This window comes from Rhododendron vialii, chromosome 2a (genome assembly GCF_030253575.1).
Source record: "Rhododendron vialii isolate Sample 1 chromosome 2a, ASM3025357v1".
Classification (NCBI taxonomy): Eukaryota; Viridiplantae; Streptophyta; class Magnoliopsida; order Ericales; family Ericaceae; genus Rhododendron; species Rhododendron vialii.
In genome coordinates, this window is record NC_080558.1 from 34,885,277 (window position 1) to 34,946,224 (window position 60,948).

General features: G+C 37.3%; 4 protein-coding genes across 4 annotated transcripts; 2 read left to right on the forward strand and 2 right to left on the reverse strand.

The window, feature by feature from the left end:
- Positions 1–2,625: 2,625 nt before the first annotated feature.
- On the forward strand, positions 2,626–5,338 carry LOC131316351 (protein UNUSUAL FLORAL ORGANS). Its single transcript, XM_058345688.1, has 2 exons — positions 2,626–3,783; positions 4,810–5,338. Exons 1-2 carry the CDS (start codon positions 2,909–2,911, stop codon positions 5,267–5,269), a joined length of 1,335 nt encoding a protein of 444 aa, XP_058201671.1. The 5' UTR covers positions 2,626–2,908; the 3' UTR covers positions 5,270–5,338.
- Positions 5,339–18,424: 13,086 nt separating this feature from the next.
- Positions 18,425–22,816, forward strand: LOC131315940 (galactan beta-1,4-galactosyltransferase GALS3-like). The gene is made up of 2 exons (XM_058345187.1): positions 18,425–19,999; positions 22,213–22,816. The coding sequence occupies exons 1-2, from the start codon at positions 18,774–18,776 to the stop codon at positions 22,559–22,561; spliced, it is 1,575 nt and encodes a 524-aa protein (XP_058201170.1). The 5' UTR covers positions 18,425–18,773; the 3' UTR covers positions 22,562–22,816.
- A 7,191-nt stretch (positions 22,817–30,007) lies between these two features.
- On the reverse strand, positions 30,008–38,548 carry LOC131316408 (ycf3-interacting protein 1, chloroplastic). Its single transcript, XM_058345755.1, has 6 exons — positions 38,033–38,548; positions 37,572–37,616; positions 36,571–36,684; positions 31,825–31,905; positions 30,339–30,509; positions 30,008–30,243 (listed from the first exon to the last, which is right to left on the reverse strand). Exons 1-6 carry the CDS (start codon positions 38,336–38,338, stop codon positions 30,154–30,156), a joined length of 807 nt encoding a protein of 268 aa, XP_058201738.1. The 5' UTR covers positions 38,339–38,548; the 3' UTR covers positions 30,008–30,153.
- A 3,077-nt stretch (positions 38,549–41,625) lies between these two features.
- On the reverse strand, positions 41,626–49,043 carry LOC131316346 (coproporphyrinogen-III oxidase 1, chloroplastic). The gene is made up of 8 exons (XM_058345676.1): positions 48,311–49,043; positions 47,686–47,761; positions 45,098–45,192; positions 44,578–44,661; positions 43,309–43,396; positions 42,321–42,445; positions 42,119–42,217; positions 41,626–41,999 (listed from the first exon to the last, which is right to left on the reverse strand). Exons 1-8 carry the CDS (start codon positions 48,899–48,901, stop codon positions 41,928–41,930), a joined length of 1,230 nt encoding a protein of 409 aa, XP_058201659.1. The 5' UTR covers positions 48,902–49,043; the 3' UTR covers positions 41,626–41,927.
- Between the last annotated feature and the right edge of the window lie 11,905 nt (positions 49,044–60,948).

The window sequence follows — 60,948 nt, forward strand, 5'->3', positions numbered from 1 at the left end:
GCTCGTTGCGACGAGTTATTTATCTCGTTTGGACTAGTTCGCTAACATGTTGTGAATACACATAATGAAAATGCCAAAGAAAATGCTAAAGCTAGCATCTCCTAAATCAAAAGTAAACTCTATTTGAAGATTCATATAAACAAAAAGCACTCCAAGAAAAGTGGCAAACTTGTAACATCATTTTGGCGTACCTGAAAATAAATTTTTGAAGATTCGTACAAACAAAAGGCACTCCAAGGAAAGTACTAGTATTGAATTTATTTATTTTTAAATCGGCAAATATAGTATTGATTGTTGTCGACAAATCTAGTGACTTAATTTCTAGTGTAAAATTTAATTTATGTTCGCGACAATGGGATCATGGTTTGAAATGGAGTGGGACTTACCAATTGCTCAATACTTTTTTTTTCTCGGCAAAAGAAAATTTTATTAAACTCGAAGAAGATACATCGAGTAAAAGGGAAGGGAGAACCAGAAAGTTCACCACAACCCTAAAAAGGGAAGGAAAATAAAAGGAAAGTTACTCCCAAAAAAGACACTTAAATAATGAGTATTCTAACACCGTCAAGGTTTGATTTGATATATTACACCCAATTGCACAATATTGATTTATCATTTTAGAATTACTTACTAACAATCATCAATTTTTTCATTTGTAGGAGTATTTTTTAAGGTTTTCATTCAAGCATGCAAGTCGCTGCATCCAATCCGGCCAAAGATTGGTTCAAGCAATCGGCTCCTTTTGGTACGAAAATTTGGAGGACCAATTACCAATTCTTAAATATTGGTTTTCATTTTAGAATTACCTACAATTATCTATTCTTTTCTTGGTGCTATTTTTCCCATTACTCAAATATTGATTTTCATTTTAGAATTACCTACTTACAATCATCTATTATGGTTTCCTTTGTCATAAATTGGCTAGTTTCATCTGAAAGTGATCGCTAAGTATTGTCAGTGGGCATAGACATATGATTCAAAACTAGCATTGTGTACGATCGATGCACAAAAATGGAAAAAACACATCCTGGACCTCTCTTTTTTTGTACATCAAACGGGTATAACGCTAGTGTTCTAAGATTGGATAGTGGAGTCATGCATGTGGAGTCATTCAAGCAAGTCGCTGCAACCTTGGTGCTAATTTCTTGCGGTTTTTCTTTGTTTTTGGTTTTTTTGTTTTGTTTTGTTGTATTTTCTTTGTTATTGTAAATGTAATCTTTTCCGTTTTAATATAAATGAGATGATCTTATTTTTAAAAATAATAATAATGTGTAGTTAGTTAGTAAGTGTATAGGAATTAGGGTTTCTTCATTGCCAAAACATAGGGAACCAACTTAGAAGAGAACATACAAGGGTGGTAGACATATTAGTATCTCCAACTCATCTCTATTTCTTCAAAATTTAGAATAGATGTAACATATCATGGGAGATTTTGTAATTTATTGCATTTCTTTTTTTCTTTTTTTGTACTTTTTGGAAGATTTTTAGAGGAACCTATCATCTTATTTAGAGATTTGGTCTTCAAATTGTGTTTATTGATCTCATGTTGCAATCTCTACAGTTTGTAATACTCCCTCTGTCCTACTTTGTTTCATCTGTTTCTTTTGTGGAACGTCCTAAAAAATTCTTTATATCTTACAATCTATAATATTTTTATAATTCAATATGGATTTTGTTTGATAGATCTCAATTTATTGTTTTAAACAAAGTTTTCAAAATCATAAAAAAATATTATAAATTGTGATTTATAGACAATTTTTTGGGACATCCCAAAAAGGAAACATGCGCAACAAAGTGGGCTTGACCAGTGAAACTAAACAGGTTAATGCCGAATCACATACAATTCTCGTGTAATTTTCTTCTCCCATCTAATTTTTGGGATAAACAGGGCAATCCAAATCTGGACCATTAATTAATAAGAGTAGTTTGAATTTGCTCAGACACTCCAACCTGTAAAAAGTCTTTGACCAAATATGAATCATTAATTGCAATAGAGAATAAATTTTTTACACCGTCGGTGTAAACATTTATTTCATCCAAATCAATTGCATTGCGACACGTGTCAAAACAGTAATCCCAATTAATAAAACATAACGACGTGGTGCAATGCAATTGATTTGGAGGAAACCAATGTTTACATCAGCGGTGTAAAAAATTTATTCTCATTACAGTAATGAACGATCCAAATTTGAATTATCTTGTCTAGTCCAAATTAAAGACCCGAGAAGATTCAATTTCTATTCAATTTCTACGTGGAATGATACCATAATCCCAAAAAAGAGCTCCTTGGCTATATCCGGTTCCTTCATGTTGCTTGGCCTATCATGATTACAAACATCGAGTTTGCATTTAGTTGTACTTCTACGAGTACTTGTGCAGTGCCAAATGTCAAGACCGTACAATCTCTCTCGTGCAGTGCCAAATGTCCAGACCGTACAATCTCTCTCTCTCTCTATCTCTCTCTCTCTCTCTGTGTATGTGTATGTGTGTGTGTGTGGAGTTTTGCTGTGCTTGACCTTGTACTTCCTTCCTCGTCCATGACAAGAAAACACTGAAACGATAGACGGATCCATCAGAATCACAGCCATTTTCCCACCAAAACGAAACAGCAAAGAGAAACCACAATGAAAACAGAGGTAAAAAGGCAGTTCCCAGCTTATATAAACACTTGTCTCTTGTACCCCAACCAAAAACTCAAAACCTATCCATGAAACCCTTTCTCTTTCACATGTGTTTGTTTTAGTCTCCTTGCTTTCTTCCCCCTTCAAACCCTTTCCATTTCCATTCAAATCAAGAAACCTTAATTTTCCCAATGGGATGTAACTTTCACCAACAAAGCCAAACCATCTAACAGCCCATCCCAAGAAAGCAATTGAACAAACAAAAAGGAGTTAACCATTCCTTCTACATGGAAGGGTTTAACACCTCTATCCCCATTATACCCATTTCCTACACCTTTGCCAATTTCACTGGAAGTGCTAGTAGCAGTAGTACTCACACCAAATGTGATGGCGTTACTACTCCATGGATGGACAGTAGGATATGGAGCAGGCTCCCCCGCAGCCTTGTCGACCGCGTCGTCGCCCTCCTCCCGCCTCCGGCCTTTTTCCGAGCCCGTTCCGTCTGCAAGAGATGGTACGGGCTCCTATTCTCCAACAGCTTTCTTGAATTGTACTTGCAAGTCTCCCCTCGCCGCCACTGGTTCCTATTCTTCAACCGGAAATTCCTGAACAAGAACTACATCTACAGAAACAACAACAACAACGGGGACAGGGCCAACTCCGAGGCTTACCTCTTTAACCCTGACGACGTCTCGTGGAACCGGATTCCGTTCCCTCTCGTCCCGCCGGGCTTTTCTCCGGCCTCATCGTCCGACGGCCTGGTTTGTTGGGTTTCGGACGAGGCCGGTTCGAAGAGCCTGCTCCTTTCCAACCCGCTTGTCGGGTCGCTTATTCCACTCCCTCCCACGCTACGGCCACGCTTGTTTCCTTCCATTGGTATGACCGTTACTAACACATCGGTTGATCTCGTTGTGGCCGGAGATGATCTTATATCTCCGTTCGCCGTGAAGAATCTAACGGCCGAGAGCTTTCATGTGGATGGAGGGGGATTTTACTCGTTGTGGGGAACCAATTCTTCACTCCCTAGGCTTTGCAGCCTTGAATCAGGTCGAATGGTCTATGGGGGAGGAAGATTTTACTGCATGAATTACAGCCCATTCAGTGTTCTAGCTTACGACGTGGCGACAAACCATTGGTGCAAGATTCAAGCCCCGATGCGAAGGTTTTCTTCTTCTGGGTTTTTTGGCTTAAAAACTTGAACGATACTATGAATTTCTAATTTTCTATCGACAAAAAGATTTAGGTCATTTACTTTTTCATTACGTAGTACTTCTTCTAACTAAAATGAATCGTTTTGGCAATGCATGGTGCCCCAGGCAAGGTTGTACGCACATCGGACTAATTCCTACGGTCTCTCCCGCAGCATTTTCGATCACAGGCTTGCGCATGTTCTAACCAAAATGATTTGCATAAAAATTATAAAAAAAAAATTAGCATGTGTGGCACTATCATTGTTGATATATATATAATCGTATCACGCACTTCGATCGTTCTTTTGATTAATATAAATGAGTGGATACAAGCCTGCAGTATTATGTGTAACTATTTGGTACAAGTTCTCTGATTTTATATAGTCAGTCGTCTATTCTAATTAATCCCACAGATATTTGTGACAGTATAGGAGTAGAATAAAATTTTCCTTAGTTCTTCAATGGGTTTTATAATCGTCCACTTTTAAAAAATATAATTCTCGATCAAATTACCTCAAAATATTGTTACATTTTTGGAACTTTTGGTCACCCTTTGTAGGCCCTTCGAATTACTTTCAAGTGATAGAGTTAAGTCTTTGCCATGGATGTTACTCTGTGTTTATTTTTTTTTACAATTCTTTTTTTTATTTTTGTAGTACTCCTGCTCTTAAATTAACTACTCTAGCTAGAAACATAGGAAGACTAGAAAAACCTCGGGTTTTAAAAAAGTGTTGTGACAATACGTAACTGTACATGTAATGCGGTCAGATATAGGGTGATATACATTGGACAATACCAGCCGATCTGCCGATGCATAACAGTATTAATTAGAGCCTTAGAGGTCAAATAACTTGTTGCTTGATGATCATACATAACAGCCTAGCAATACACATTAGAATATCGGACACTTGACATTTGACCATATATAGACTAGGTTTTTTAGGTTATTTTTTGTATTTTATACACATTTTAAATTCTCAAATTTATCTGCAAAACAGGTTCCTGAGGTCGCCAAACTTGGTGGAGAGTCGTGGGCAGATGATTCTGATTGCAGCTGTGGAAAAGAGCAAGCTGAATGTCCCCAAAAGCCTGAGGCTGTGGGGGCTACAATCTTGTGGAACCACATGGGTTGAGATTGACAGAATGCCTCAGCAACTCTATGTCCAGTTTGAGGATGTGGAAGGTGGAAAAGGGTTCAACTGCGTCGGTCACGGGGAGTTCATCGTCATAACGATTCGCGGGTCCGACAAGGCGGTGCTGTTCGATTTCTACAGGAAGAGGTGGCTGTGGGTTCCCCCTTGTCCTTTCGCTTGCGGCGGTGGCGGTGCTGGTGGTAGCAGCAGCGGAGATGGTGGTGGTGGGGAATTGCATGGTTTTGCATACGACCCCAGACTTGCCAACCCGGTTACTGGTCTCCTCGATCAGTTGGCACTTCCCTTTCAGCCCTTTAGTGGCTAGTCATGTTTATTTTCTATTAAGTGACTAATTTGGCATGTAATCTCCAGTACCTGTTGTTGCAGAAGAAAACTACTCTAGTTTTATTATTAAGTTATGGGGATGAACTCTTACCAAATTATCAGTGGATGTGATGTCTTCGGTATGGTTAGCTAGTTTTGCAATTAATTAGTGATTACTTAACCTGAAAAATGCTTTCCTTGTTTATGAACCTGTTTATATATTTCCTTTGTTAATATGCTTTTTTTTTTTTATGAAAGATGCTACACCAAACCACTACACTATCAACTACGTTTTTTTGTGGAGTCCACTTCAGGTTCCAAAAAAATACAGGAAAATGTCAATAAATTTTAAAATAATATTTTATGGAGGCCTGTAAAAAAACCAGCTCTAACGAATATCAATAATATTATTTTTGAATTAGTAGGAGCGAAACTGATCCAAATTGGAACCCTAGTTTTTTGTGCAAAAATCTCCTATATCAAATTGAAATTGGAACCCTAGTTCAATCAATACAACCATTTGATCGAGAGAGAGACCTTCGTTGGCATATGGTGGTGGTCGAGTTCTTCGTCAGCGTTCGAGATCGATACCAATGATTGTGGTTCGAAGCTCGTACGGCGTATGGAGGTCGTGGTGGTCGGTAGTCGTGGAGGCGTTTTCTTCGTCGGTGTCGTCTCAGTGGTGGGAGTAGAAATGCTTGTTCTGATTTCTTTTCTTTATTTTTGGACGTTTCCAAAACGACGTCGTTTTGGGGCGTGTAGCGGATGGTGTAGTGGATGATGTAGTGTACGTAGCATTTTTTATTTTTGTAGGACTTGGAGTGAGCCCCACAAAAAATGTAATGGATGATGTAGTAGTTGACTAGTGTAGTGTACCTAGACTCTCTTCTTTTTTTATGCAGATATAGGAGTAATAAGTAAATTATCTAACTAGTAGGAGTTGATTATTTATTTGGCAGAATTTAGAAATTTAGTTGCATGTTCTACGGATAATAACATTTACGAACTCTAGCTCTTCATTCCAATTTATTTGTTCAATTTGGAGAATACAACATTTTTAGGGAACACAATCATTGCACTTATAAATGCTCAACTTTTCAAAAGTTGCCCTCCTAACATTTTTAAAAAGACTACTTTAGTTCAAATGGTAAAGGACAAAAAGGAAATTTTGAAGTTTTTGTTCCCTTGGTCTTCCAAAATGAACAAACATTTTGAGACAAATAAAAATCAAAAAATAAACAAACAAATTAGAAAGGGAGGAGTACTATTTTTTTTGAGCATACTTCAAATTTAAATCTACGTATTTACTTTAACAAGCCAATGCAAGTTCTAACAATTAATGACCTGATTCAATTGACTGTTGGGGAATTGTAGCAAAATAAAAGGAAGAACATGAATGATACAGGGGTTTTTTTTTTTTTTTTTGGTACTTCGAAATATTATAAAACTAAACGAAAAAGAGTTTGTGCAACAAAAGTGCGAGCATATATAAGGATTAGATTACAACCCAGGGAAAGAGATTCCTATCTAATCAAGATAATGCCTAAAAGTTAAGGCTGTCCCGAATCATAAACTCCCTAAATATTGAAAGATCGAATCCAAGATGTTCATTCTGTCCAGCTTCAAGCCTTGCCAAGTGATCAGTGCATTACTTGGCCTCCCGAAAGGTATGGGTTAGTGTAGATCCTATCCTATTCATAAAAGCATTTCGCCTCATTAATCATGATGCTCTGTGGGTGGTTTCTCGAGTTCCCCTTATTCCCCTCATTGAGCAATCCTAGAGAAGTTGGATTCGGTGGAAAGGCTGCTTTGCAATTTGTAATTAAATGGTGGGTTTGTTTTATGAGCTAGCACAAAAGAAGGATTGATCCCGATATCGAACTGATGAAGACAGCGGTGGAAAAGCTAGGTGAAAAAAGGATACCTCTGATACCAAATTAAAATAAAACGAAGATGGAAAAATGTGTATTGAATTGATTGAATAAACTATATATACAAAGGGTCATCTATTTATACAAGGAGAAGAGACCTAATTATGGAAACAAAATAATCCTAATTAACAAAATAACAATCAAATCGTAATCACGAAAATCATGATCATATCGTAATCAAATCATGGTTTGATTACGATATTATCACGATATTCTAACAATAAGGACGTTTTGACGAAAAGTACTGTAAGAATTAAATTTTTGTCTTCACGTTTTTTTTATTTATATTCTTTTGTGCAAGGATACTATTTACCAACCAATGTTTACCAAAAGAAAATTATTTACCAACCAGTGTTCCCACCCCTCGCTTCCCTTGTTCTCGTGCTTTGTTTAGGGCACCGTAGAGCTGCAAATGAGTCGATTCAAGCCGAGCTTTAGAACATTCAAATTCATTCATTGATGATGTGGATAAATTTGACCAATTAGATGCACTACTTGGAGTGCGGGGTTGGCTTTTTTCAGAAAGTAAAATCATCATAATCACCAGACGTGAGCTGTCACGCCCTCGATTTTCAACGTAAATAAATAATACATTTCGTTAAAGATTTCTCGCATATCATAAATAAATACCCAAAAGAGTTTTCACCTGTTTAAGTACACAAACCAACCCCCAAGATTTAAGGAATTACAATCTTGGCACACCAGCCACGGAATAAACTTATGTACGAGTACAAATCTGTTTAGAATATTACAAATATTTTAGAAAAAGGGGATTCAAGAATATTTGGTTACAGACCCATCTTAAATCCAAAGAAAGCCAATTACTTAGATGGTTAAGTAACTAAAACGGTTAGCTTCCAAAAAAATATCCTTCACGCCCAAGCATACGAATGCATGCGAACTGCTGACCGGCACTTGAACATGAAAATAAAGATTAGATTGAGCTACACTAGCCCAGTAGAAAAATCTTTACCAACTATATATGAAAACATGGTGATATGTGCAAAGAAAGGAAAACAAGAGAAAATAGCCCAAACAACGAATACAACCAACTCATGGTTATGCCACTCACTCAAGGAAATCGTTCTAAGATACGCTATAATCACATTATACCATATAGCTCGCAATACTCAAGCAATTCAACCACCTCGACACGACTCACTAACACCAATTTCCACCATAGGTATTTCCACTCCTTGCGTTACCGTATAACACCACGAGGATTACCATGTTACCATCCCATGCATCTCGGCATTCCCCATTACTTGGGTCTCCGTATTACCACCCCTTGCGTTATGTAACCCACCTAAGTCTTCGTGTTACCACCCCTTGCGTTACGAGACTTCCTAAACCACCTCTGACTCAAACAACAAGTTATCCCTCTATGCGCAAGTCAAGACTTTTCCAAGGTCATATTCATACCTAGAACATCTTACAATATGCCAACCATGTCACAAACATGCCACAAACGTTCATAAGTAATCAATCAATCACAAATTGCATAAACATTCACAAGTGCCAACAATGGATAGAAAGTATTTAAACAAAATTTCAACTAAGCAATTTCTTATTCATTACTCATTAACAGGAGGCCAATGGGTCAAGAATATCATCCACTAATCGTAGGAAGTCATAATGACAAAACAAGAATAAAAGGAGTAGCCAACAGATGTTGGAAGGCTGACATACCCTCACTCTAACAGTCATAACTTTCTGTGTACTTGGACTCTGTAGGTGATTTTGGTGGCAATGAAAAGCTAACTTCAAAACCTTCGAATCGATATAAAGTTTGCATGAATTGGACATCAGACGAGAAAGTTATGACTGTTTGAAGTTGGGCTGAAACCCGAAAGACGAGCAGAAAATTCCAGAGAGGGGAGGGATCGATCCGCCCATCACCAGGGATCGATCCTTGGGCTTTCTGGACCAGAAATGAAATGGGGGATCGATCCACCAAGTTTAGGGATCGATCCCTACACGATTTTGGGCGATTTCTGCAGATTTCGACAGCTTTCGACACGAACGAAGGGAGGCGATCAAGGCTCGATTCTCACATCATATCAACATATAAATACATAAAAGAGGTAAAGAAGTCCCTACCTCACGATGAACACCAAGATCTACAAGATTTGAGTAAGCCTTATCCGTTTTGAACTTCGAAATCAAAGAAAACCCTTCTCCAAGCTTGACCCAAGAATTTTCGAGCTTAAGAACGTGAATGCAAGGCTGGAGGGAGGTTGATTCTTGGAGATCTTGAGAGATGGAGTGGAGTTTTGTGTAAGATGAAAGGAGAGAGAGAGAAGGCCGGCTAGTGAGAGAGGGAGAACGGATGAGAGAGAGATATTTGGAGATGAAATAATCCCCTACACACACACACCCACTATTTATACTCCTACATTTCCAATCACACAAACACTCCCTCAATTCTCAATTCATTCACTTCAATCCCCAATCTAATTAGCCACCAAATAAACCACAATTTTCCGATTAGACATTTAACAAGTATATTAATAATTAAGGATTTTTCGGGTCTCTACATGAGCGGTTGCTTGGGGCTTATGAATTCGATCTATAAGGTGCATAGGCTTAAAAATTTGAGTGACAGGGAATCGTTGGAGCTCTTTAGTTAGCATGCCTTTAAAAAATGTTGTCCCAACAATAGGTATGGAGACGTCTCAAAAAAGGTGGTAAGCTATTGTGGAGGGATTCCATTGGCAATTAAAGTTCTAGTATAGTAATTGTCCGTGCCTTCACAACACCTTCCGAACAAACTAAATCGAATTATCCTTCCCTTTTGGACAACCCAAAACAAACATGAATTTCGCGAGCTTATTTTTCTCTTAAATAAGCTTCAAACAACATCCATTTAATCAGATTCAATTAAACAGATTTAAGAAAAATACATCAATATTCAACAATCAATAAAAAGACGTGATTATTTGCGTAATAAAATAGGAAATTTCAAGAATCGAGTAATTAAAATGTATTTGTTCTCTACTGCATCAAGACATGATTTCTTGTTGAGAACTTCCAAAATGAGCACCATAATTTCATTTTGTATTTTGTCACTTCTAAAATGAGCACCATATTTTCATTTCTAAAATATACTTTCTACTCTTGTTAATTAATAATTTCTCAAAAGAAATATTCATCTGTTAAAGATTTTTTTTTACTTTCTCATACACTTTATTGATCTATCATACGTGAATTGTTCCTAATTAAAATTCCTGATGCATTTGTCTAATTCTCAAAAAAAAAAAAAAATCTCTTTGAGAATCACTCGTTTTCTCATTCTCCAATTTTCCATTTCACAAATTACTACAAAGAGAGACCATTATATGCATACACACAACTGAATAGAAAATCAAACCTGTTGAAAACACATAAAAGGAAAGCTTTTGGAAATCAATTTGGGTTTCACTTTTTACCTTTCCTTTGCCTTCTAAAATTTGAATTCAAAGAATCAATTAAAGCATAAATTTCCTTATCTTTCCTTTGCCATTTGGAACCTAAACAATTGGATATATATGGTAACAACATATACATAATATGCATAGATGATATTAAAGAATGAAGGGTGGAGATTTATGCAGAAAGAGAGAATAAATTTGGACCGTTAGTTATGTATTAGATTCAAAAGTAGTCCTCCCTTATTATTTGGAGAGTAGTGAATTATTATGGCTTGTGTTAAATTAGAGAGGTCTTTTTCCTTTGATGAAAAGTAAGGGCGGTATTCCAATTTTTTGACTGACTAAAAAGTTACTATTCTTTTCTTCTTCTTCTTTTTACTTTTCTTCCAATTATTTGGCTGTTAGTTCAAATAATTTGTGAATTTCCTTCTAGTGCATGCTCGTGCCTGAAGACACAGAGCAACACGTTTCGATCATACGCTTGGTGATAGCGGAGAGAGCAAGGGAAAAGAATGTGCTAGTCCTACATGTAATGATTTGATCACATTATTACCTAGAAAAAGGGATGTGCTTGTCCTGTAGTGATATGATCAAACAATACTATTCAAACGAAAGAGGAACAAAATCTACAACAAATAAACTCCCAATTGGAATACTTTTTAAGATACATATGTTATCCTGGTAAAGCTTTTAAAAAGTGTTGAATTCATTTTGCCGTGTCCCCATCATTTTCCCTGGTAATGGATACCTCATGTGGCGTGTCTAAACATGTCTCCACGTGTTTCCATTTTGTCGCGTGTTCTTGCATTGTCGGACTACAAAGTCTATCCAAAAATTAAGAGAGTTACACAAAAATGGTTATAAAGAATTAATTCACTCTCCGCTTTTTTCACTCTGTCAAACATGCATTTTAACAAACACAAAGTGAGCATCTTTAAAAGATAAATAACAAAAGTTATAGATCAAAACAATTCCCATACTAAACAACAATATCGATTTTCTTTTTCTAAACAGCAAAAAATTTCCCCAAACATGTCTCCACGTATTGTTTCTGTTGTGTCACGTGTCCTCACAGTATCGGACCACAAAATTTATCCAGAAATTAAGAGAGCTACATAAGAGTGGGCATAAAGAATTAATTTACTCTCCACTATTTTCACTGTCAAACATGCATTTAACAAAAACAAAGTGAGCATCTTTAAAAGACAAAATCCATTTTCTTTTTCTGAACAGCAAAAAAATTTCCATCCTAGGCAACATTTTTTTTCCCGGTAAGACTCCCATAAAAAAAATTCTCATCCTAAACAGTAATTTAGGCACATTAATTTTTCCGCAGAAAGACCCTAATTAAAGATGATGGGAGTATTACCGGAACGGGAGAACCAAATCGATTTCATGGACGGCTGATTTGTGGGTGTACGGGACGGCTGATCGGTGAATATAGATAAGCTCTTACGTGAAATATGTACTCCAACTCCTCGAAGAATGTAAACTGAAAAATGTAATCTTAAACAGATATCTATATCTATATAGTAAAACAGTTCAGTATTTGAATCCTATGTACATAAATCTAATGGCCTAAACTTATCTCTCATAAATTCTATGGCTGAGAAGACAGAAGTGGGAAATAGGTTGAATCAATGATTCAATCCAACGGCCGTAATCTATTGAAATTATAATCCGACGGTTGGAGGGGTGCTCATGTTTGTATGGATAGACAAAAGACCATTTTGTTTTATAATAAAACTGCTCTGAAGATAGGCTCTTCATCTCCGTCGATAAGAGTAGTGAATCCTGCTAACTGGGCTACCACCTCAGTGACATACTTAATGCCCGTGAAATACAAATATTGTGCGAGAAATTAACGGGTTGAAGTGGGACCTGAGGGAGGGGTTAAAATATATATATATATATTGAGGGCTGCCCCCCCCCCCCCCCCCCCCCCCCCCCCGCGGCCCCACACCCCATTTCCTATATTACCCCCTCCCCTCCCCCCCGTTCTCCTGCTCCTCCCTCCTCCCATTTAGTTTTTTTCTTTTTTCTTTTTTCTTCTTTATTTCCTTTTGTTTCTTTTCTGTTAGAATTTTTTTTTTCGTTTTTTTTCTCTTTATTTCCTTTTGTTTTCTTCCACTTTGAATCTTTTTTTTATTATTTTAATAATCTTTTCTATTTTTTTTATTTGTTTCTTTTCCCATTTACCTCCCTTCTTTCTTTTTTTTTGGTTAATTCAAATTCTATTTTCAATTAAAATTGACTTTATACTTAATAAATTTATATTATTTTAATTAGTTAATTAATTAGTCTTAACAATGAATAATAAAAATAACTTGTAATGAACAATAATAAATTGAAATAAAATTTCATTTTATTATAATTGAGTACATATTGTCAAAACATGAAAATACATAAAAACGCAAATTTTAATCAATATCTCCTCCAAATGCTGCTCTCGGCGTGCTTATACCCATTACTTCGTACCACAATAGCAAACGTGTTCCATAACTGGCAGCCCATCCTTTAGCTTCATCCGATGAATTCTCCTCCCACCATGTTGGGATGGGTGGTACAGGATAATGAGGTTCTAAGAAAATTTGCACGAAGTGATTGTTGTTAACACGGGCAATAGAAATTTCCCGGCGGTATTCGACTGGAACTGGAGGGGACCTCAATGGCAAATGAGTAAAACAACCGTAAACATCCACATCAAATGTATGCAATACAAGGTTGTACCTTGTTGCGATGACAACTCCCAAAATCATAGTCTCCATCCAATGATCCTTTTGGTGCTGTAGGCTCGAACCAATTCAGTAAAATTAGTAGATGATTTGCCCAATCATGTACTGGATAAATCACACTGTATAGATAATAATTTTGTCGAATCTCTTCAATAAGCTCCTCTCGTACTCGACTCCAATCATTTTCACTATACCCGATTAGTGCAGCTATCGCCCTGAATCCACAATAACCATCACCAAGCACGTCAACAGTGTGGAAAATATAACACTAATAAGCCTGAGGTAATCGTTGAATGTAGCGATCAATGATGGATGGAACTATAAATTGAGTGTTGCGAACCCCCGAACCCCTCCCATGTCTCCCTCTCCCTCTCACTCGCGATGTTGCAGTCCTTGATCCTGAAGTGGATGCTTCTGAGAAAGAAGGTATGCGACGTGTACTTTGCTCATCTCTACCTGTAGGTCAACTTCTATGTTCTGTGTTGTACGATGGAGGTCGAACTGTGCTACGAGATGGATCTGCCATATCGATAATCCTGTCTATGATATGCTCTCGCATAGGTGGATCCATCCCATTAATATCTCAAAGACCTGAGATGTCCTGTCAGGTTGTGCTCCCTCCTCATTAAACTCGGTTGCGTGCATAGACAACCTAGTCCAATGAGCGTGGATACTCCATAGCGGAATTGGAGTGGAAATGGAACGATAATATGCAAGATCGTGCATGCATGGCAATCTGTGTGTCATTTTGATCGTACAGTTGCAATAGCCAACAATGTGGGGGGATACTTCTAAAGCGGTTTCTAGCTGATCATGTATGAACTCCATTGCCTCTAATGAAATGCGACACCTTACCTGATCAAAAATGTCGTCACGTAATTGTTTGTGGCGTGGAATGTTCAATGATTTCTCGAACGACTTCTTAATTTCTCTGAACTGATTTTTCAACATCTTTTCTATTTTATCAAAAGATGTTTGTAGCGATGATATGGTATCCCCCAAATATAGCTTTAGCCTCGCATGTGCAGACTTTGCCCTATAATAGAATAATGCACTGTGTTTAAATGGAAAAGTATCAAAAAGTATTTCTTAGTGTAGTAGAGAAATGCACAAAATTTTAATAGTAAAGTCAAAAAGCGATTTTACCTTTGACTTGAATTGCTTCCGAGGTGCATACATGTATCTGTCCATGCTAAAACAAACCGCTCTTTGTACGACCTTAACCATGTTTGTCACAGGTAAGTTATGACATACGGGAACTGGCGAAAATCGTCGCACATGGCTTGCCACTTCTGTTCGAAAGACGAAGGTGTAGATGAATTGATAAGCGAGTGTCATGACGTGATGAAGCGCTTCCATTCCGGACCAAGCACATGGCTGCAGTTCTTCATGATGCACTGATTTATGTGCCAAATACACAAGATGTGACGTGCCGTAGGGAAACATGCTTCAATGGCGTTCATAAGCGCTAAATCTCGATCTGAAACAAACACCAATGGCATCGACGTCCCCTTTTGAAGCATCCAGTTTTTTAAGTTATCCAATACCCATGTCAATGTCTCTTCTCTCTCATTACTAAGATAAGCGAACATAAGCGAGTAAGTTCGCCATGTGGATGTGATACCCACAATCTTCAATAGTGGTTTTCGATACTCATTGGTCTTGTACGTGGTGTCAATGATCAGTACAGACAGAAAGTTGACAGATAGCTCTAGACTCATAGGATGAACCCAAATAATATCTGTGATTTCGTTAGTATCCGGATTTGTAAGAAATTGATAGAGGTAATGTTTCTTAAGTAATTGACGTATGACATACTGAATAGGAGTTAGACCGTCCAGTTTGGCTGCTTTGTTTGCAAAAATGGTGTTATAAACGCTCTTGATTTTCGTAATGTTTAACGGGTCTTTTTGCTTCAAAATATTAAGAATCTCACGAGGCGCAGTGCTGTTGGCCATGTCGACCACAAATTGTTTCTCTATTGGTTTTAGCCTTGACGGGTACTCGTGGCCCTCAATATGTTTTGTTATTTCATGGTTATGGACACCACCAATAATCTCTAAACCCCACTTGATACCGTATGGATGTTGTGGTATACCTCGCAGTTGAAATGGGCAATCGCATTTTCTAGTCCCAGTGTTTCTTTGCAAGGATTGCCCTTCAACCAGATACCGTGGCGGTTCGTACTTTCCTCCTCTTTCACAACCAAAAATGCACTTCGGCAATTTGCCGCCTTTTAACTTAGCAGAATTTAAAATAACCACCACAATACCATATTTTAGATCAACGCTCCGCGCCCAAGCTAACATATCTTCTCTACTTTTAAAACTATATATAAAAAAATGAATGTATAAATACAACATTAACCAGTCTTAACATAAATAACGAATATGCAAAACAATAACAGTAAAAACTAACCTGGTCGGTGGTAAATTCTGGTGTATAATCGCGACTATTGTGGGAGACACTCTCCTCACTACGAACATCATTCTCAAATGACCAAGTATCTGAAATTGAAAAGTTGTAGTCATCCATTGTTCCATCCCGAATTTTCCGCTGCGGCGTTCCTAAAAAATTTGACAGATACACAATCTGTGAGGAAAGCCTAAGTAACCATGCTAAATTTTCACCGAAAATCATTATTCTAAATTTTGTGGATTAAGTTTGACATAGAAATAACCAGGAAAGTCCCAGGTCAGATGGTCGGACGAGTCCAGTTAGAATCACCATTCCTTCCTTAGTCGGTACGAAGCCAGACTTGTTAACAAACTTTCGAGGGTGTTAGCCTCGGGTTACTCCACAATTGTAAAAACGATCATAAAGCATAGTGTCACATGGACAGACACCTTTGGAGTGGAAACCACTTATGCTTTAGACCAGTAATTTTAGTAGAATAAGTTTGCTAGCTATCTTTAGTACTTTAACTTAATATGCATTTTTAAACACAAAAATAAAATATAACAGAAGGTTACGGTAGCTTACGGAAGATGAATGTGGCTATCGAACGAAATGATTTCTTACGATAAGCTTACGGTAGCTTCGAAAGAGAAAAGAAAAGACTTTCTTTTTCTCTCGAAAATAAATATTGACTAAACTACTAAATTTTTTGGATCGAGAGGCTGGTCGGGTGGTGGTTTGGTGGCAGCCTTGGGTTGAGTTTCTTGAAGAACTCAAGAAGAAACTCAATAATACCAAGAACAAAGTAAGAACAAAGAGCAAACACAAAGTTTCTAGAGAGAAAAATTGGAGAGATTCAATGTGTGAATTGAATGGTTTCACAAAAGATTCTATTTATAGGAAAATGAGGACCTCTCTTCTCACTCCATATGGCCCCCCCCCCCCATATATATTTGCTCTATGGTTGAAGTCTAATTCTAGATTCAAGTCTAATAAAAATATAGTTACAAAAATAAATGTTTCAATTTTCAATCTGTTTGAACCGGTGCAAAGATGTTATTTTTCTGATCATTTCATCCTAAATGGTCGTAATAAATTTTTGCCTCCAAGGCCTTTCAATGAACACCCTAAGAGAATCTTGAAACTAAATAATGAGTTTTAGGGTATTTGTTGAAAGGTCTTAGAGCTAAAAATTCATTATGACCATTTAAAATAAAATGATCAAAAAAATACGATTTTTGACCCGGTGTATTTGTCGAAATTAAATAAATAAGATTAAATAAATTAAATAAAAATAAAATTTAAAAAGTGAAAGTGTTTTAAGGGGGGAGGGGGCCGGAGGATAATTCAGGTTTTAAAAAAAAGCTGGATTTGATAAAAAAAACAAAAAACAAAAAAGGAAGGCTGGGAGGCTGGGGTAAAGGCAAAGAGGGAAATTTGGTGGGGAGCCGGAGGGTGGAGTGTCAGGAGAGAATAGCAATTTCCATAAAGCTTTGGGACAACCAACAAAGTGGAGTAAAAAGATACTACAGTGTACGTAACAACTTACAAAACACGGACAAGTACCGATGCGAATGGGCTTCACAGCGCACATGCCTTCCCCAGTTAAAACTATGGATACTACTTCACCGACTTTTCTAATCAACAATTCCCTATTCACATTGACAAGTCTAATAGTACTAATAGTAATAATGTGTCTTGGACTTCCTCTGCCGCTTCATTAAAATCCAACACTAAACACAAATTATTTCTCTCCTTCTCTTCTCATCATCGCTGAATCTTTTGTTTTACTTTTCGTTTTTGTAATCAAATGCAGATTATTTGTGAATAATTAGGTTTGTTTTTTTTTTTATATATTATGTATTTGGAAATATTTATTTTGAACATAATTTTATACTTTTAAGATAACAAAATAGGCCTAATTATCTGCTTACTTATATGAAATGAGAAATAACCAAATAACATCGTTTGGTATGTGTAACCTGCTTAATCACCTACCAAGGAAATTAACATACAAAATAATCAAATGACCAGAAGTATATTTTTTTTCTGATCATAAAATAAGTAGTATTAGATTGTCAACAAAATTTAATTATATTCACGTTACTTATTATTAATTCTAAACAAACAAACAACTAAAGAAATAAATAAGGAGTCCAATAATGGAACCAATTATTAATTGGGCTCTCCGCAAATGAGCGATAAAATTGAGCCCACAAAAGTAATCGAGATGCGCGTAAATTAGGCCGAATACTTCATTTATCAAAAAATTAAAAAATACTGTAAATAAATAAGCTATGCAAACAAAACGAGTCCTTTTTTTTATAATAAACATTATACTTTTTCCGTTCCTAAATAAGTGTCCGACGAGCAAATTTAGACCTTCAAAAAAATGCATTTATTTCGTTAAAAAAATTAAATTTTTTTCACAAATCAATAGATAGCAATGAATTTCATTAAATTGTGAAAAAAATTTAAATATTTTAATAAAAAATATGTATATTTTGTAAGGCTTAGTTTTATGCGACGGAGGAAGTAATAATAAAAACCACCAGGAGCCCTATTCTGCGGGTAAATTAACAGCTCGAGGTGAGAGGAAAACAATATCCAAAAATAAAGAAAAAGACTAATAAGGAAGACACGGAGAATTGGACAAATACCGATGCGCTGGGGGCTTCACACCGCACATGCCTCCCTTCCCCACCAGTTCTCTTGAAATTAGGAAGGAAATTACTCTTCTCTACCGACATTTCCTAATTTCCTTTCCCTTCTCCGTTCCATTCTGAATTCACATCCCCACTCTCCGATTATAACTCTAAAATTACCTAATTTCTTATCACATTTCCCTCCCTCCTCTTAATAATAATGTGTCCTGGACAAAACACTAATTAATCATTGCTTGCATTAAGAAACAGAACCCCCCTCCCCCCCACTGGAGCAGAGAGAGAGAGAGAACTTGTTCTGCTGCTTGTCGTTGTTGAATCTTTTGATTCTCTCTCTCTCTCTCTCTCTCTCAAATTACTACTACTCTAATGGCTAAAGAAAGAGAGAAAGAGAAGAAGATGTTCGTAGGAGTATCCTGGAACTGTGCAGCTGAGCTCAAGTTCCTCATCACGGCCCTCCTTTTCGTCTGCTCTCTCGTCACCGTCCTCCAATTCCTCCCTCCTCGCTTCTCTCTCTCCTCCCCCGACCTCCGCGCCTGCGTCCCCGACATCTCCACCGCAGCCGCCGCCGCCGTCTCCAACTCCACCGCCGCCGCCGGGGCTCCCAACTCCACGAAAACCACCGCGGATGCGGCGGCAGTCAATTTATCCCCACCACCGCTTCCCCCGCCGACCACGCCGACGCCGCCGCCGCCGCGTCAGCAGGACGAGGTACTCCAAGGAGGCATTATTAAAAGGAGCTTCAACACGTACGGCGCCGCTTCGTACAACTTCGTCCTGATGAGCGCTTACAGAGGGGGGCTCAACACCTTCGCGGTCATGGGCTTGTCCTCGAAGCCCCTCCACGTGTACGGCAACCCTTCCTACCAATGCCGGTGGATCTCACACAACTCCACCGTCCCCACCGCAACCGCCGCAGGCTATAAAATCCTCCCCGACTGGGGCTACGGCCGCATCTACACCGTCGTGGTCGTCAACTGCACCTTCCCCTCCCCCGTCGGCCTCGACGGCCTCGGCGGCGGAACCCTCCTCCTCCTCGCCTCCACCAACGGCGGCGGCGACGGAAGCTCCAACACTACCGACACCATCCCAGCCCTAACCGAAAAACCCCAAACTCTGCACCCTAACTACTTCACCTCCCCGCCCAAGTACGATTACTTATACTGCGGCTCGTGCTTGTACGGAGGCTTAAGTCCACAGCGGATTCGCGAGTGGTTGGCTTACCATATCAGGCTGTTCGGCGAGCGGTCGCATTTCGTGATCCACGACGCCGGCGGCCTCCACGGGGAGGTCATGGAGGTGCTGAAACCGTGGATGGAGAAGGGGTACGTGACGGTGCAGGACATAAAGGAGCAGGAGAGGTTTGACGGGTACTACCACAACCAGTTCCTTATAGTGAACGATTGTTTGCATAGGTACAGGTTCGATGCCAAGTGGATGTTCTTCTTCGACGTGGATGAGTTCGTTTTCGTGCCGCGGAGGAATAATATCAAGGCGGTCATGGATTCGTTGTCCGGGTATACGCAGTTTACGATTGAACAGATGACCATGTCGAACAAGCTCTGCCTGTCCGATGACGCCGGTGTAGCTCACAAGTAAGAACAATTTTTTCGCTGGTTCTGATTTGTGATTTGATAGTAGTATGTTTTTTAGATGGATGACTTGATTTTGAGTTTTTGTTTGTCAATTTGAGAAATTGGTCATTGCGATTTGGACAGGACTGGCTGGAAATTTGACATCCATTTTTAAAATCTGACCCTGAAAATGCTCTTAGATGGTTTATTAATTGACATGCTCTTGGTTTTGTTTATTGATTCTTCTTTGTGGGCTGAGACCAGGTCGATCAGATCCCTCTTTCAGGGGACTTGTCTTGTAACTAAAATTGTTAATATAACTTCAATTTGGTTGTTTAACCGGTAATTGGACAATACAATTACCATTAGCAACCCACTCGCGTGGTGCTATGAATTAGTCAAGATGAGTGTAAGTTGGTCCGGACACCTGAGTTATTGAGAAAAGAAAAGACTATTAGCTTGCTTATTTTCGAACATATCATGGATATAGTTATAAGTTGAGTATTTGGGCATTGTGATTTAATATTAGCTTCACTATTGTTGACGCCACACGTCATTTACTTGAAAATTAAGCTCTTACGTAAACGAAGTGTCTCGAACATATTATTATTTACTCCAGAAGACTATCAAAATATACACAATTTCTTGTTGTGAAGCAGAAAACTGAAACGTGTCAGAGTCTAGCCGGTTAGTTTTAGTATTTGGTTTGAAGGTACAATAGAAAATTCTTTGAAGGAAAATGTCCCCAATGAATGCAAGAATTCTGTCCATGTCCTGCTTTATTTTGCAATGGACTAGTTGGCAAAGAAAATGTTAAAAATGCATTGTTTTTGTGTGAAATCATACACCTCACAGGTAGCTGTAACGATACATGAATGTCTTTATTAGGAGTTGCGAATATGCCGTATGGGAAAGGTATAGAGCTGTCTCTGCCGAAATTATGGTAGTCTGGGGTCATAATTGCCTTCTTGTAAGTTTGTTCATATAGGTTCACGCTGCAATTATAAGTGGTGGTTGAGTAATTTTAAAGTCTGGTATTGATGTTGAAATTGATAGCTCAAAAACATATTTTGATGTTGAATATTACTAACATGTTACTGAGTGGTTGGGTCATGTTTGGATTTATTGATGCTTTCCCTTGGTAATAGTTTAATATGCTTCCTCAACCTTGTTTATATCTGGGCCAGATGGAAGTGGGGTGGGTTGTTACTTGTTATTTTCCTATTGTTCCTTATCATTGATGTAGACCTTCTTATGAGAGATTTCTATTGTTGGTTTTTCCCTGAAACTGTTCAAACATGTTTTGGAACTTGGCTATTGAGTACTCTCTTACCGCAATCGGTAACTACTTGAAGTTTGTTGGCTCGATACTTGGGTTTAAGTCTCCTTAGGCGTTCTGTGGGTCTAACATTGCGCACGTGATGGGATCTCTTAGCTTTGGCCTCATTGTAAGGTGCATGGTGCCCCTTGCATATGGCTATATAGTGGTGAAAGCAACATTTCATTACTGATATTTAGAGCCTATCTTCATGTCATTTTGTCTACCAAAAGGGAAAGTATATAATGTGAAACGAGTTGTCGGTAGCGGAAGAGACGTTACTGATTAAATATGCTGAACCAAAGCACAGCGTGTAATGTAATTGCTGACCTCTGATGGTTTTTCATTAGTAATCTAGTCCAACCGACGAGGTGGGGAATGGAACCCACATTGGGAAACCAAACCGCGTTGGTAAACCAAACCCAGAATATATTCCTGGAGAAAATGATGGCATCACCACCCGACTTTTCCTTTATTCTTTATAATGATTCCTACTTGATGCATAATATAGAAATCCTGCTGGGACTTTATTAGGAGTAGAAATCAATCCAAATTAATATTTATTTCTTCTTAGCTTTCGGTGGAATCCATGGCATTCTTTATTAAAGGTACAGTTGCCGAAGTACTCCTTATTTTAGGTCATTGTTAGACTTGCCTGTCGGTATCCTAGGTTTTCATGGTTGGACGTTCTTATTTAATTGTCCGGTTGTAAATTTCATGGTATATGCGTATTATCTCGGCGACAAAAAAGAATAAGAATGCCTGCCCAATCTCTATATTTTGAGTTGGTTAAAAGTGGGTGAAATGGTTGGTCTAACTGTAACACAGATTGGGATTTCTGCAACAAATGTGATGCTATTACCATTGAATTATTTAGTTGAATCTTATACGCATCTGGTATATGGTGCAATTGCAGGAAGTGGGGATTCGAGAAGCTAGTTTACAAGGATGTGAAGAGAGGAATAAGGAGAGATAGAAAGTACGCGGTGCAACCGCGCAATGTATATGCGACGGGGGTGCACATGTCCCAGAACGTAGCCGGGAAAACAACACACAAGACCGAGGGTCGTATTAAGTACTTCCATTACCACGGGACCATAGCCGACCGCCGGGAGCCATGCCGGGAGTTTGTCAACACCACATATCTCACCAGCGAAGATGGAATCCCGTATGTTCTGGACAACACGATGCGACGCGCCGCTGGAAATGTTAAGAAATTCGAGCTCAGAATGATTGGACCCAGGTTAAAAGGAACGCGGCAATGACAGACCCCTTCATTTTCATTCATTCCTTTCTTTCTTTCTCCTCTTCTCATGTAATAGTTTCTCTCTCCCTCTCTTTATTCCACGGTCGCCGGGGGTTTCCCATTGATTTTTTTTTTTTTTTTTAAATCATGTATAATAGCTTTTTCTTTTCTTTTTTTTTAAATTCTTCTTCTCCATTGCTTAGAAGAAATAGAGACAGAGACGCGGGTAACGGGTGGTTGATTTTATTTGGTATATATATGAGCTTCGGAATAATTGAGATTTTGAGGTGCTGCTTTGCGTTCACTAGCTTGTCTTGGATTCACAATAATAATCGGAAATTTTCAATTATTAAATCAAGTTGACTGGATAGTAATAAATAAATTTTTGGATTCACAATAATAATCGAAATTGTTCAATTATTAAATTATGTTAGAATATTACTCAAGTTAGAGATCACATCTACTTAGGCCATCTACAGTGGCATAATCAAAAGTAAATTATTTTTAAAGTTAACAATATTGAGGTAAAAAATGACTCACAATGGTATAATCAAACTTAAGAACATTCTTAGAAATAATCAAATTTTGAGTTTTGGATAACCAAAACTAGCAACTTTTTTTTAATAATCAAAATTTGTGGATCTCACACCACATAAGTTAACTGGTTCTAAAATTTATGTACACACGTGTTTCAAATGGTATTTTCTTCTTATTTTCTTCGCCTGCTCTATATGTCATTTTCTTCAGCCACAAACTTTCTTTTTCTTTCCCTCCAAAAGTGAAGCTCATATCTTTCAATCATTTACAATTCAACTCATTGCACCGAATTAAGGTATTTCACTTTTTTTTACGTTTTTATTTTATTCTTTTTCGTTCCTCTCTTTGTGGTTGAGTACATGAAGAACCTTGCATTCTTTTACAAATTCAATAACACATTTTTTTTTTTTGAGTACATGATTTTTTTTCCAAATTCATAATATGAGGAAAGGAAGTCATCAATTTTTTCTCCAAAATTAAAAGAGAAAAATCGATATATTTTTACCAAAAAAAAACCGTAATGGAGGGGAGTGATCAATGGTGGAAAACATTTGTCGCCGCATTAAGGTATTTCACTTTTTTTTTCGTTTTTATTTTATTCTTTTTTTGTTTCTCTCCCTGTGGTTAAGTACATAAAGAACCTTACATTTTTTTTACAAATTCAAGAACACATCTGTTTTTTTTTTTTTTTAGTACATGATTTTTTTTCCAAATTCATAATATTAGGGAAGGAAGTCACCAATTTTTTTCCCAAAATTAAAGGAGAAAATCGATATATTTTTGCCAAAAAAAAAGTGTAATGGAGGAAAATGATCAATGGTGGAAAAACACAAGGGGAGAGAGAGTGTAATTGTAGTGTATCCCTTATTTTAGTTATGGACTAGAAGTGACCATTGTGGACCTCAACATTATTAAGCTTAGCAACCTTTTAAATGAATAATCAAAAGCTGATGTGTCAACTTTTGATTATCCGTTTTTTGATTATGCCACTATGGATGGCCTTATACTCAATCGACATAAATTTTGACAAGCGTTAGCCATGAAACTTAAAAATTAAACATCTCTGATCATTATTGTGGCTCAAAAAAGACTCAAACCTGAGGAAAGCAAGCAGGCAAGCTATGTCCTCATTAATTTTACCGAAATGCTACTGGTACATACAATCTGTGCACAGATTGTGCACAGATTTTGTGGTGGGGCCCACTATGGGTCCCACACAAATGATTCGAGCCGTTCATTAAATGTAAAACATTTTTTCAAGGGTTTCTTTTAAAAATCAGCTCAATCCAATACCTATAGGTGCTTGATCTAATCATCTACCTTTTCATTACCCGAAAATCTGAATGAAAATTTAGATAATTGGATCGAGTACTTATAGGTATTAGATTGAGCTGATTTTTTATGGGGACTCTTGAAAAAATATTTTACATTTAATGAACGGCTCGAATCATTTGTGTGGGACCTATGGTAGGCCCCACCACAAAATCTGTGCACAGATTGTCTGTACCAGTAGCATGGTTCTTAATTTTATACTCCTTCCGTTTTATATTGAGAGTTACACTCTCTCTCTCTTACCATTTTTCAAATCAAGAAATCAACTATTTTTGTGTATAATTTTAAATAAAATTTCACACCGTATATTAGTACTTTAATTTAATGTAAAAAAATTCAAAAATTTATACACTAAAGTAATTAATTTTTTGATTTAAAAAAAAAAACACGACTTTTCGTAGTGTCAATATGGAACAGTGGGAGTAGTCAATTATTAATCGTGGGGTTCACTTGCTAATCTATTTGTTATGTGATGTTGGACTGTCGGTACTGGTACTGGTGGGTACCACAGGGGAGCACCGCTGGCCACCGCCCCAAAGGGTATGTGGCGGGTCAAAATGGGCTGTGCCTTTCATGCCTCACTTTTGTGCAAAAGATATGGTCCCAATCCCATATCCTGATTGAGAAAATCTTGAACAATTGTTTACATAGTTCAATCTCGGCTGTCTAAAAATATTTTAGACTATCCTGGTTGAAAATAATCTTTTATTGGTAATAGATTTATTATCGGTAAGAGATTATTTCCAATCCAAATTGTCCAATACCAAAACGGACTACTGAAATCACTCAACTCTGTAAATAGCCGTTTTGCATCGATTCTGTAAATAAGTATATCTCATCATGAATTAAGGGCTTTGTTTATGTAAAAGGTTTTACTGTAGGTGGGTAGTCTTTGATGACTAAAGGGAATCTTGCTTTAGAAAAGTCACATTCCGTTGCCTTGTTGACAAGTCAAAACATACCATGTGGTTGTACAGATCTGAAGGACCATTTCTAGCAATTTCCTCTACTCCTAGTCCTAACTCTAAAGCCAGAAAAAGGAAAGTAGAAGAAGAATGAAAAGGAATTTGCTTTTGATTGGGAGCATTGTTAGGGAAGTAATGTCTACAAAATTGTTCAATGATATTGTGTCCGGAATAGTGATGCTTTGATTATCTTCATAACTCATAAATAATGTTGTCTAATTGAGTTGACTAAAATAATGTATGTACTCTCATGTCTCGATTCGTTTGTGTTTTTTGATTATCTTTCATAGATTTTATGTACTCCATATAAATAATGTTGTCAACTCAATATGTACTTTTTTTTATCCAAAACTCAATATGTACTTGCCTCTGGGGCAGTATTTTCTGATAAATAAAAAATTCAATATGTACGCCCATGTCTAGATTCATTTGTCCATTTTGAAAAATTCAACTCATTAAAGGAACATAATTATTGCACTTTTTGAACTTAAACTTTTCAAACAATGCCCTTCAAGTAAAATTGAACATGTCACATCAATTCAAAATGCTAGGGGCAAAGTAGGAATCTCATAGGAACTTTTAATTTGATTTGTCAAAATAGACAAACAGTTTAGGACACTAAAAAGTAAAAAATGAGATAAAACAAAATGGGATAGAGGAAGTAACTATAAAACTCTTTATAAAAGAGGCTTTAGTTACATCTTGCCTCCTAAGTTATCACACTTTTCAAATTAACTCATGAACTACAAAACTTGACACTTAACCACCTTAAACTACCTAAACTATTCAACTTAAACCATTTATTAGTCTTCATTCGTGTAATGGCCGTCAAATGGCCCAAAATAGTGCTCAAATATTTTTGTTCTCGAAACACGACTAGAATACCCAAAATGTTTCTTATATAAACTTTTGCATGTCAAAGAACATTAAAGGTCAGATCTTTGTTTGGACCCCTTCCTTTCAATCGTCCACATCAATCAATTTTTCTCTCTTTTGTCTCCATTAAAACCTCTCCTATACCCCTTGCATAATCAAAACATCAATAGAAACCATCAAGATGCCAAATAACTATTCATGGGAAGAAAATAATTAGTTTGATGCGTATGCAAGTTTGTATGCATATCATTCTCCAAAATCTCCCCACATTTGGAGAAAAATGACATTTGAAAGCTATTCTAAGATCTTTAATGTCCGGTAGGCGACCGAAGACGAGTAAGGGGACCAAATTGAAAGGTTTAGATAGTTTAAGGTGGTCAAGGGTAGGATTTTGTAGTGGGATAATTTTGAAATAGTGTTATAGCTTGAGGGGGCAGGATGTGATTAAGCCTAATTTTTTTTTTGGAGTTTTTTACCTCTAGATCCAGAAAATATAAAGTAATTTCCATCAGATCTCTTCTAATCAATGAAACACTTAAACCTTGTGAAAGTACCTAAAATTCTAAACCCTGAAAATGCCTCACTCTTAGGGCACCCTATGAAAGTGCTTAAACCCTAGGGTATCCTAGAAAAATTCTTAAACCCCTATATAGGGTACCCAATGGAAGTGTCTAAACCGTTAAAACCCTATAATAGGAAAGTGCACCTTAAAACCCCTATGAAAGTGCATAAACCCTAGGGTACCCTATAAAAATACCTAAAACCCCTATATAGGGTACCCTATAAAAGTGTCTAAACCGCTAAAACCCTATAATAGGAAAGTGCATCCTAAAATCCTTATGAAAATGCCTAAATCTAAACCATAGGGCTCTATGAGAGCGCCTAAACCTAACCTAGGGTATCCTAAACCCTAAAATCCTAGGGTACCCTAAAATCTTAAAACCCTAGAGTACCTTAAAACCTTAGGGTGACACTTCCATTAATAGTAAATGCATTTTTTGTAAAAATGGACCCAGTAGTAATTAAGTATTCCATCTCTCTTTAATGAGAATTAAGTTTCACTTTTATGTACTTAGAGGTAAAAATCTCATTTTTTCCTTAGATAAATTTTTTTAGATAAATTTTTTTTCAGATAAAATAAAAAATATATATTAAAAGACGTGGTTTGATTATCTTTTCCATGGAAGTTTTTTTTTGTCAAGTTTATATTCACTCCGCAACCGGTTTCCAGGACTTAGGAGGAGTTGTTATGTTGGGCTTGTTGTACTGTCAAACTTGTCGTCGGACTTCTTACACAATTGATTGCTCCATTTGATGTTTATTCTAATGATGATCGGCAAAGAAAAAGAATCGCATTCAATCCTTTTTCCCATTGACCTATGTTTGTGAACGACGTTACTTTTAACAAATTTGAATTATGCCGGAACAAGAGATTATAGGCAGTGATATCAATAAGTCAAAAGTTGATGCAAACTCGGTTGCGTATACGTTTCTGGATCGACTGGACCGAGCACAGCCCAAACCATACTAGAAGCGGGGCGAGATTGACCCGTGGCCGAACGGACCACTGATCAATACTCATCTCCCTTCACAAGATGACCAACGATGTTTTTCGACTCAACAGGACTGTTACGCCTTCCTATAGTGATATTTGATTTGCTTATAACTATTAGTAGAAACTCCATTTTAGTTGTCGTCTGTTTTGACAATATTATATTTCTTTCTAGTTTTCGTTATCATAGTCAAATTAGAATTCTCCTTTTTTGGCAATTTTCATCTTCCTTTCAATTAAGGCTTGATTTGTCTTCCTATTTCGTTTAGGATTTCTACAGTCCTATAAGGGTTACTGTAAGCCTTAGGACTAGGGACTTTTAGATGTTTATGAATGAAAATTGAGGGTCTTCTTTATTTGTGTTTGTGTTTCAAAAGAGAATCTTTAACATAAGCAAGTTCGTGATCTCTTTTTGCAACTAATTTCGTAAAAATGGGTTGCAATGCATCAAAAGTGTACAATTTATGCTTGGTAAAAAGCGTGACCTAGACATCAATATTGGTTGGGCAAAATGGTCCGGGAAATTTATGCCTTTAATGCTTTATTTGTAAGGGGGCCAATGTATCAATGATTATACCCGGTTTTTGAACCAAGCATCGGGTTAACGTTCGAATGCCGTTTAATTAATTAATTAAATTGGGCCAACATATGGGCTATTGCGGATTGAAGGTTTATGGGCCATGATATTCAATTAGTCTTGGGCCCAATTATTTACTTATTACTTATTCAAAGTCAAATTGACATGGCCCATGAACCAGCTATTGCGGATTGAAGGTTTATGGGCCATGATATTCGATTAGTCTTGGGCCCAATTATTTATTTAGGAAAAATGACGGCCCAGGACGTGTTTTAATAATTAATATCCGTCAAGGACATACTGAGAACATTTGTTAATGTTGAAAATGTTCTTGGCGGATATTAATTATCAAAACACGTTATTGGTCATCATTTTCCCAATTTTTTACTTATTTGAAGTCAAACATGACCCAAGGTTTATGAATTGGATTGGTTTAGCCCATAAAGTATGGAACCGGTTTGGATCATGGGATAAAGCCCACAAATTAAGGACTTAGCTATGGCCAAGGCGGTGATTTCCCTCCAAGTCAAATGGCCCCATGATCACCTTTTACCACGGAAAAAGGGAGCGGAGAAATCAACCATGTAAGAACATCTCTAGTGGTGGTGTTAAAAATTGTGCGTTATATGACATAAACTGTATAAAGTGGATCCTTATTTTTGTTTGTTAAGCGTATATAAATTTAAGAAGTGAATGTATGTTGCAATTGTGTAGTTAAGATGTGTGGTAGTGTGAGTTAAAAGATATAAAAATATGTGTGTGCATGTGGACCCATCATCTTCTCTCTCTTCCCTCTCATCCCACCCTTTCTCTCTTCAACAGCAACATGATAGCGGCATCTCTTGCAGAAAGTTGTCACATGCAGCCCCCTCTCCTCTTCTCTCTCTCTTCTCTTTGTATTGTTAGTAAATTTGTTACATTTGTTACAGTTAACCACACAGTTAGCTTTTATTAAAGTTAGCCAAGTGTTAACAACCCCACTAGGAAGCCCAAACTAGAGTTAGTTAACTAAGTCAAAAAATTTCTGACCAAACCTCACCCTTAACTCTTACAACTAGAGATGCTCCAACCCATGATCTCTAATAACTTCTCAATCGCCTATAACCGCCAACTCAAGCATGGAAGAACAATCATGTGTACTCTACATAAATAATGTTGTCAACTCAATATGTACTCCCACGTCCTGATTCGTTTGTTCATTTTGAAGAAAAAAAATTCAATTTATTAAAAGAGGATAATTATTGCACTTTTTGAACTTTAACTTTCCAAAGAATACCTTTTTAAGTAAAGTTGAACTTATCACATCAATTCAAAAAGATAGGGGGCAAAGTAGAAATCTCATAGGATGTTTCCTTTTGAGTCAGATTATGCTCATGTGTAAAAATGTAAAATGCAAAGTATTATCCATGTCTATCAAAATTGGAACTCATAAAAAATAGTGCAATTTTAAGGGGTGCCAATGTGATGATTTGAATAGCTACACTATAGATGTAACACTGTACATGCAAAACTTGCAAGCTAGCCCATGTAGATGGGACCATGGGTGCTTTTTAAGTTCATCTAGTCTTAGGTTCAACTCTCTTTACCCTCGCAAATCCACTAAAATATTGTATGAAGCTCTTTCGATTGATCAAAATCAATCACCATTTATTTCTCCATTCCGATATACATACGCACGTGGAGTTTTAACACTTCTTTTTTTGAGAGTTTTAACACTTTGATCATTCATTCAAAGCCAAGAGAATATACATCAAAACTTAATGGTAAAATTGTTACTGGAGAGAATTATAGAAGAGAATTAGCACTACAGAAATACCAATTATGACTGGAAATGCTGTCACTAGGTATAGTGCTCCAAAGCCCTGCAACAGATTCAGGTAAATACGTCAAAATAAAATTTCATCATTGAAGATAGGTACAGAACGAATCCTACTGTTTTAGTAGAGAAGAAACAAACCAAAATTGAAGGCAATTCGGCGTCGTCAGAGACGTCAGTTTCCTTGATATCAGCAGCTGAATCCCAATCGATATTCAGTCTCTTAGCAGCCACTTCAGGCTCAATACCAGTGTCTGTAGTTTTCGCATATGGGGATTTGCCCGGCTTCTTCTTCTTCTTCGTTACTTCAACCTATCCAGCAGACATAACATAGATTAAATTTCCACGAGGAACCAATGCCATGATGGGGTCTCATATGCATGCAAAAGGTGAAATTAACATCATCGGATCAGGTCAAGTAGAAAGAGAAACAAATTGCATCATGGGTGTGTCCGTTCTTCCATCGTTAAACACAAGGCATTGGTTGCCCTCACACAAAAGTTGACTCAAATTTTGACACAAGTTTTGTGAGGTACCCATTTTGGAGTCCCACACAAACAATCGGAGCCATTCAATTTGTTTAAAATGTATTTTAAGAGTTCCCATAAAAAATCAACTCATTCAGATAATGGTAAGTGCTTGATCGGTTCATTCAGTTGATTCCTATCAAATTTTACAGGATAAAACTCAAATGAACCGATCATACTGATATCGGAATGAGTTGATTTTTTACGTGACCTCTTAAAAACATATTTTAAACAAACTGAATAGCTCCAATCATTTGCGTGGAACTCCAATTAGTTTTATGTCAAAATTTGAGTCAACTTTTGTGTGAAACCGTACAGATAATATATAATCAGATCGGACCATATAGAAATTATCAATGCCTTCAGGTATAGTATGAAACTATACAGCTGCTCTCTCAATTTCGCCTTTTACATTCATCCTGGACAAACACTCTCCTTTTTGAAAGAGAATTCGCTTCTTATGAGTTTAGACTAGTGCCAACTCATTCGGCAAGATCTGAAGATCTAGGTATATCCATATATGGATGGTTATATTGATGTCAGTGCAACAATGAAGCCAAAGCAGAAATTTTGAAATGCTAGGATTCCCAATGAATCTGCAATACTATTACTGAGAAACGTATTGTTAGAATACACAAAAGTCATACAATTGCGTTTATTTTTGATGGCACAAGCACGTCTTTCCTAGAGCGTAGTTCGCTAGTCATGGTTGCATAATGATGGAAGTACATCTTTGCTAAAGCGAGCGGGGGAAACGATATGCATCATGCACACCACACCCTTAAATAAGACGAGACAAAAGATGGATATATTTCCATGCATGGTACAACTCTCGTGTTTTAGGCATGGACCAATTCACCCCAAGTCACTTAAAAATAGCGAAAAAAGGCCTCGTGGTTTTGGGCTAAAATATTACTCTTAACTCTTCATGTTAGCCAGCAGCAACCCTAGGAATTTGTGCACTTAGGGTCACTAATAAGCTTAAATATCAGAAAAAAACATCTACACTAATGAACATTCAATCCTTAAAAGCTCAACTAAACTTCTTAACTCATAAGTAGATTAAACCAAAGACACAATAATGCTCCTAAAGGGCATACCTCTAGATTAGGCCATTGGGCCATCTCTTCAGCCAGCATCCTAAGAGCAACCCGATTCTTCGGTATTTTTCCTTCATTGACCTATAAAATTTTGAATCACAGAATAGAGCTGTTAATAAGAACCCATCATTGCAGAACAATCATGTCTTAGGTCGTATTCCCATTTGATTTGATATTTAACTGCAGAATAATCATGCCTGCCTCCATCCAGATAAAACCGGCCCAATGTGGTATTTCACCACTGACGTGGATGGAGTTTACTAATTTATTCCATACGAGAATAAGCAGCCAAATTTCCCAGCTTGGCCGTGCAATCAACACACCTTTAATGTCTAATCTTGTAGACAGACTTGGACCATATGTAAACAAAACTTCTCCTATGATTTCCGTTCCAAAAGTTTGAAACAACTGAATAAATAGTTAAATCATTGTTCCTGTAGAATTTGTCATCGTCATGATTAATTGATTTGATCTTTCCTATTTGAAGAAACATATAGGACACTGAAATCTTGCTATTTCTTACTTAAAGCAGACATATTACGAATTGCACCAATCCAATGTATAGTAGAAAACTGTGTTACAAGTAACTGCCATTGAAACAAGACATATAGACCTGTTTGGCATCCACATGGAAGCTGCTTGAGTTTCCACATAAAGCTTGCTGGGAGAACTAGTAGGGATAAGAGATGCAGGAAAGAAAAGTACAAAAAATGAACATGGTCATGTCAGAAACTATTCCAGTACAACTGACTTGGCTCTTATTAATTAAAACATCAAACTTCCTACGAGATAGCACCAGCTATAGAAGCCAAAGTGTTACCCAAGTTTGATATACTCCTTCAGGCTAGAAGGTATCTCAGTCAAATCGGACCAACCAATAGCCTATCATAAGTATCTATGAACCAGACCTTTCATATATCTATGACCATCTTCAGAGTGTACTAACCACATTTTGCATTTACTTAAATCAAGGAATAGAAAAAAAAACTAATTAAACCCTTTGCCCACCACCAGTTAGACTTGTTACCACTACGATACCGACTCAAAATTTCACTATTTTCCAGTTTTTTTCTGCAGGAGCATGCTCAATGGCAGTCCTAGTTGAAAATTCAACAGAGAAATAGAGGTAAAGCAGCCACTTTCAGCTTTTAATTTTTTATTTAAAACTGGAGGCCCATGTAGGTAACTGGCAACCCTCATACTTTGCTGGAAAAAAACAGTACGCCTCAATCAAATGAAGGGCCACAATCACTACTCCATATGATTTTACCTTAGAAAAACAGCCAAGGTCTAGCCCTTAATATAAGACCTAGGAAACAATAAATTCTATTAAAAAAGCACAAGGTAGTTGTTTTAACTTTAAAAGAAAAACAAATCAAAGTCCAGCCCTTAAAACCACGCCCCCCCCCCCCCCCCCCCCCCCCCCCCCCCCCACACACACACACACACACACAAAAACACTAATGTTATTAGTGGGAGCCAAGAGTAACTATTTTCACATAACAAAACTTCAATCCATCTCTAGCTCTTACTAGTTAATACCAAGTCTAGAGGGGGGAAAAAGTCCTATTTATCCGAGTAAAGGCCCAAAGTAATGGTTAGTTGCTTCTTTAATTGAATCACAGTTTATAGTATAACCAAAGTACCAAACCAAACTAAATTCAATAACTGGTTATAGTAAAACCAAAATAAGCCAAACCAACCCTTGTGTCCCAATCAATAGGGTTGGCTCCATGGTTGTTAGAATCATACAACTCACAAATCGTATCGTACAATTCTACATGATTTGGTTAGTCTTGGATACGAATAGGTACGTGGTGTGAGTGTGAGAGCATCACCGCCACCCTTCCACCCCATGTCGTAAGTATGTGGTGTGGGTGCCAGAGTGGGTGCAAAGCAAGAACTGGAGAGCATCAATTTTCGAAAGACTTGAAATCGGGAGCAGTCAAGAAAGTCTGTAACAAATAAAGATATAAATTAATTTTATGTTGAACTTTTGCATTTGTCAGAAAAGGTATGTAGTTTTTTTTTTTTTTTTTCGGGGGGGGGTGGGGGTGGTTTGGTTTTACACACTATATCCATACCCAACTCATAATTGGAGAGTTCATAGGTGGAAAAGAGATGGAACTCCAGTTCCTTCGGAAATGATAAGATCTTTGGCACAAGAAGAGGGGGTTGATCCGTGTCAGGTTCTTACCCATACGCAATCCTTTGTACAGGCGTTGGGGCGAGCGGACGCTAAGATGGAATAAACCTGCTAATATGCCCAACGTCCCTGCTGCAATATGATGAGAGGCTATTTTGTTGAACCAACACTTGATGTAGTGGCCCATATATATCAACAAGTGATATAATTCTGGTAAATAATCACCTTCTAAGTAAGTACGCAACAAGAATTTTGAAAAAAGTACCTTGGAAGATCACATGCTTTAGAGGAGAAGTTAACAAGTTTAACACTCTGACATGATGTTCGACAAAGATTCTTTCCATGGATCATGAAGTGGAAGATGCCCACTTTGAGTAAACAAGCAAGAAATCAAGTGCAACTTGCCAACACTTTGAATAAACAAACAGGAAATAAGCACAACTTGCCAACATGTCACTTGATGGTTGGCCAAAGTTAAAACTTGCTTGGAATACATGAACACAAATTACAGCGCATTTCAAATTGAAAACGTCAGTTCGCTCTCAAGTGCACGATCATCCAACCTTGTTGAGCAAATAATGTGACTAAGTTTCACCACCACCACTCCACAGCTGCCATCTCCCTACACCACCGGTCCACCACCACCACCACAACGATGACCATCATCGCCCCCGTTGGCAACACCTTCCACCACAAGCAGCAACACCTTCCACCACAAGAACCATCCCACCTCTTCACCAAAACCTTCCCTCTCCCCACCCACCCCTCCTCCACAACCACCACTGTTGCCGTCCCTCCACCACAACCAACACTACCACAGCCACCAATATCTCTCCACCACACAACCACTTGCCACCATGATCACCATCTCTCCACCACCTACCACCATGACCATTGTCACTCCACCACACTACCCTATCCAGTAACGACCCCTCTACCACCACCACCAAAACACACGCAATCATTAATAAAATTAAAAGAGGACAATTGAAATCCATATGATCAAATTTTATTTATCTCATATCCAACTATTTGCTCAAATTCAATCCTTAAATTTCTATCAAAAACCTTTTCTACTTAAAAAAACTCAGCACTCAAGTGTCAGTAATTAATTTTCAGCCCTCTACTTATAGTTATTAGTTTTACCTTAAAGCACCTATATGTTAATACCTTCGTGTAGTAAGGTGCTGCACTCATAATGAGGTACATCTAAGAACCAGGTTTCAAGCTGGGCAAAAGAGTACCTTTTATCAAGATTTGAGGCTGGTTGGAGAAGCTGAAAACTACAGGCAAACTCAGAAGATGCTTGTTCCTACAATTTTTCCGGTACATGTCCATGAAGAAATCTGCTTAACGTGTCTAAGTTTTGGAGGCACAAAGCAAACAAAAGTGGATCAAATGAAAAGTCCAATATCCATAGACAAGCGGGACAACTCATGAAATGATTCTGTTGTTAAGTTGCTTCTACTCATGAACTCCAGCCCTTTTTTACATCGAAAGGAGGACAGAACGCTCTGATTTAGCAGCATTCATTATGTCCTACTGAACTATGGAAGATCATCCGAAGCTAACAAATAGCTCGAGAAATCAGATTTCTATGGAAAACTTGATCAGTTAAGTGGTAAAAATATATAATATAAAAAATAAAAAAACATGGCCAAGGTTAGCATTCTTGGCCAAACCTTAGGCAGAACGTGCACAAGATAGAAAGCTCTTCTACTTCTAGGGTACCGGCATTAAAGAATTGAACGTTCCTGCCATTAACCTGTTGTGTGATAACACATTTCCCATTTTGCTAAGGGTATTCAAGCAGCAACTATCATAAGTAAAGCTGTAAAGGATTGATGGTTGATTAATTCACACTCAAGCACATGTTTAATAGGAGAGTGTATAAGAGCATCCACAATAATCAAAACTAAAAGGTTGCTAAAGTTAGCAATGTTTGCTCAAAAAAGTGCTCACATTGTAATAACCAAACTTAGCAACCTCTTAGCAACTCATTAAATTTTGACCTTTGAATAACCAAACTTAACAACTTTTACCAATAACCAAAACTCAATAACCAAACCCAATAACCAAATTCAAAACAAAAAAATTAAAAAACACCTCACATTAGAATCGTCTCATCAAGACGAATAATTTGGTGTGGTCGGGTGCGTGATTGGAACTCGTTTGCAATTGGACATAGATGCATTGCGTATTGTGGGGGGTTTTTTTTTATAGGGATACAAAAATAACCAATGTGGAGATCAAGTTTGTTAGGTTTGATTATGAACTAAATGGATAATCAAATGCTGACGTGGCACATTTTGGTTATCGATTTTGATTATTCCCATTGCGGATGCTCTAAGTACTAAATGCCAGTCTGAGAAAGGCAAACCATGCCAATGAATGCAGCATGCTACCAGCCGACCAAAAAATGCACATTTCGGATGGGAAGAATCTCAAAGGGACCAGAATGTCTTCTACAAAAGGCATGCTGTAATGACTACCATTACACATCTTCCCAGACCAAAGGTTTCAAATTCAGAGATTAACGAATAATATGGATCCCTAATGACTAACACATTTTGCACAAAAATACAAAAAAGGAGACTTACTTCTTCCAAGATGGCAGCTAAGTCGTCCCTTGTTGGAGCTTCAGAATCATCAATGCCAAGAAGCCTCCTTCGCTCCACTTCTCTTGGGTCCTCTATCATTATAGTCAATTTTACCTACATGTTGGGGAATACAACAAGGACTGAATAATTAGTGTACACTCAAACAGAGAGATTAGAAATTGGCACACCTATTTGAAGAGCAAGAATTCAGAAGAAAAAAAAAGGGATAGATATATGACATTTAACAGCAGCAGAAATATTGCAGCCGTAAAGTGGCAAAGCAGGTGTTATTTTCAAAGAAGAGCTTTGGCCATGATGGCATTTTGGATTTTTTCCTAACCTCTTAATCACGAATGGCTTTCAAATTTTGCGATGCAAATTCAGAATTGGAAACATACAGAGCAGTCAATAATTGCAGAACTAAACTAACTTAACTAAAGGGCAGCAGTCCGGTCCACCAAAAAAAATGTGGACTTAAATGAAGCCATTGACTATTAAAGTCTAGCAAAGATTTTAACGTTCGGGCTATGACTCACTGGTGAAACTAGTGCGGAAGCTAGATTTAACGGTAAAACAGAATATTTTTACTCAACCATTTTATATCTTAAAACCTCAACATAAAGATTTCCAAACCACTCTCATTAAATAGTGATTACTAAACTAGCATAATAGAACTCCCAGGCTCAATTGGAATCCTATAAAATCCAAAGGCGACCTACTCTACTCGATAGTACCATTAACATCACTACATTTGAAATCAAAAACTCTCAAGATAGACCCAAGATAAATATCCGTTATCCTCCGCCCATTAGGTGGCGAATAATATGCATAGAATACCAAAACAAGTTAGAATTTCAATACATAGCTCCCGATGTTAATACACATGCACGGATATTGGTACACTTTTTTTTTATATCGATACATCCTTTACACATTGGGTAGCATTTTCCTTCTAACAAATGTTGCTTTCAGAAAATAGACCAAATAAGAAGAAAGGTTACCTCACTGAATATCATGTCTCTGTTTTTCCTGAGAAGCTCCAAGACCTAGACAAAAATAAAAATCATAATAAGAGCCGGAAATGCAAGGTCATATACATATAGATTAAAAAAACATCTCTCTTTTTTTATCATGATAAAAATACATATCTATTACTATTACTACAACAAGGGAACACCCCTCTCAACGTGAATCATGGTTATGAAGCCGTCACGCTTATAATTTCCTATACTACCCCTTTTGACTGCCCAAAGAAACTGCCAAGAAGAGCGCCGGGGGGGGGGGGGGTTCTGAGAAAGGGAATTGACACTCATTTCCTTCTCCCATTTTTATCTCAGATTTCATTACACATTATGATCAATTAAAGATTCTTCACTATTCATCTCTTACATAACACCATTAGCACACGCCCGGCGTGTGCCCAGGCGTCTACCATATAGAAATATAGAGAGAGGGGAAATACTCTTTTGATTTGGGCAACGTCTTCGAGGTCTTGGGGACTTGGGTCGTCGTCATCATCATCATCATCATCGGCATCATCGGCGGTGGCTGGGGCGGCGGCCTGATCATCAGATTCGGTGGAGGTAACACGGAGTTGGGTATCTTCCTTACCCACAAACACAAGTCCAGAAATGCTCCTCCTCCTCCTAAGGCCGCCGCAGATGGTCTTTTGGCAATGGTGGTGTAAAGATTGGAGAGAGGAAGTGGAGGGTAATAAGAAGGATGACAGAGGCGGTTGAAGCAGTTGCAAAGCCGTGGTCGTCGGCATCCTTATCCAATGCCTACTGCCTGGTATGTGTCGAAAGCGTTCAAATTGCCAGCTAAACTAAACAACTGAGTGAGTGGAACAGTGTGTGTGTGCGCTGAGAGAGAGAGAGAGAGAGAGAGAGAGAGAGGTGCAGAAAGAGCTACGATTGCATTTTCAGCAACAGAATTGGAAATCTGCAGCGAACAAATGATAGTGTTAAGAGTTCAAGGGGAAGCTTCCTAATTTTTTACTATAAGATTGTGAATGCTAGGTCGTTACATGTAAAATGTTTTTCGGTAAAATATTTTATTTATTTTTTAGTGTCTAATTGTATAAAAAATAAAGAAAATATTTTACATATTTTTCATTTAATTGGATGAAATAATTTATTCTTAAATTTTTTATAAATTATTTTTCGAAATGAACCCATTGTCTTTTACGTACTTCAATTCTAACTGCTTAGTTTCCTCAATCCTTAGTCTGTACCCATATGCTCCGTTTGTTTCGATGTAAAATGTTTTTCATGTAAAATATTTTTTCAAAACATAAATTTCAAAATTTTATTTTTTAGTATTTGGTTGGCACTTAAAAAATACCTCCAAAAAAGGGGACAAAATAGTGCAGAGAGAGAGAGGGGGCTTAAACGGTGGAGAAATCTGAGAATATTGAAATTGAACGTGGTCAGGACTGACAATAGAGGAAATTGAGCATTGAGAATTGCAGTAGAAGGCAGTGGGTTCATTTCAGAAAATAACTTACGGGAGATTTGAGAGTAAGTCATTTTCATCCAATTCATGAAAAATATTTTACCTCATTTTTTACACAACCAAACACCGGGAAATAGGTAAAACATTTTACCGAAAAATATTTTACGCCTAAACAAACAGAGCCTAAATTCCATGTATATTTTTGTCCATTTCTGAAAATAGTTTCATGTGTCAACCAAACACCGAAATTTAAAAGTTCAAAGTTTATTTTCTGAGATAACATTTTACATCAAAACAAACGGAACATTAGTTTTTTAGATTCTGGATTACGTATATAATAAAATAGATTTAACTTGTGAAAATTGAGAGGAGAGAAGGGAAAATAATTGAGATGGAAAGTGGTAGAAAAGAAAAGGGCAAGTTTTACTATTCCTGTAACCTTATTTTGCCATTTCTTCTTTTCTTCTCTCTCAAATCAAACAAGGGAAAGGAAAAAAATTAAACTTTACCTTCTCTTCCCTTCTTTCCGCATGTTCCATACAAAGTATTAGTATTTGTATTTTCGTTTGGATAGCATGTACAATATACATCTTGTATAGATAGTAGTTTATGGGTAAAATCTGAGAAATAGATTCTGTGTTGTTTTTTTAAAGGGCAAATTTCACTCAGACCCCTTGAGGTATCTGACAATGACAGACAGTACCCCTCAGTTTTGAAAAATGACAGAGGCCTCCCTTGTTTCACACTTTGGGTTTCCTCCGTTAGTGAGAGGGATGGAAAAGGCGTGAGAGGGACGGAAAATTTAATTATGACCCTCTAGGATAAAATGATTAGAAAAATAAGATTTTCGCACTGATTCAAACGGATTCAAAATTAGAGCACTTAAATATATGCACTTTATTGGATTCTATGGCTCTCTTAGGGCTCTCATTGAAATCCCTAAAGCCAAAAGTTAATTATGACTATTTAGAATAAAATGATCAAAAAAATAACATATTCGCACTGATTCAAACAAATTAAAAATTGAATCCCTTGCTCTTCATTTGGTTCTATGACATCTTGTAGAAATGAAAAGCAGCTATTTAAGTGTTTCAATTTTTAATCCATTTAAATCTGTGCGAAGATTTTATTCTCCTTACCATTTTTTATCATAAAGGGTCGTAATTTACTTTTGGTTCTTGGTTTTTCAAAAAGAGCCCTAAGAGAGCCATAGACCCATATGAAAAACAGATGCTTAAATGCTCCAAATTTTAAACCGTTTGAATCGGTGCGAAAATCTTATTTTTTGATCATTTTATCTTAAATCATAATTAATTTTGGCTCTAAAGCTTTCAATAGAAGCCATAAGAGAGCCGTAAAATCAAATGAAGAGCAGAAACAAAAGTGTTTCAATTTTCAATCCGTTTGAATTTGTGCGAAAATATTATTTTTTATCATTTTATCTTAGAATATTATAATTAATTTATGGCTTTAGGGCGTTCAATGAGAGCCCTAAGAGAGCCGTAGAAGCAAATGAAACAGCTCACATCCTTCTCTGTCCCTCTCACGCCTTTTCCGTCCCTCTCACTAACGGAGGAAACCCAAAGTGTGAAACAAGGGAGATCTCTGTCATTTTTCAAAATTGAGGGGTACTGTCTGTCATTGTCAGATACCTCAGGGGGTTTGAGTGAAATTTTCCATGTATTAAATGTTCACTCTGCAGATTATTATGATAATTGCTAAAGCTTGCCAATCACTATCAATAATCGTCAAGAAAATATTGACAATTTGTCAATCGGTATAGATTATTGCATAGCAAGAACCATTTTTACTAGTACGATATGTATTTATGCACGAAACGAAATGTCTAATAGCACGCTTCGCGTTACTGCATAACCTATCTTAATCATGCAAATTGCAAACTTGCATGATTCGTTGCATGACCCATAATTGAAATCTGTAATGCAAACATGAAATACATAAAAAGAATTGAAATTAATTTCATTGAACAAAAAATGACTTTGTCATACAATCAACCTCCTCGGATAATCTCGTTCTTATTTCAGCGTTTCTTTCCAATGACAACTAGGAAGAGGCAAATAAAAATTTTCACCTTTAAATTCCAGACAATAGTTAACCTAAAATCTATTCAAAACAGAGTTTACTTGTAAGAAGCTTCAACTTGTCCCTAGGTCTCGGATTCAAAATCTTCTTTGCACTATAAACTCTTGCCTCCCGACTTTAATCAAGCCCTGTATTAGTGGATGGTGGAATTGATTCCGAAGATTTAGTTGAGGCTATAAAGTCTTGCCTCCCGACTTTAATCAGGCCCTGTATTAGTGGATGGTGGAATTGATTCCGAAGATTTAGTTGAGGCATCCGTAGGCCAAACAATCTGAGTCATAAGAAAAGGGAAGAAACTTGAAGTGCATAGTTCTTGATATACAACCCCTAACCCCTTGATAAACTCCAAAGTCCCTCGTGAACTGTTGGATTTGCGGCCTTTGATAACCAGGAGGTATGTACAGTCGTTTGCTTCAAGAAGCACAACTTTAATCGCAGTCCTTTCCATTAATAACCTACGATCTCAGATTAAATTATATCCGATGAACACAGATGACGTTCACATAAATGATAGTAATTTCTTGAAACTTTGCTCAAGCAGCACTACGATTTTAGCATCATTTCAATCTACATATCCTGTAAGAAACGGTTAACCAAGCCATCTCTAAAAGCCCAGAATTCGCTGCTAAGCTCTGTCACCTATAAATAGATTGCCTCAGATGAAAACAACTTACAAAAAATGGTGCTTAATAAACAGCGCAGACAAGGAAGGGAAAAGGTAGGGAGAAAAAAGAAAAGGAGGAAGTGAAAATACAACGAAATAACACCGTGCGAGGAAATTTTTCTGAAAACTGCTAAAATCACTGGACCCATTCCCTCGGATTGATGCAAGCATCCAGTAGTTTCCATTCTTCACTACCCTTTTCTGGTTTCTGCACACAAGACATCGAATCCTTTCATTAGAACACCACAATAACTTTCATCTTTTTGTTACATCTGGAGTTCAACTATTCTCATGTTAACCAGATAACGTTGAATAATAAAAGCTTACATGGTCATACTCCCACCGGGCAGTCAGCGGAAGAGAAACAAGAATACTCTCGATTCTGCCTCCCGTCTTGAGACCAAATGTTGTCCCCCGGTCATAGACCTTTTCAAAAGCAAGGGAAAAAAGAAGGAAAACCAACCCACATTATAAAGTTATAAAATGTATATGTATGGGAATTTGCAGAGCTAGTTTTGAGGTATGATACCAAGTTAAATTCTACATAGCGCCCCCTTCGTAATTGCTGCCATGCCTTGTGCTGATCAGTGAAAGGCAAATCTTTTCTCTTCTCTATTATGGGTATGTATGCAGGAACCACAGAGTTTGCACATTCTGCAGATATCACCCAACAAAAAATAAGTACATTACAAGAAGGCTTTCCATATCCAGGTAAAAACAAAACTGACTTCTGTACATGGCTTGGGTGTTGGTGTATGTCCAAGGACAAGTCAAACATATAAATGGACAACACACTAACTGATAGGTCCCCAAATTTGGATAAGGGTACAGGGATAAACTAAGCAATAATTTAGCAATATATTAATTCATACAAACATGAGTTGAAATGTTCACCAAGAATGTCTGTTTTTATGAAATGTTGTACCAAAAACATGGTTAAGTTAATTAAGGCTCCAAAGTCCATACTCTTTAATAAGTAGTACACCTTATTAAACTTTCCTTATTCAACTCCGCCCAAAAAAATAGTACGAGTACATTACAACACTAAGTGCATGCCATAATTGCCCAACCCAAAAAGAGAAATACCATATGTGTGTTACAATAGCCAACAAAGCCGGCAGGAGATAAATGCATCAAAACCCATGTCCAGCTTTAAAATATTATGTCTTGTACATGCATAATTATTTTGTGCTCCAGGAGCAATGCTCCTCACTCTCACAAAAGTGTTTGGGCTTCACTTCCAAGTGTGTGGACCCCACACACTTTTGTGAGAGGGAGGAGCATGGAAAAATCTCTCCTTGTACATGTCCAATACCCAATACCCACACCGGTCTCGTAGCGTGTCAACAAAGGTGTTCTCCTCAGAATGGCAGATCCATGTGACAAAAAAGTAACCCTCACAGGTTTATTTCAAAAGAAGAATCAGGCATCCACAAAGATGCATTTGAAAACAACAATTTCATCAAAAGAGAGTTTTTTGTTTTTTTAAACTTCAAACAGACACCTTAAACAATTACCAGTGGCAAAAGAAAGCAGCATCTCCTGGTCACAGTCATTAAGATCATCAAAAAATATTCCTCCAAGCCCTCGTCTCTCACCCCGGTGCTGCATATAATGCAAACAGTCAACTTAAAGCTAAAATATGGATTTAACTCTGAAAACCTTAACTTCAAGTCTCAGTCAAGTACAATAAGGTGTCCACATAAGCCATACAACAAATTTAAGACAGCCTTTCTCCACTACAGGAGAAACTGTTATCCTTAATATCACCTACGTAATTGTCAACAACAACGATCCAAAACCTAGTAAAAGTTAGATTTAGTATCAGACAGACTCCTTGTGACAGCGCTGCTAAAAACACCAATCTACACATGCAAATCCCTTTTAAAGTGTGACTTGAGATATATTCACATTTCATAGTCAGACTAAAATAAGTTGGTGATTGCATATTTTACTCCAGGCTCCATCTTTTTTTCTTCTTTCAAGAAGAGGAGAACTTACTCTAACCTGCAAAGAATGCACATACTGGCAACCAATTTGAAGAACGCCTACTCTACCAAAGTTGCCAATCCCATACAGGTTAATGTACCATTTTTATCATTGTTAGTGTACGTACCAGTACTCGCATGTACCATATCTGATATCTCACTTTTGGTGTTATACTGTTATACATCATCAAGATAAACTATATTACGATTAGATAAAACATTGGATGACGACTGTGAGTACGCGTTGTATATATCATTCTAACAAATTTCATGTGTTGTCTGGTGTCAACATGTTTATGGCCAAATGATTATGATAACATTTCAACATGATCAATTGTATACGAAATATTGAACAATTCAAAATTTGAATTTCTAATTCTTTACAAATCCTGCAAATCTTCTTTTAATCCTTCAAATCTTTTCCCAAGTAATTTCAACCAGAATCCCATCACCACTCTTCAAAAATTGGAATGGTTTGCAATGTTGAATTAAATAATGACCCTTTATCTAATTGGGTATACACAGACAATATAAAAGAAGTGTTACGTAAGAAAGATTAATTAAATATAGAACGGTTACTTAAGTGAATCTAACGAGTTGGATTTGTCTATAAGGAGTTCTCTAATTTAAGAGGAAACCAAAATAACACACAACAAAAGGTTCAAACATAGAAGTAGAATTATATCCAAGTCGCATGCAAGCCCTCTCTAGTAAGTTCGTTCTCCAAATGAGAAAATGGAATACACTTATTCTAATACAGAAGCACCGGGTCACAAAAGACATTTATTAAGAACACACCTTGATGTAGAAGTAATCATCACACCATTTCTTGAACCGAGGATAGAAGCTAGAGTCAAATTTGTCACAAGCTCGTTTTTGCACCTACATGAGAAGGATAATGTGAACCTAACCCTTCAGTTTGTTTCGATAAATACTCCTAGGCCAACATTCGTGCACTAGTAAAGAACAAAAGAAATCTGCTGCCAAAACTATTCGAGTGCAAAATGACGGAAATCAATGTTGGCAATTCTTATGTGTTAGATATGAATGTAAAACCACAACTTGAGAATGTAAGCAACAACTTCAGTTGCAATTCCTCCACAGGCTAACTTGTAAGAGTTCTCAGAGTGACTCTTTAACACTTTGAATTCTTGCCTATCAAAAAAAAAAAAACACTTTGAATTCTAAATACGCTATTGGGCTTCTGTTCATTGGTAAGAAAACTGCATTGCCATCTGACAATGGGAATTTTGTACTAAGGCCCTTAGCTTTAATGCCAAAAAACAGAATTCAAGATTTTGATGCATTCTTATAGTACCGAATGGAAGTGCTGGACGTCCTCCTCAAAGATGTATGCAGGTGTCAGATCAGTACCTCCACCAAACCACCATTGTCTTGGTGCTCCTGGAGTATCTGCAATCATTGAAATGAATAATAAACACTGTGCAACTCATAGTGCTGCATTTTGCAAGGCACAAAATGACTTAAAATATAGACATGAATTTAAATTTCAATGTCACAGCCTGAGTGGGACTGTCAATCGGCCAGCCTAAAATGGGTGAATAAAAGAATTACATGACTGTGTTGATGTATTGGGACTATATGGCATCTACAATAACTATGTTTGTTAATGTTCTTGAAAACGTTGATTAGTAATTATAATGGGGCTAGCCAGACCTCAGCTTAAAGTCATGAAAAAATCGCAAAGCACAATCAAAATTGGAGAGAGAGAGAGAGAGAGAGAGAGAGAGAGAGAGAGAGAGAGAGAGAGAGAGAGAGAAGTAAATCCCTAAATTACTAATTTTCTGGAAAATAAGGATTTGAGTAGAAAAGGATCAAGCTAAGGCTCTAATTTATATTTTATAACTCTGCAAAACTGATTACAATGAGTGTTATCACAAGGGGTTCACATCAAAAATATCCAAGTTAGCTGGCAGCTGCACTTGATAAGCAGTATCATTCATCTTGCTCAAAACCTTCCAAGGACCTAATATACTAATAGCCATGAGGCTGCCCTTCTTTCCTAAAATCCATGACACAGGATTCCTTACTTAGACACTAGTCCATGTACCCGATATTACAAAGAGACTAACTTCACATACAAGCAAAAGTTGGGACAAAAAAAAGTTATTTGCTGCTACTTGGAAAATTAGTAAAGGAAAATTTCTCCCCTAATTATTTTGGGGATTAGTTCAAGGCGGTTTTGGAGACACCTATAAAAACATCTAAAAAAGCATCTCATAGTTCCCAATCAAATTTGGATGATTCGAGCCGTTCAATGTGATCAGAACGTGATTTCAAGGGTACCCGCGAGAAATCAGCAAAAAAAAATTGATCGGGAAAGGCTTGATCTGAGCAGTTTTTAGCTCAAATTTGATGAACGATTTAATTAAAAACTGCTCACAACAAGCACTTCCCGGTCATATTTTTTGCTAATTTCTTGAAAGACACCCTTAAAATCACATTCTGCACACATTGAACAGTTCGGATCATACAAATTTGATCGGGAACTATGAGATTGAGATTTGGGGTGTTTTTTTTATATGTTTTCATAGTTATTTAGTTTTTTTGGCTCTCTCTTTTGTAGAAGTTGTATATGGACTTTTTCCTCTTGATCTTGATCGGTTTGAGCTTCGACCAAAAAAAAAGTACAATCCTGTCATGAACGTGAAAATGCAGAAAACCTTACATAGAGCGAAAGCATAATGCAAAAAATGCAAAGATAGAGATTAGAATTGAACCCAAGACCTCCCAAAACCAAGGCTTTCATACCACGTTAAGTTGTCAATTGTCCCAGAAGCTTAAGCTATTAAAAAATGGAATGTGATTTTGGCACTCCATTTTTATCCTATGGCACTCCACTTTTTGTTTTGCAATATCACATGATCAAGACACAAAGTGGAGTGCTAGTGGCTAAAACTGGAGTGCCAAAATCAATTTCCTTAGAAAATATGATCAACAATGTGCATCAAGCTATCATCCCATCCAACGACTAAAACCCCAAAATTCTTCAATCCTTCTCTTTAATCTTCATTCAAAGGGGTCAAAACAAAATTTTACAATTTGTTATGTACACATGAGTGAGTGGACAACCAAATAATCTCCACCATAAGTCTAGCCACCACTTCTTGGTTTTTGCCATTTTATATATATTTTCTAGGTTTATTTCAACCACGGGAGGACATCTATATACAGGAGTCTTGTAAAGCGAATTACATGTAAAAAGGCATGTATGAAAGATACTAGGATGACGCTGAAGATCAAGCCCTGAGAGTCCGCGAAGAACTAATTTCTCAATATTTTGTGTTCACTTCACATGGCCAATAATACAAACCACACTGCATATTAATTCGAAACCTCCTAAACAACCATTATTAAGTAGGAACATATGGATCAATCCTTAGATTGGTGTACTGAAACAAGTGGTGCATGATCCACATCGCAATTTCGGTGATTCCAATGTGATTCTTGCTTTCATCAATTCAATCCAAGATGAGAAGTAATTGCTCAGTGATCAAATGAAATCATGTGTCGTGTCATGAATCAAATGATGTTGATAACAGAGCCACAAGGTCTCCAAAACTCAACTCTCCACAGGATAGAGGAAATATGTCTCAATCCAAAGACTGCAAGGCTCTCCTAAATTGATTTGAGAGTCTTAGGACTATGATTCAGAGTCTAAAAAACTACAGAAGTTTGACCAACTCGAAATACTAGACCTAATAAAAACTGCAAACGGTCAACAAGAATTACAACCCTACAGTCAATGTCCAACTCTCAGAAAGCCTCAATATTTACTGTGGATAGTCAATGGTATATCACCATGCATCCATGTATGTCAATGGATAAAAAAGCAAATGAACTAGTAAAACAACACAAATTTGAAAGAATTAAGTGCATGAGTACCTTTTGGAGCATCAGTCTCAAAATACCGATAATTGAAATGCAACGTCGGGGCAAAAGGGTTCTTTGGATGTAAGACCTGAAAAAACAAGAGTGAGAATATACTAAAAAGGTAAATACCAATTACATAGGTACAAGGATTAAAAAATGATGTAACATAATAAAAAAAAGGGGGGAGGGGATTAAAAAATTATAGTTTGTATTGTGTTCAATCTGTGAACTGTGAAATCTAAAATTGAGAAAATCCATTAATTTTTTTTTTATCAGATGTCCCTGAAGGGAGAGGATGGACTTGAAACAATTAGGTACTACTATATCGTTCGCTGGCAAGACAGTGGTAAAAGGGATGAGAATGGTAACTCTTTGGCCTCCCAATGTACTTGCTGTTTATCTAGATTGGTGGAAACGTGGAACAATCATTCCAAACGAAATGTACATCCTATCGTTTTTAAGTCATCAGATGATAAGAATCATTATCCCAAGTGAATGACCGTTTCATTCCATCTTCATTTCACTCAACCATACACTGCCTTAACTCAACATAAGAACCCAAATGAAATTTTCATGAAACTAAAATGTATACGCATATAAATTCAAGGACAACAAAGTAATCGATGGAGACAATTACCGAGCTGATCCCCGCGGCAAAAAACGGAACAGGGCCGGGTTTCTCCTCCGAACCTGCCGGCTTGGCAGCCCTATAAGCTTCAGGCGGCATAACTCCGTAAACCACAGACACATTCACCCCAGCCTTCTCCCAAACGGCACCGTCCTGCAGAACCCTACTAATCCCGCCGCCGCCGCCCGGCCTTGACCAGACATCCTCCTTGAACTTTCCCCCTCCGTCCACGGCCTCGATGGCGGCGCAAACGGCGTCCTGCGCCTCTCTTATCATCGTCTCGAACCGGGCCCGGACAGAATTGTTGCCCAAATCGGAGGCCGGAGACTGGCCGTCGGATTCGCGGAGGAATGTGAGGGGGCGGTTGGTTTCAGGCCTCTCCTTCTCGATCATTGGAGAGGAAGATTGCGATGCGTGCACTCGAAGAAGGTTGGTTCTTGTTGCTGCTGATGCTCTAAGGGTGGTCGTTAGGGTTCTAGTCCTAGTCCTGCCTAGGGTTGATGGACAAGTAGTAGTAGTAGTGGTAGAAGTAATTGAAGTTGTTGAAGAAGATGAAAATGTAGCAGGATAGGTAATTGGAAAGGTGGTGGTAGTTAGCATGGCTGTTTATCTGTATGGAAATGGAAGTTTCAGAGGAGGAGGGTTGGGTTTTTCTTAGGCTGGGGGTGGCGTTTAGGATAAGGCGGGCATGCCCACAGTATACTTCTGCATACAGTGGGAGAAATCCACAATTACTAGTACCTACCTGCTAGTATTTGACTAGCAATTTCTCAATTTATAGTTACAGGGCTGGGGACGGGGGTGTTTTTTTTTTTATTCTTTTTTCCAAGCAGGTTACATGGCTCGAACCCCGGGTCTCTCGTAAGGAAAGGGCAAAAAAATACCATTGGATTGCCATTTCGTGATATTTTAAAGGGTAAATTTCACTGACCTCCCCTCAGGTTTCTGACAAAGACAGAAACCTCCCCCACATTCCTGAAATTGCACTGTCCTCCCCTCTGCCTCTTGTTGGGTAACGCCTGTTAACGGGAAACCTGATTTTACTTTTATGCCCACGTACTTGTAATGAATAAAATAAATAAGTAAAAGAGAAAAAGCTAAAAAGGACTGAGAAATTATTGGTTGCCCCAAGGGCAACACGTCTACTTTGCTTGGTGGTACTTCCCACCAATAAAAATTTGCCTTCTGGGTAAATTGTCAGTCAGCAAGTCTAGCCCCATTGACGCATTAAATCCACTGACACACGTTCTTCTCTCCACACACCCTCCTCTCGTTCCAAATTTCAATCCATTTGAATGGGCGAGAAGATTTTATTTTTTTTATCATTTAATTCTAAAGGGTCGTAATTAAATTTTGATTATAGAACTCTCGTTGATTAGCCCTAAGAAAGTCGTAGAATCAAATATCTCTTAGGACAAACCAACGAGAGCCATAGAGTCAAAATTTAATTATGACCCTTTAGAATTAAATGATCAGAAAAATAAAATCTTCTCACCCATTCAAACGGATTGAAATTTGGAACACTTAATTTTTCAACCTTTAGTTTATATATTAAAAAATATGGTTAAAAAATTAAGTGATCCAAATTTCAATTCGTTTGAACCGATAGAAAGATTTTATTTTTCTGATCATTTTTTCCTAAATGGTCATAATTAAATTTTGAATCTAGGACTCTCGTTGATTAGCCCTAAGAAAGCCGGACAATCAAATATCTTAGGACTAACCAACGAGAGTCCTAGAGTCAAAATTTAATTATGACCCTTTAGAATTAAATGATCAGAAAAATAAAATCTTCTCACTCATTCAAACGGATTGAAATTTGGAACATTTAATTTTTTAACCTGCAGTTTATATATTAAAAAAATGGTTAAAAAATTAAGTGCTCCAAATTTCAATCAGTTGGAACCGATAGAAAGATTTAAGTTTTCTGATCATTTTATCCAAAATGGTCATAGTTAAACTTTGACTCTAGGACTCTCGTTGGTTAGTCCTAAAATATTTGGTTGTACGACTTTCTTAGAGCTAATCAACGAAAGTCCTAAAGTCAAAATTTAACTATGACCATTTTGGATAAAATGATCAGAAAAATAAAATCTTTCTATCGATTCAAACGGATTGAAATTTGGAGCACTTAATTTTTTAACCATATTTTTTAATATATAAACTAAAGGTTGAAAAATTAAGTGTTCCAAATTTCAATCCGTTTGAATGGGTGAGAAGATTTTATTTTTTTGATTATTTAATCCTAAAGGGTCATAATTAAATTTTGGCTCTAGGGCTCTCGTTGGTTAGTCCTAAGAGATATTTGATTCTACGACTTTTTTAGGGCTAATCAACGAGCGTCCTATAGTCAAAATTTAATTATGACCCTTTAGAATTAAATGATAAAAAAAATAAAATCTTCTCACCCATTCAAACAAATTGAAATTTGGAACACTTAATTTTTCAATCTTCAGTTTATATATTCCATATATGCTGACCTCATCACCGTTAGTTACTTTCCGTAACGTCAACCAAACGGTTGGGGTAAAAGTGCAACAGACAATAGAAGCAGAGGGGAGGACAGTGCAATTTAAAAAACGTGAAGGGAGGTTTCTGTCTTTGTCAGAAACCTGAGGGGAGGTCAGTGAAATTTACCCTATTTTAAAACATGCCTTACTTTCTAATTTATTACTACTTGTTAATTAAGTTCAATTGAGTGTTATTTGAAGTATGATTTCATCTCATTATAGGATAATTTGCTGAATTAGAAAAAATTGGCTAATTTTGACGTGTTGGATGACATAGTTGATCCAAACAAGCTTTGATACGATGTGGCAATATATAATATGGCCAGTGTTATGCAATTTTTTTATAGACTTTTCTAATGTCTTTTCTTAATGTTGGGGCATCAATATGTTATAAAACACCAATAGGAATGGCAACGGGGCAGGACAGGTTTTGATGTACCCCGACCCTAAAATTTCCGAATTCCCCCGACCTCGTCCCGAAACCCGACCGCGTAATGGAAAGTTTCCCGTTCCCACCCCTATCGGGTATTGGGTTTACCCGCCCCGCCCGTTCTTATATTTTTTTTTCCTCAATTCTCAATCAGAAGGAAGAATGCAAAAATGAAAGAAATCATGTGAGAAAAATAATCTTACAACAAGTTCAATCCCAAATTTTCTCAGCATAATAAGAAAAAACTAAACAAGTTCATCCATTTGCAAAGAAAAAACCACAAACAACATCAACATCGAAAAAAACAGGGGAGAGAAAGAGAGAGATTAATGTTTTCATCTTATTCTTCTCTCTCTATGTACAGATTTAGCCTTTGGGTGGTCTGAATTGCAAGAGCCAACTGAGTCAGGAGGCTTGACAATGGTTTGAATCACCGCACAAGTTGAGTTGTTGTAGAGACCCATATTTATTTATCAAAGTTAATGTTTTATAAATGTTTGATTATCGAGAAAGAAATATGAAATAAGTGTGTTTATGTGATTTGGGACTAATGTGATAAGATGGTTAATTGAGGGGTGCATGTGTAATTATTATATATAAGAGTATATATATAGGATGGTGAGAGAGCATGGAATCATTTTCCCTCTCATCTCCCTCACCTGCTCTCTCTCTATCTCTGGTCTCTCTCCCTCTCGCTTGCTCGATCTCTCTCCAAATTTCACCAAAATAACTCAAAACAACCTTCAATCCTTTACCCTATACGCGTATTGTGGTCCGTATTTCGCCGGTTGGAGCTCGGTGGAGTCGTATCGCTCTCGGTTTCAATTTTGGAAAGCTAGGGCTCGTATTTTTGTGGGTTTCGTTCTTCGGCCTTGAGGTAGGGATTCTACCTCTCAATATATGTAATTGAAGTGTTTTCTAGCCTTAAATCGTGTCCTTTGTTGTTGTTGTTGTTGTTGTTGTCGTTGAAATCGTCGAATTTTGCAGAAAATCTGCTCCAACACCCATTTGTATCGATACTGCTCTGCTCAGTATCGATACAAGAATCTCTGGAATGAATTTAGTTACTGTTGTATCGATACTGATTTAATTAGTATTAATACAATAATCTCTGGAACGTTTTTAGGCATTGTTATATCGATACTGATTTGGCCAATATCTATACAACAGTGCCTAAGGTCAGTTTTTGTTGTCTTGTCTTAAACTTCGTTGTTTTGACCCCTGGTTACTTCTAACTTGTTCTAAACATCACCAAATCATCCCATAACATGATAAATCATATCCATTGAGTTCGTGGAGTATCTTTGCATCCCTCGCCCCTTGTTTGGTATAATTGGATGTTGATTTCCATATGGACTTTGATTGAATTGAAATGACACATTATATGAGTACGAGATTCTTGGACACTTACCGACACAACGAGAACATTCGGAACCCATCGACGGGTGGGTGCCTGGCAGGGGATATCGGGGTCCCATAATTAGCCCGGCAGGAGCTAATGCTCATATTGGACACTCAAGGCCTAACCTTCTAGGTGGGCGCTTGGCAGGGGGTATCGGGGTACCATAATTAGCCCGGCAGGAGCTTCGGCTCGAGACACATACGATGAGATGGTGTTGGACACATAAAAGGTGGGAATGGTTCTGGTGTGAGTTAAACAGTGATTGTTAAGTTGTTGTTTTGAGGATATTAAGCCAAGAGTACTGATTACCAAATTGTCCTTGTTTATGTTCTTATCCTATGATCATCCTTGCATTTCTTTTGCGTATAGTGTTAGATTAGAATTTCCTGCTGAGCTAGTATAGCTCAAACCCTCTATCAATTTCAGGTACTAACATAGGACAATAGCGTACATGGTTGAAATGCTTGGAGGTGGAATTATTTTTGAAAGTTAACAATTGAGGAGTTACTTAGTCATCTTTGTAAAGCTCTTTTGGAAGATGTATTTGTAACTCTAATTGTAAATCTTTTGATTATGGAATATTGTAATCCTTAACTCTTGGATATTCGATACTTATGTTAATTTGGGCCTTAGAGCCAAAGATGTAATATTTTGGGAATCCTACATTATTTTGGTTATCGTACGGAATATGGCAAAGACTTATTTATGGAAATCTTATATATTTATGTTGAAAATCGAAGGCGTGACAGTTGTTGACTGTTAAGAGCGTTAGAGAGACGAGTAAGAATGGCGACAACAATGAGAATCTCACAATGAGCTCTAAGGGTTTCCAACTCTTTTGATCTTGTACTGGGCTTCTCTTGGGCTATGTAAAAATATTTTAAAATTATGCTCAGCCCACAGCCTACATAAATGTCCATTCCTAATTTATTACCAGGGATAAAAATGTAAGTCCATGTGTATAAATATGTATAGATACATAGATCGGGGTGGGTAATATCGGGGCAAGTTTGGGGGCAGGGTAATGTCACCCCGAACCCGGTCGGGTTTTATAATTTTTACCCCGACCCTGACCCTAAATCCGAAATGTGGTGAAAAACCCACCCCGTTCGGGACGGGACGGGAAGGGGCGGGGTGAGGCCGATTGCCATGCCTAAAACCGTTGATTTACCGTGGAGAATTTGCTTCAAGTTTTGCATAGACCATAACTAATTTTCGTAATTCTCAGATGATACAACAACATATGCAAAGGGCCACAACTGGTCATTGGAATCATACGCAATTGCAAACACGCAACTATCTCAATAAGGGTCGGTCAAGAAACATGCATCGATATACGACACGGGCTGAAATGCAAACAATCTACAACTATATGTGACAAATAGTTGTTTGAACTTGCCATCATCACTGGAAGTCCAAACTGCCATTGTGTTTGGTATAGATTGTGTAAGCTGTTCATACATCCACGACACTATGTGATACGTCTTTTATGCCGGCCTACTTATGAGCTGATGTGCACATTCCATAGTCCTCCATCCCTGCAAGTAAATTAGCTGAGTTTGGAACGCTAACTCAAAGTCCTTGCATATGCTCCTTGGGAGGAAATCACCAAATCGGGTTGCCCATATATTTTCTCCTTGAAAATCATACCTATCTCTATTTTCCGAATCCTCGCCTTGAAATTAGTCGTGTCTTATGCAGTGTGGCAATGTTCATTATTTAGCTTGATCACTCAAATTAGGGGTGTTATCAGTTCGAGGTCGATTGGTTTGGTCCAACAATGTTGGAGATCGACTCTGTTTAGGGATTAAAATGCCAGGACCAATCCCAACCGTTATTAAGATTGGTCCAATTTGATTTAGGGTGGATTCGGTCCGATCGGGAAATTTCGATCCAACCGAATTGGGCCTAGTTGGGCCAAACATAAAAATTTGAAAGTGGGCCAATTAAAAAAAACTTGATACACCTGTTTTTTTTTTAAAGTGGGCCAATTAAAACAGGAAGGTGTTCGGTCCAATACATTTGTACACCTGTTTTTTTTATTTATTTTTTATCAAACACCAATTCAAAAACTTGATAATGGGCCACCTGTTTTTTTTATCAAACACTTGTTGAGGATTTGATTTTCTCCATTTCTCTGACATATACAGATTACAGAGATCGATTAAAAAAATATATGTAGAGAACCACACTAAGGATTTGAAAACCTGTAGTTTTCCACTACCTATACAGAGAAGCATTTCTCTAACATATAAAGAGAGCAATTTTCCACTACCGGGAATTTTTTAATTGAAAACCTGCAGTTAAAGGTATTCAAATAACAAGGAATTGCATAAGTTGCTCCAGCAGCATTCTAGTTTCCTAAATCAACTCAACAAACTCAATCAAAACAGCAGTTCTAGTTCCCAGATGGTTCAAAATAGTAGCAGTTCAAAGGAGACCACCCCTAGATGGTTTAAAACAGCATTCTTGTTCCCTACTAAATCAAAACAGCATTCTAGTTCAACCAAATCAACCTCAAAAACCGAATGTCCAGTCTAGAGCATGCATCAAAGTGATCCACCATCAGTCATCACATTTTAGTTCTACTACCCAACCTTATAAAAAAAAATAGTAAACAAACACTGATTGGCATCAACTCCAAGCCCCCAACAGCTTCAGTAGCATCCATCCAATACCACACCCGTACAAAACCTGAAATTGACAAGCAACTTAAAATTTTCAGAAAACTGAAACAGATTATGTAATTTCATAAGAAAAATTGCAGAAAACAAAAATAGATTGTATACTCATCGTAAAACTCCTCAGTCCAAGTTGCAACCCCTAGCTCCTTGGTCCTTATCAGTTGATTCCAAGACAACTAAAAACATAGAAGAAAAAACAAAGAAAAACATACAAGTAAGACATTCAACATGAAAGGAATTTAAGAACCATAAAATAAAGAAAGCAAGAACAAAAAAGTAAGAGTAGTACCCGAATCTAATTGCTCCAACTCATCAGGTTGCTCTCTAATACTGATTTTAGTTGGTTTTATTATCCATTGTTGCGTGCAAATAAAAGCCTCCACGGTCTTCGGAGAGAGAAAACTTCAACAAGGATCAATCACATGTCTGCCTGTGCTAAAAGTGGATTCAGAGGCGTTTGTGGACACAGGGATAGCTAGCACATCTCATGCCATTTGAGAGACAATTGGATACTTAGAGGAGTTTAACTTCCACCAACGCAATACATCAAAGTTGTCACTATCATCCTCACTAGCTTCCATAAGATACTTTTTCAATTCTGATTTGCTTGTCATGCTGGTTTCTTTTTACATGTGCATCTTAAATTGAGATTTTAAGGATTTATGATTACCAATATCCATTTCAAGTCCATCCACATCTACTTTGTCCGATGATCCCCAAATCTCTTGGCTATGCACATTCAAGCTTGCATTATTCTTCATATACCATCCAAATAAATAGGTAATTTCATGTGTTATCTAATCCGTCAACTTACCAACCAACGTCTTATCATAGGCCAAAGTATTTCAAAAAAAATATTCAAAGAATCCAACTTTGCATCAAGGGTCAAGAATAACCGCAAACATCAACAGTTGATTAATCTTATCAAAATCTCCCCAACACTTGTCAAACTTAGAACTCATAACAAGTGTCAAATCATGCAAATCACTACAATAGGTTGCACACAACTTCATAATATCTTGTTGAATCAACACCATTTCATCAACTACAAAATATATATATATATTGCAAGTGACGTACAAAGAACCCAAAAATTTCAAAGTTGCAGAGTAAAACAATTGAAGAAACTTTACGTATAACTTGATCTTTTCCCAATCACTTTAAGTTGGAGGCCCAACATTTTCGTTCTGCCCTCTGCCTTTCCTTTTTCTTTCTCTTCTCAATTTCAATTATCTTACCCATACCCTCAAAAGCATCAGCATCATCAAGCTCCGCCTCTCTTACATTTAATTTGAAGGCCGGGTCATCACATAATCAATCGAAAGCCTTTTAATAAGTTAGAGCTCTCTCCAACATAAAACACATATAGTTCCAACGAGTAGACACATCCAAACAAGGTTTAAGCCTATATGTAATGCCCTCCTTTTTCAACATATGACCAAAACTCCGTCATTTTAGAAGGGGAAGACCTCACATATCTTACAATATTTCGCACCCTTCCAATTGGACCATCAATCTCTTGCAATCCCTCACGTACGATTAGATTTAAGATATGTGCCAAACATCTCACATGCAAGAACTCGTGATTTGAAATGGTGGTCATCCTATATTTGGTCTTTTTCTCTAAGTAAGCAATCAAAAGATTATTCAATGATGCGTTATCAACCGTAACTGTTAGAAACTTATCAATCCCTCAATCCAAATAAGCATTGTTCAACTATTCTACCAAGAGTATCACCCTTGTGATTAGGAACAATACAAAAATTTAGAATTTTCTTTTGATATTTCCAATTCTCATCAATGAAATATCCCATAAGACACATGTAATTCAAATTTTGGACCGAAGTCCAAGTGTCCTTTGTAAGACACAACCTTTGACGCTTAAGTATTTGTTTCAATGTTTTTTTCTTCTCCCCATATATGAGCATGCATTGTTTGGCCATCACAATCCTACCATGAGAGTCCCACATTGGTTGAACGACACTTATAAAATGTTTGAATCATTCACCCTCAACAAATAAAATGGCAACTCATCAATTATTATCATCTTCGCTAATGCCCTTTTACATGCCTCAGCACTAATGATCACAAACGCAAGGTTTGCACTTATTTTACCATTATATTCTTTTTTTTGAAAATTAAGAAGTTTTTACCTACTACTCGTAAATTTCATACTCATGAAATATTTGAGACACTAATTTTTTAGATGATGAGTAACTAATTTTGTATCATTGTTCTTTGAATGACATGCATAATCCTTCCCACACCATTTGCATGCAGCCCTAGATTTTCAATGACCGTCTGGTATAATAATGTTAAAATGCTTCCAATAAGGAGCCCTCTTATTACTAATATTACCAACAACCTTTTCGACTCAACCTTATTTTCAGGCACTTGATCATCATTTACTTAAGCATTTTGAGGAAAATCAAACTCAATAGCATCATCCATAATGTCATCATCATCAATATCATCCATCTAAAACACATGAAAATTAAAATCAACATAATCATAATCTGATTTTCAAGCATTAATCTAATTAAACTGTATTATCATGCTGCAGAGTTCAGGTACACACACATAGTCCATCACCTTATGCTCATGCAAAAACTAAGCTGTATGTAAATCGAGGACCTGCAGATTGAATACCTCGTGCTGGCAGTTAAGCTCACGGTCAGACATTTGGCCGGTGTCATCGAGGAGCTGTTAGCGGAGACCGAGATTGAAATTGAGGAGCTGCAGATGAAAGCTTGAGATTGAAATCCTGCGTGAGCCCAGAAATTGAGAGAAATGATGTATTTAGAAATCAAGTTTCTTCATACTCTGGGTTTTACTTTTTGTGTTCTCAAAATAATTTTTGTAATGATTTATTGGTTGGAGACCCTCTATATGCACACTACGAACAGGTACGAGAGAGCAAGAGAGATACGAGCAAGCACAGAGAGAGAGAGACTTACTCGATGATATGGTCGGCGGACTAACGCGATCTGTGAGAGAGAACAGAGAAGGGTTTCAGAGAACTGAAAAGGGGAAGGAGACACGATCTATGAGTGTGTGTGTAATGAGTAATCAAAGATTTGAGATTTCTGCGTGAGTCTCTGCTTCGTGCCATTGATTCTGTGGAGATTAGCCTTCAGCCATGGCGAGAGAAGGGGTAGGGCGAGAGAAGGCAAGGGACTGAGAATGAGATATCTGCGCCTATTGAGAGAAGGGGGTATATGAGGTAGGGTTTGTGTGGAGTTGTGGACGGTAGAGATTAAACCACAAGTAAATGAACGGCCAAGATTAATACGAATTATTTAAATATATATAAATATATATAGTCGAGTCATTCTATTCGATTCAGTACAGGGTATTTTCGGTTCGGTTCGGTTCTAGGTATTTTCGATTCTGTTCGATTTAGTTCGGTCCGATCGGTCTGTAATTCCACATAACCGAGACCCAACCGAAATTTTCGCCACCACCCCGACTGAAAATTGAACCAATTGATCTATTTTTTTGGGATTTTTCAGTCCGGTCAGTTTTATAACACCCCTAACTCTAATAAGTTCAGAGCTGTCTTGCAACTTAGCTTTCAGTTTCAACGGACATCTATCAACAACGCAAGCCAACCGATAATATGCACGACTATTGTCCAAATACTTGAATGTGAACTTGTTCAATGCAATAAATATAATAAGTGCCTTCTTAAATATGTTGTGGTTGTCAAAAAGTTGTTCGTTCCCAGTTAGGATACCATCATCTCGCTCTTGGGAGTAAAACACCATACGCATTTCATGGCAAACACTAAGAGCAGCTTCATTAGACGAAAAAATTCCTCCACCAGCAGTTGAGGGGACTGGTACTCAACATGTTCGACTCCCTACACAATGAAACCCAACAAAACACATGTCAGCAGCGTCTCAAAAAAACTCATGTCAATATTATACAATCTCTCTCTATATATCAAGATTATTTCACATGTACCTATTGCTTATGTTGCAAGGCGAATGATTCACAAATGTCTCTTGTTCGACATAATTGTCAACCTCATTAGCATTTAACTGGAACATAGATACATCGTTTTCATCTTTCATATGCAAATGCTTGGACTTGTCCCTAGAAATACTATAAAAGAATGATTTTTCGTCGTAGCTAATATCCATGCGAAAGCAAACTTTTTTTTATTGAGACATCGATATGCCATCTTCGATGACTATGGCTTTAGATACACCACCCATATATTTTCCTATGTTACCGTCCGCATTCGTGATGCACTCAGCATCCGAATAACAAATGCACATCAACCCTCGAAGAGTCATCAACATCGCAACACAACCAAATTCCATATGCAAGAATTACGCAATTGATATACAATGAGAATATACAATATCATGAATGGATGGAATGTTAAATAACAAAAATTGGGATTAAGGGGATAAGTATATGTATATGTAAATTTAACACTTCATTACTAATAAATACCATTGGCAATTTCATGTTAATGTACCACTGATATGTTACATACCACAACAATAATACAATAAACAATTTCTAATAGTATGCAAATATTACATACCATAAGGGCCACAACCATAATACATTGGAGTACTTGAAATTGTCTTCACATATTACATATTACATACAAGAAACATGTTAATTATATTCAATTTAAAGTATCGATTTTGATTACATAATGTAACGCCCCGATTTCTCAAGAGATTTCGGAAACATTAACCCTAAAATACACTGAATTTTACAAACTATTAGGCCTTATTTATCTTATACAAAAATTACAATTTCAAAATAATACAAAAATCTATGTACATTTATTTAACAAAAGCAATTCTAGAGCGACTGTAGTTTTGACACGAAATTCCAAGCAATGTTGGCCCAGACTCCGTTCCAGGGGGTCCCACCTGTATCAACTGCTCCACTGTGAAATCCTGCACACTCTGGCAAATTGAACACCGAAGCAAACGATTTGCCAAGATACAAACGTATCCTGAGTGATAATTCACCAAGTAGAAATTCTAAAACCCAATACCACATTATGCAAATCAACGATATAATAGTTCATAATACACAGAAGGTACAGAATAATAACACATCGTCTTTTTCTTTACTATCCATCATCTTACATGAAATCTAAGGATCATCTCCACGAGATCCTTTCCTCCCACATCCACTAACTACAATCGTCTCATGGGTCCACCCTTCCTCTTGCTTATTCTGCACCAGGGTCCTAGGTGAGCGCATCTAAGTTATGTACCGAGTATGTTCTCACTTAAGACCATAACAGGAGGATCGAGTCATCCCACGACGTATCGTACATTAGGGTCGGACATCCACTACCCCACGCTAACTATAACCGTCTCATGGGACCCATTCTCTTCCTCAAAGAGAAACTTCCCATGACGTATCATACATTAACGTCACACTAACTATAACCGTCTCATGGGACCCATTCTCTTCTTCGAAAAGAAACTTCCCATGACGTATCATATGTTAGCGTCACAACACCGGGCCCCGCAGGTAACCATTTCAACACAGAGCCCCATAGGTTACCCTTGTCATCGTCATGGCTCAATTCACAATCCACACAGTACTTACACTTTCAACACTTAACCATTTTTCATTTA

What these genes read in the sequence shown, in the direction of transcription:
- LOC131316351 (XM_058345688.1), top strand. Translation starts at nt 2,909, where the DNA reads ATGGAAGGGTTTAACACCTCTATCCCCATTATACCCATTTCCTACACC. An exon ending in ATTCAAGCCCCGATGCGAAG is followed by an intron (nt 3,784 to 4,809) that starts GTTTTCTTCTTC and finishes TCTGCAAAACAG; the next exon opens with GTTCCTGAGGTCGCCAAACT.
- LOC131315940 (XM_058345187.1), top strand. Translation starts at nt 18,774, where the DNA reads ATGGCTAAAGAAAGAGAGAAAGAGAAGAAGATGTTCGTAGGAGTATCC. An exon ending in GACGCCGGTGTAGCTCACAA is followed by an intron (nt 20,000 to 22,212) that starts GTAAGAACAATT and finishes GTGCAATTGCAG; the next exon opens with GAAGTGGGGATTCGAGAAGC.
- LOC131316408 (XM_058345755.1), bottom strand. Translation starts at nt 38,338, where the DNA reads ATGCCGACGACCACGGCTTTGCAACTGCTTCAACCGCCTCTGTCATCC. An exon ending in ACGTTGCCCAAATCAAAAGA is followed by an intron (nt 37,617 to 38,032) that starts GTATTTCCCCTC and finishes ATTTTTGTCTAG; the next exon opens with GTCTTGGAGCTTCTCAGGAA. An exon ending in CCCAATGGCCTAATCTAGAG is followed by an intron (nt 30,510 to 31,824) that starts GTATGCCCTTTA and finishes TCTGCTGGATAG; the next exon opens with GTTGAAGTAACGAAGAAGAA.
- LOC131316346 (XM_058345676.1), bottom strand. Translation starts at nt 48,901, where the DNA reads ATGCTAACTACCACCACCTTTCCAATTACCTATCCTGCTACATTTTCA. An exon ending in TGAGACTGATGCTCCAAAAG is followed by an intron (nt 45,193 to 47,685) that starts GTACTCATGCAC and finishes CAATGATTGCAG; the next exon opens with ATACTCCAGGAGCACCAAGA. An exon ending in ATGATTACTTCTACATCAAG is followed by an intron (nt 43,397 to 44,577) that starts GTGTGTTCTTAA and finishes CATTATATGCAG; the next exon opens with CACCGGGGTGAGAGACGAGG.